This window comes from Trachemys scripta, chromosome 3, assembly GCF_013100865.1.
Source record: "Trachemys scripta elegans isolate TJP31775 chromosome 3, CAS_Tse_1.0, whole genome shotgun sequence".
In the NCBI taxonomy this organism is placed as follows: domain Eukaryota; kingdom Metazoa; phylum Chordata; order Testudines; family Emydidae; genus Trachemys; species Trachemys scripta.
Genome location: NC_048300.1, coordinates 163404609 through 163476697, shown reverse-complemented (window position 1 = coordinate 163476697; position 72089 = coordinate 163404609).

Genomic DNA, 72089 nt, shown 5'->3' with positions numbered 1-72089 from the left:
GATCCATTGATCTCTCCAACCACTACGATTTGATTAGGAAATACACATTGTGACAGACCCAGACCAGTGGGGTACAGGAGTCTGGTAGAGGGCAAATATACTGGTCACTGGATGAGTAGTTTTCTGTTCCCTGAGTGACCAGAGCAGGGGCTGCACTAGAGTATTCAGGAACCTGCTAGAACCAGTTAAGGCAGGCAGGCTAATTAGGACACCTGGAGCCAATTAAGAAGAAGCTGCTAGAATCAATTAAGGCAGGCTAATCAGGGCACCTGGGTTTTAAAAGGAGCTCACTTCATTTATGGTGTGAGTGTGAGGAGCAGGGAGCAAGAGGTGCAAGGAGTTGAGAGTGAGAGGGTGTGCTGCTGCTGGAGGACTGAGGAGCACAAGTGTTATCAGACACCAGGAGGAAGGTCCTGTGGTGAGAATAAGGAAGGTGTTTGGAGGAGGTAAGAAGTAGCCCAGGGAGTTGTAGCTGTCATGCAGCTGTTACAGGAGGCACTATAGACAGCTGCAGTCCACAGGGCCCTGGGCTGGAACCTGGAGTAAAGGGCAGGCCCGGGTTCCCCCCAAACCTCCCAATTGACCTGGACTGTGGGTTCTTCCAGTGGGGAAGGTCTCTGTGCTGTTCCCCAACCCACATGGTGAATCTCTGAGGCAAGAAAATCCACCAATAAGTCTTTATAGTTGGTGGTGTCGGAGAGTTGATTAGCCTCACACCCTACTGTCTGCTTGGTCATTTAAAGTCCTTTGTGCCAGCCTTACAGTATCTGGCCTGTTGTTTCTCCCTTGAAGATCAATGTATTGGAATCCAGATCAGGAAATTGCAAGGAAATAATCTTCAGAGCAGGATTAGATATTGTTCACTTCAGCGAGACACCCATTCCCCAAAGACAGCTATTTTAAAATTAGGTTTAATTATTCATTCCAAGGCAGTCATCTGCTTCCTGAAAGTAGCTATAAAATATTCAAACCTTGGTATGAGGAATGACAAATGAAAGACTTGTACTGTACTCCTAAAAGTGTATGTCTAACTTCAGAATCGTTACCAAAAATGTTACTCACTAGGCACTAGAAGTGAAAGATCTCAGCTATAATGATATTACAATAGGAGCAACAATTGGTAAGTCTTAGAGACTTAAATATGAAGAAGTTACTAATTCTACCTGAAAGTAATGAACCCTTCTGCACAGATAAGGAGAGTGCAAATATGCATGTAGGACTTCAAGTATGTATAACTTCATGTTTTCTGCACATGATATAAATTATATGAAACTGGTACATGCTCAAAATTTTTTCTGGCCCTCCCCTCATCCCCACTCCTAATGAAATATTGCACTGTATTGAAATCATAAGGCCAGATAGTTAAAGGCATCTAAGCACCTAAAGATGTTGATAGGTGCCAAAGTGCTTCTGAACATCCCACTCAAATCCTAACTCCCATTGATTTCAATTGGAGTTTGGGAACTCAGGCCCACAGACTTAAATCTGGCCCACATTTCCTTGCCAGGCAGAGCACTGGTTGCAAGGCTGCCATGTCACCCTCATCTAGCCCACAAGAAATTTAAAATCTGCAATCCAAGTAGGGAAAGATGCTGAGGGGACTGTGCAAGATCCCATGTAACGTCAGGCCTTATTTTAATCCTGAAACTCTGGACTATGAGTTGTCCATCTTGTTTTCTGGTTTGTCTCTGAGACAATCAAGGCATTTAGTCTTGTTGCTTTACGTGATTCAGGTACAACCAGTGGACTAATTTTGAGTTTGGCTTAAAAAACAAACAAACAAAAAACCCCCAAAACCATGACTTCAGTAATTGACCCTCTTCACTTATTTCAATTTTATAAGACCTGTGAGCCCCCTCATCTGTAGTGATAGGGGCATCAATACACTACTACTTGCCCCTGACAGTTAAGGCCTGAAGTGTTGAAAGCTATAGACCATTTACTATCTTTGGAAAGTGGATACTAATTGTGTATTAACTTGAAAGAGGAAGGCCAACACGTTGTTTACAGGGGAGATCAATTATAGTGTCAGTGAGTTCCAAAAGGTCACTGACATATCAGTTTTTATTGTAAATATGATGTAAGATGAATGAGAGAGAGCCATTAAAAAGGCACAAGTCAAACTGGAAATATGACTGACCTACTCCTGTGCATGAGGCATTGAGCATACCAAACAAATTTCTCTTACCCATTACTATCACTCAAATTGGGAGCTTCTCCTCAGCTCAAGATTTGGGCTGAGGCTGGGGTGGGGGAGTTTTTTTTTCTGGGTACCAGTTCATTCATCCCTAATTTTCCTTGCTTGCAGTAATCCCTCAATCATCACCTAACCATGGTATATACTATAAATATACAATCCAGATTTCAAAGAAAGTATCAAATAGACTTGTTATCATAGAAAGACTGAAGAAGCATTGAGAGGAGGGATATGCTGAGACACAGACACTGCCTCTGTATGTGTTGACAAGTGCATGGAATGAGAATAGAAAATGCCTCTTAATTTCCATGCTGACCTTGACTGGGTTTCGGTAAAAGATTAATGTTCGTTTCCAGGAATAGCTGTTGGTATTAGAAGTGAAAAAGCATTTGAAAACTGAATATTACTTACTAATATCTCTTATCCAGTGAGTGAATTTGAGGGAAAGTTTGACATTGCATCCTGACAGAGCCTTTTTTCAAAGATTTTTTTTTCAAAGTAAACTAGTACAGCATAAGAAACATGCACCAAAAATATAAATTATGGAAGTTCAGTATGCATCTCAAACCTATTGATCAGTTAAAGAAATAATAAAAATAGTTTAGGGAAATTGGTAACACTTACAGATAAAGTAAGAGGGTTCATTGTGCAGAAATATATTACATTGCTTCCTTCCAGATATGATTGCATAAAATTAAAGTTTTGGAACATAATCTTGTCAAAAGGAAATTTTAGTAGAGAAGAATAGTTAGCTTCACAGGATGATTCATGAGCATTATTTTTAGGAAAGCACAGTTGTGAATTAAGAAAAAAAACTACCGAAGTCATCAAAAACCACTACTGTGTGGTGATTTATTTGCAAATGGGGCACATGACTTATGAGGAGAGGATGAGGGAACTGGGCTTATTTAGTCTGCAGAAGAGAAGAGTGAGGGGGGATTTGATAGCAGCCTTCAACTACCTGAATGGGGGTTCCAAAGAGGATGGAGCTAGGCTGTTCTCAGTGGTGGCAGATGATGGAACAAGGAGCAATGGTCTCAAGTTGCAGTGTGGGAGGTCTAGGTTGGAAATTAGAAAAAAAAAAACTATTTCTCTAGGAGGGTGGTGAAGAACTGGAGCGGGTTACTTAGAGGTGGTGGAATCTCCATCCTTGGAAGTTTTTAAGTGAGCGTGACAAAGCCCTGGCTGGGATGATTTAGTTGGTGTTGGTCCTGAGCAGGGGGTTGGACTAGATGACCTCCTGAGGTCTCTTCCAACCCTAATTTTCTATGATTCTATGAACTGAAGAACTATGCTTTGTTTTGAAAAGCTTTTTAGTTACTTTAATTCGTTTCTGTCACAGGCTCCCTGTAGCAGGTTGGTCACCCTGCTCCAGCCCTGAAGGGATTAAAACAGCCCTGGGGAGCCAATAGGAAAAGCAGCCAGGCTAGGCTGATTCGGGAAGCAGCCACAGCTGGGGCCATCATGCCCCACTCAGGCCACAGTTGGCCCTATAAAAGGGCTGTGAGCCAGGAGCTGAGTAAGTCTCTCTCTTCTTCTGCAGAGGGAAGGACCTGGCTGCCTGGGAGCTTAGGATACTGGGAGTAGAGCAGGGCTGGGGAAAGACAAGAGGAGCTGGGGAGCTCCAGCCTGGCAAATCCCCAGGATGCAGGCCTTGCTAAAGGCAAAAGCTGGTACAGGGGTTACAGAGGTGTAGCCCAGGCTTATGCAGAGGCAGCTGGTCTGACTCCCTTGACGATGATGAGTGGCCTTTACAGACTGCCGTCTGCCCCAGTGAGCACGGGGTAGATGCTGACTGGCAGTAGCTACTGAGGCAAAGTGGGTTTAGAGGGTTGGGGGTTCCCCTGAGAGGGGAGACCCAGAGTGTGGGGGTAGTGCTGGGGCAGAACCCAGAGGAAAAGGGCACCAGGGTCTGGGGGGGACATGGGGCCTGAGGCAGGTGAGACATCAGCCGGCAGAGGGTGCTCCAGAGCTGGAAAAGAGGTAATTTCTAGGATGACCAGCAGGAGGCGCCACACCAGTGAGTCATCACTTTGCTACATTTCCAAAGAGACACCCTGTCAGGGTTCAACCCCAGTGTGATCTACTAAATTACACACCCAGGAGATTGTAACCCAGGCCCTTATCCGACAGTAGAATTCCACAATTCAGCACTACATGAGAAGCAAATGTCTGAGGCCTGACCCCTGTGCGGGGTGCAATAGATGAGACCATGTCATAGGTTGGCTGCCTCTTTAAGGTTCGCTGGGCTCAGCCATACCTGTGCCAAGTTAGCTATCCCTCCAGCCCAATTGGTCCTGATCAGCTGGTAATTTCTTTTCAAGGGCTGAGAAACTCATTTTGAGAGAGGAACCATGGGGAGCGAGTTGGCTTTCTGAAGGAGGGCCTTGAAATAGGGTCTGGAAGGGAAGCAGCCAGATGGAGCGGTGACTCCCAAATAGCATAGAAGAGGAAAAGATAGCTCAGCAGGGTTGAGACCCTGAGAGGACTCCAGGGAAGCATCCTATGACTCAGTGTTGAATCAAAAGCAGAACAAAATTAAAGGTATCCCTGGACAGGCTGGGAACTGAGTCTAGAATGTGTGCTTAAGAGCTCAAATGGGTTGGGAGGAAGGATTCTTGGGTTTTTTGAACTGTTAGCCCAGAAGGGGATTGAACTCAGAGTGACTCGGCCAGAGGACTGAGCCATGTGAAATCCCAGAGAAAAAAAATCCTGGGGGAGGAGGAAACTGAAGTAGGGAATGCCTGCAGTACTGCGGTAGACCAGCACATTACTGTTTTAAACGGCCGACCTGAAGCTTCTGGAAGAACAGTGTTGCATGTCTAAGTGGCAGCACACACACAAAAAAAGGATACAATGATAATTGCCAGATATTTTTGAACCGTTTTTCCACTAAAAATTTATTTGCTTTCTGAAAAATAACTCTTCTTGACACGGGAATATTTAGTCTTATTCTGTGTGTTCCCTGATAAATTCCATAAACTCTGGATTGATCTGGATTTCTAATTCCTTTTATTATTGTACCAGGTTTTTCAAATACGATGCATTTCCACATTTTGCCACAAAATGGGAAAGATTTGAACAGACAAATGCATCTAAACAAGGCTAATCCTGAAGGAAATCTTTCTGTTGACTACAATAAGAGTACGACATAGACCCAAAGTTTTGAGTCAAACCAATAAAAGCCATTACATTCACTGCTGAATCCCTAGCAAAACTGATTGGATGTCACTGAAGTATTATTCCCAGAAGGGTGCTCACACTTGGATTAGTCATCGTTTAAGTGGGTAAAAGCAAGTCACTTAGAGACAGATAGGAGTAATTTTTGGATCAAATGTGATATTGATTCCTCAGATGCGCACCGATTATTCTCATCCAGAATCTTTCCCTGTTGTTTCATCTTCTCTTGTCAAGGTGCAGTCAAAATGTTCAGGCAGTGCTGTCACAAAGAATCTGAATGTTTAGATATTACACAGTGTAGCAGCTTGAGGAGTACCACCTCATGGCCAGGGTTCGTTTAACAGGTGTGCTGCTCCTATTAGCTAGGATTGCCAGGTATCTGTTTTTTAACTGGAATTCCCAGTCGAAAAGGGACCCTCCCCAGCACGGTGAACATGAGTGAGTGAGGGTGGAGGAGAGCGAGTGATGCGGGGATGGAATGGGCAGGGCTTCAGAGAAGGGGAGGGGCAAGGGTGTTCAGGGTTTTTTTTTTTTTTTTTTTAGCCCATTCTTGCAGGCCCCTTAAATATTCCAGATAGTCTCTGACTCACAGCACTCCTTTTTGAGGCTGGTTTCATATTAAACATAGTTCACACAAACCTCAGAGTTCTAAATCACAAAATAATCCAACAGTTCTCGGAGTCCCAATACAAATTCCAAAATAAGAACCTCCACCTGAAGCCTCTAGTCCCCATCCCTCTCTGGCTGGAGCTCAGGGGTGTGTGTGTGTATAAATATTCACTCACTCTCTCTTTAGGGATTGTGAGAGCTCCTGAGAGTGAGGCTGTTTGTTCTGTGCTGCATGAACCAACAGGATTTTTTTAGTGTGTTGTTGGTTTCTCCTTTTTTAGGGGTGGTGGTTTTTCTCTGAGGTCCACTTCAGATGGGTTTAATGGTTTGACCCACAAGCATGTAGTTCTGTGTGTGCCTGCTGTCTCCTGCATTGTGGAGAATGTGTTGCTGAGTGTTGGTAAGATTGCTGTCTGTGCTAATATAAAATCTGCCTCTCAAATGAGCAAATCTATTGTGATCTTCCTGTCCCGTGACCAATTTGTGAATCATTTGGTACAGGAGGGACTGTGGGTCAAGGAGACTTTTGTTCAAGTTTTTCCTTTGTTTATTCGTGCTACTAAGTATCTCTTTCCAGTGCCATCGCCCCACTCCCTCCACAATGAGATACTTATGTCTGATCTCTCCCATTATGTTAAGGTAGTTTGTGCTATTGGGATGATTCCATTAGGCTGCAAGAACTCAAATGTGAGGCATGTTATGTCATTCTGGCACCAGGTTTATGTGATTCTAAATAACTCTGAACAGTACTTGCACCTGGTTTTAAAGCACCACATAGACGGGGTGAATTATACAGGGTTTGCAACTCTGGAAATATGAAATGTTACCTCTGCGGTGACCCTGGTCATTTGAGGGCAGGAGGTCCCTGTTAACAATGTGGAACCCCAGGATGGTGGAGAGGAGTCTGGAACATCAAGGGACTAGCAGGAAACCACCTGCATCTCCACCACCAAATTCTATCTCCCCTCCTTGTATGTGGTCTGCCGCTGTCCAGAAAGCAGCATCCCCCGTGAGGAACCCTCTGTGTCTGTCACTTGTGACTGGACAGAAGTGTATCCTGGAGCTTGAGGAGCACTTCCTTGAGGAGGAAACAGAGACAGGTTCTAGAAATGGAGGTGAAGAGCAGATCAATGATGGATTTATGCAGGACTATTTCTAAAAGGACTAAGACTTTGGAGGCTCCTGAGCTGCGGGCAGTGCCTGAGGATGGAACTGTGTGCTCTGAGAAGGAAGATAACGTTACACTGAGTGGCAGCTTCATGCATGAAGCTCTCAGCTTCCCTGGCATGGTGAGCCATGAAGGCACCAGTCCTGCATGCTGCAGTGATGGTGCTGGGTCTAAGCCTGGAGCTGAACTTCCTACCAGTTTTGGGGAAAATAGATATACGAGCTGCCCCCACAGTGTCACAATGGCTTCTCAATGTTCTTTTTGAGCTGGTAGAGTCTGAGATGATGAGGTGAGGGAGCATGTGGCGATTGTTCAAGATATATAGGCCTCCCGCTGGGACTTCCACTTTCCATTGTCTCTCTGTGCTGCTTGGCTCTCTCCATCTAGTCTCTCTGGTGTTGCTTAACTTTGGCTCTGTAAATATTAATGAATGCCAGGATGATCATAAAAGAGTATGACTCTGAATTTCTCAAATGAAAATGAGCTGATATGCTTCTGCAAGAGACCCTGATAATCAGGGGAAGTGGCTGACGAAATGGGATGGGGAGGCTTTCTTGAGCCATAGCTCCAATGTCACTTCTGGGATGGCTGTTCTCTTTTCCCAGGGTGCAGGGGCACAGTTCCTCTCTGTGAAGATCATCCAGGGCTGGCTTCTCCAGGTGAAGACACACATTGGCACTATTGTTATTAATCTTTTTACTTTGTATGACACTACTCTGAGGTGACATTGTGTCTCCTTTCTGCACAAACTTGCCCATGCTATGCTCTGTGACCCCAATACCATTATTGTTCTGGGAGGGGATTTCAATTGCATGGTACATTGTTTTAGATGGAACTATGAGGAATCACACTCTCAGTCAGTGAGGAAACTGTATTGTCTCCTGAAGACCTTTGGATTAATAAATATTTAAAGGCTCTTTCACCCTCCTCCCCCCTTTACCTTTCAATCAGGAGTACTGCTTTCTTCCAGCCACATCTCAGAGGCTAGATTGGATTGCTTTTATACCATGAAGGTCAGTGTGAATACATTTGTTTGGTCTTCTATGTCTCCCATTCACTTATCTGATCATCCTATGTCTCTAAGTGTCTCTCTCCATGTTCTTGCCTGTGCTTCCCAGTGGTGCTTTAATACCAACTTATTACAGGACTTGAATGTCACCCAGTTGTTTGAGTTTTGAAGGTGCTGGCTGCAGCACAAGCTCCTGTATGAGCTCCTGAGACAGTGGTGGGTGGCAGGAAGGTCCACATCCAACTGTTCTGCCAGCCATATGCCCAGGAAACCACGCAGTCCTTCCATCAGCCATGAGTGCCCTAGAATGTCAGCCCTTGATGTGGTAAATCTGGTGTAGATTCACCAAACCTTAACTGAGAAGTACTGACTGCTGAGATGCTTTTTGGAAGAGAAAGTGCAAGGGGACCTGCTTTGAGCCCATTTTACTCAGCTGCATGAAACTGACATTCCCAGAAGATTCTTTTTCAGGTTGGAGAAGACCACCTCAGTCAATTGACAGGTTTTCTGCCCCGGCTGCTGGATGGTCATCTGACAGCTGCCACCGCTTAGTGCAGGAAAGCAGCTGTTTCCTCTTACAGTATTTTGTATTCACCTGAATCCTGTGATGCTGGCAATGGAGAAGTTGCATCAGGAGCTATCCCACTGAGGAACAGCAGTTCTTGGATGCTCTGCTGTCATTACAGGAGCTCTCAGTTGCAGTCCAGCAGCTCCCTACAGGCAAGGCCTCAGGTATCAATGGGCTGCCATCTGAATTGTACGAATGTTTTCTGGCCTCTTACTGGTCCTGTCTTTTTTTTTTTTTTTCCTAGTGGTGTTGGAGTGTATCCAGGAGAAAGAGCTGCCCCTTTGGTGCTGCAGGGCAGTGATCACTCTGCTGCACAAAGTAGGGGACCCTCTGTGATTTATAGCACTGGACACCTATTTCTCTTCTCTGTTCTGATTAAGATTTTTATTCAGGGCCATAAGTAACAGACTAAAAGATGTCTGGACTCATTGATACACCCTGATCAAACATAATGTATTCTTAAATTCTGTATTCTTAATAACTTGTTTTTAATTTGTTTTTACTGTTTAGCAAATTTTGTAATCTGGATGTGAGGCTTATTCCAATAGACTAGAAGGCCTTTCATAGAGTTAACAACTATAGTTATCTTAGAAGCTTTTGGGGTTGGGCCAGTGTTCTCCTCATACATTTCTTTATTGTACTCTAATGTTTGTAGTGTCTTAAAGATTAATGGGGGTCTCAGCTGCTGCTTTCCAATCCAGAGGCATTCATCAGGGATATCCTCTGTCTGGAATGTTGTGTGCTCTGATTTTGGAGTCTCTCCTGCACTTCCTCAGAAGCTGCCTGACTGGCCTTTCTATTCCAGGGTGCAGATGCTTTCTCATCAACCTATGCTGATGATCTCAGTTTTTATCATGTCGGACAGTGACATGCAGGCGCTTTGTTTACAAGTGTAGGAACAGGCATCTTCTGCCTGCATTAACTGGGCTTGGAGCAATTTGATCTTACTGGGCTCTTGGGAATGTAACGCCCCATCTTTTGTTGCCCCAACAATGGCAATGGGGCACCTTTGAGATTAAGATATAGGGGGGAGAGGGGTCTTTTTCAGATCTGAACAACATATATTAAGGAACTGGGAGGAGGCTGAGAAGCAGATGCAGGACTGTCTGCAGAAATGATGCTGGATGCTTCCTGGACTCTCCTTTCAGGGATAAGTTTCGATTTCAAACAACCTTGTGTCCTCAGTTTTAATGTCTGGATCCTTCCCTGGGCCTTTTGGATGGATTCAGAGGCATATTAATTTTTTAATAGTTACCTTGGGTTGCACCCTACTTTGTTTTTCCTACCCTTGGATGAGGTGGGCCATGAACTCACTGACTTAGTCAGCAACGTGGCAGCCTTTTGCCTACAGTCTGTTCAGTGATTGCTGTAACTCTGACCCCCCACTTGCCTAGAAGTCCCTTCCCTTCTCTCTCCCCTCCATCATGCTGTGTGGATGGGCTTTAACTCTCACCTATTTTTGTTGCCATCTGGTCAATTAGAGTCTAGATTATACAATGGAGGCAAATGGTCTTTCTAATGCCTTGAGACTTCTGCAAAGTGCATAACTGGACCAGGCATTTTTCAGTGTATGGTTCTCAGAAGAGCTGTTGTATTCTAACCCAATTTTTCCTGCTGAAGCTCTTACCTCTGGAAGCCTGTTTTCTGTCTTTTCCCAGGCCATGTTGACTAAGCTGTCTCACCTGACTGTTCTTAGTTAGTCAATCTGGAAGTTGGTGACAGCTCTTGCTGCTTAGACTAGAATTTGATCTGTGTGTTTTTTGGATATAGTCCTTGCTCAGTTCCAGGCAGCGCTCCCTCAGCAGGCTGCCTAGTATTTACAAAAAGTTTTTCCTGGACTGTTCTTCCAGGGGAATCCTGTGTTCCCCCTCACTAGTTGTCTCCTATTCTTTGGATGAGGTCCTTGTGGAACTAGACAAATTATTGTCCTGGAAGGGTTTGGTAAATGGTCCTTTTGCATTGACCAAAAAGCAGCTCTCTGGCATGTATCAAGGTGCAGCATTATGTCATAGATTCATAGATTATAGGACTGGAAGGGACCTCGAGAGGTCATCGAGTCCAGTCCCCTGCCCGCATGGCAGGACCAAATACTGTCTAGACCATCCCTGATAGACATTTATCTAACCTACTCTTAAATATCTCCAGAGACGGAGATTCCACAACCTCCCTAGGCAATTTGTTCCAGTGTTTAACCACCCTGACAGTTAGGAACTTTTTCCTAATGTCCAACCTAGACCTCCCTTGCTGCAGTTTAAACCCATTGTTTCTGGTTCTATCCTTAGAGGCTAAGGTGAACAAGTTCTCTCCCTCCTCCTTATGACACCCTTTTAGATACCTGAAAACTGCTATCATGTCCCCTCTCAGTCTTCTCTTTTCCAAACTAAACAAACCCAGTTCTTTCAGCCTTCCTTCATAGGTCATGTTCTCAAGACCTTTAATCATTCTTGTTGCTCTTCTTTGGACCCTTTCCAATTTCTCCACATCTTTTTTAAAATGCGGCGCCCAGAACTGGACACAATACTCCAGCTGAGGCCTAACCAGAGCAGAGTAGAGCGGAAGAATGACTTCTCGTGTCTTGCTCACAACACACCTGTTAATGCATCCCAGAATCATGTTTGCTTTTTTTGCAACAGCATCACACTGTTGACTCATATTTAGCTTGTGGTCCACTATAACCCCTAGATCCCTTTCTGCCGTACTCCTTCCTAGACAGTCTCTTCCCATTCTGTATGTGTGAAACTGATTTTTCCTTCCTAAGTGGAGCACTTTGCATTTGTCTTTGTTAAACTTCATCCTGTTTAACTCAGACCATTTCTCCAATTTGTCCAGATCATTTTTAATTATGACCCTGTCCTCCAAAGTAGTTGCAATCCCTCCCAGTTTGGTATCATCCGCAAACTTAATAAGCGTACTTTCTATGCCAATATCTAAGTCGTTGATGAAGATATTGAACAGAGCCGGTCCCAAAACAGACCCCTACGGAACCCCACTCGTTACGCCTTTCCAGCAGGATTGGGAACCATTAATAACAACTCTCTGAGTACGGTTATCCAGCCAGTTATGCACCCACCTTATAGTAGCCCCATCTAATTTGTATTTGCCTAGTTTATCGATAAGAATATCATGCGAGACCGTATCAAATGCCTTACTAAAGTCTAGGTATACCACATCCACTGCTTCACCCTTATTCACAAGGCTCGTTATCCTATCAAAGAAAGCTATCAGATTGGTTTGACATGATTTGTTCTTCACAAATCCATGCTGGCTGTTCCCTATCACCTTACCACCTTCCAAGTGTTTGCAGATGATTTCCTTAATTACTTGCTCCATTATCTTCCCTGGCACAGAAGTGCCATGTCTGATCTCCCTGTTACAGTCTGGAGGATGCTTTGTCCCCAGCCTGGAGGATGTGGTACTAACTTCATCTTCCTAGGTGCTCTGATAACTTGAGTGGAAGGTCCTGCATAGAATGATAGCAACAAATGGTTTGTGAGCCATACTTACTCTTGATGTGTCTGCACAGTGCTCCTTTTTTCATAGATTCATAGATTCTAGGACTGGAAGGGACCTCGAGAGGTCATCGAGTCCAGTCCCCTGCCCGCATGGCAGGACCAAATACTGTCTAGACCAAATACTGTCTAGAAGCTTTTGTTCAGCTTCAAACTTTTTTCCTACACTACCACTATTAATTCCTCTTTTTGTTTTTTGCAACAGCTTTTCAGTGGTTTGGGACTTTTTCTCCAAGCCCCTCTTTGTTCTGGGAACAAGATACAGTGCTCACATTCAGACAGTTTTCTGCCAAGCTGACTTCTTGCTTGGTCAGGCTAAATTGGCCACTTTGAAACTTCACCAGAACAAAGAAGCAGGGTAATGGGGTGAGATATTCTCTAGTGTTCTTCACACTGATTGTGGCCCAGCTGCAGATTTGTAAATTGATTTGTAACCTGGACACTTTTTGGTTGACTTGGTGTGCTAACAATATTATGGGTGAACTTAATGGTGATGATGCTTTAGTGATCCATGTTTGTTTGCTTAAGATGTTTTTGTTTTGCTTTGTTTTAAATTGTGTGTATATTGTAAATTTATAACATATTAAGTAGTTTTTAATGTGACTTTATGTGAATATAAGGTGCTTTTTCATGTCACATATTTCTCTGTCAATCAGCCCACCCCCTGCTGTTTTTATATTGGAATCCCATATTTCTCCCAGGTGGTGTTCATCTTGTAATTAGGATTAGCTTAGCCCCAGGCTTTCCAACCCATGGGCAAGTCATTCTGTTACATGCACAAAAAGGAAATCTAGTATTATAAAAAACTTTTTTGTCTTTTTTTCAAGTAATTGTCAGGGAAAACAAAATGTTTTCACTGAAAACAGATTTCATTAACAATGGACAGATTAAACTAAAAATATTTTTTCTGTGTTAAAAGCATCTTCCAATGTGGTATTAAAATGTATACAATTTTGCATGGCAATATAACCAGTCAAATGTTTTCACTGAAAGCATTTTATCATGTCATGTTGCTGTACTTGTTTCAATGGCAAAATTATCTTCTTTTGTTCTTTTATATTAGAGATAAAACTTTAAAACTGGACATTTTTGGGGGGAAATAAAGTTGTGACATCTTGTGAGACTTCTCGATATATTGCCAAAGAAGTTGTGTTGTCCAAACTGTCATACTGTGGTAATGATTGGGTGGGGGGGGAGGTGCATTTTTCTTTCTCTGTCATGAAATTTATATTGCCCAAACTTTCTCTGTGCAGTGCAGTACTTGATACATTTCTGCTTTATCACTCTCATCTGCTCTTCCCGGTGAGAGATCACCACTTTTATTTGCTAGAAACTTGCTTCTTTTGATACAGTATGTTCATGCCAGGATGATTTCAAAAAAGTCACTGCCTGTGCCTGTGGAGTTTTGGGGGTGTCAACTGTCTGTTTACTTCAGCAGTATGAAGCTATATTTTGGATTAAGAATGAATTGTCAAAACAAGGGAAGTCCATACTCTACAAATGCTGCCTATTAGTTGTTCTGCTGCTGCTGCTAGAAATATTTGTTATTAGACTGACAATTTATTAAATAAGAACCTATCTACATTCTATCTGTAAACATTTGGTCAGCTTGTCTATGTGCAAATAGATGTTTTCCCTTCATATGCATATTTTATTTCTTCATGAAAATACAGACTCATATAAATCCTAGCCACATGCCAGTGCACATCCCTATAAGCCTCCAGTTTTTCTTTCTTGAATTGGGTGAAAATTATTCCAATTCCAGCATAAAAGATCCCTGGCAAAATCACCTAATGCCTGTGGTTTATTATGCATCAGTCCCTAAGAGTGACTGTCCTTAAGCTCAGTTAAAGCCTTACATAGTGAAAAACTAACTTCTGGGCAATCTATTTCCTTGCCTACACTACAGGCAATAAGAAGTGCAAATGGGGCACTCAATAAATCATCTAGTGAGCATTTAAACTAATTAAAATGTGATGATGGCTGTTTTTAAGATCTCAGTTCATAATTTATATTGCAGTCTAAGTGAAAAATCTTAAAAGCTGGTTTCTGTGAGGTTAGCTTTCAGTTCTGCAATGTGACAGATTTCACTTCTATCCAACATATAAAAAAAATATTAAACCAATATGGGCAAAAATTAAGAAGCACTACTACTTTAAATTGACATTGCAATACAATGGTTCTAGCTCAGGAAAGCCTGTCTGTTAAGAAATCTTGGAGTTATGTCTCTTTGTTTAAAGGAGAAATTAGAATACATGACTATGATGATTTATTTTTTGTCAACACAGGGCACTGGATGGACTGCTGTCCTTCCTGTCATAATTTTGGTGCTGGACTGGGTAGAGCATGAGTTGTTAAAGCAGCGCCTGGCCATGGGATCAGGTAATCTTCTGCCAGCTTGCCTCCTGAAATAAGTGTGGGTTTTGCTCCGACCTCTGTCCCACAATTTCTCCACAGAGAACACCTTTCAGATCCTCCAGAATGAAGGACCCACTCTTTCAGAGGTGGTCCCAAGGGCAGCCACTGGCTATGGAATTTCTGGCAATGTTGCCCCATTTGAATCTTGCTGCCTAAATCAGAATGGGAGGATACTGCAGGAGATAGTACAGAGGCAAAGAGCCTCTGCACAAATGGTCCTTATTTCCCCTGATATCCTTTCATCCATTTTTTTTTTTTTACAAATCACACTTCAATATCCTTACTCTCTGTAATTATTACTCAATTGCAGTCTTTTCTTTTCAGTTACCTTCCTGACATAGCTGCTTCATTCCATTGCATTCTTTTTTTAACTAACTTCAATTAAATTAACTGTCTCAACAACTTTCATACCATGTTAAATCATAGTAATACTTTAACATGTAGCCTAATATGAGGGTGCCTTCCTCAAATTATTCAACTCCCAAAGTTCTTATGTCCTAGCTGTGATGTCATTAAAACCAAAACTTTTTGAAGATTTGGTCTCTGCTTAGCTGTCAAGGTATTTATTTCTGTAGAAGACCAGACTAGACAGGCATGCAATTTTAAATAGTTTTCTAACATGAGATTACTATAAAATACTTGTCAACAGCAGAAAATTGAAGAAAGGTTGATTTGTCTGGTTGTTGCAGATGTCTAGCTCTGATGAATTTCAGTAGCTTTCTCAGTGAGTTTTTCCTCCTTCATAACTGAAAATTATTTTGAAACAATCCTTGTTATTGAGGGTTTGGCTAATGTTCCAGTTACACGTTTCTTTTGGGTATCTAAAACTTGAACTCCATCTTACTTTTCTTCAGTAGTATTTTTCTTTCTCGTGCATTTTTCCTTTTTCTAAGTAATCCCTTTTCTCTAAACTAGATCCAATCAAATTTCCCCCATGAATCCTTTTTTCCTTTAAAAGGAGGAGATGACATGAAATGAAGAAAAAGCAAACAAAAAAAAAGGATTGCTTCTGTAACTGCTCTTAAGACCTCAAACTGGTCTATTAGTATTATCCCTCCCACTCAAAGAGAATGTTAGCAGCAGCACTTGTGATTCCCTGTGATGACTGATTAGTGCCATCCATTTAAAAAACTAGTCTCCTAGGGATAGCAGTTTCTTCCGCTCACTGTCAGCTAGTATCTCATTGTCTGAGCTCAGCAACTGACTAGATAAACATTATTTTATGCAGTGTTGTTGTAGCCATGTTGGTTCCAGGATATTAGGGAGACAAGTTGAGTGAGGTAATATCTCTAATTGGACCAACTTCTTTTGGTGAGAGAGACAAGCTTCAGTCAGGATGTAAAGAAGAGCTCCATGTGAGCTTGAAAGCTTGTCTCTCTCACCAAAAGAAGTTGGTCCAATAAAAGATATTACCTTACCCACCTTGTCTAGACAAACATTAATCACTCTTAGGTCCTGAACATGCAATCCTTGCTCAGGACTGTACTTCTGTCTCACCTAATTAGTTAATGAGTATGTGAGTGAACCAGAATTCTGGTGTGAGTAAGTATTGCTCATCTGGGACCTCTAAATGGCTCCAACATTCTGAAGAAGAATCTATACTGAGCTATACAAATATAACTGAAATTCTCTCTCATAGCTATTTTCATCATAAATAACTTATTTTCTTCTACAACAAACACAAATGACTGTTTCTTGGTTCCTGTTATAACAGCATGCTAGCCAGCTCAATCTTTTCAATTTTCAATTCTTTTTATGTACTAATTTCAAATCTGCTCTAATGCCAGCTATTGCAAAGCTTTATGGCTTTCCACAACAAAAATATCGCGTCCAATCTGACGGCATGGCTAAAGCTCCATTCTGATTCTGTCACATTACACCAAAATTAACTCAGCACTAGCCAATTTCAGTTCCATATCAGTTCTTGTATTAATCCATATAAAATATCAACTTTCTGACTGATTTTTCAGACACACCAGGGGACAATCTCTGCTGTAATAATCTCCTTTTATATTTCACTTACAGACCCACTAGGCAATTATTCTCTTCCATGTTCCCTCAAAAAGTAGCACACCTGCTGTAGTGTCTATTAAAAGTCCACAGTGCTGCTAAATTTTCCATATAACTTCCTATACCTACATCATACTTCAATATGAATATAGAATTTTATATTCACTTATTTATTATTTATATTGATTTATTGGGGGCCATATTTTTTCCCGTATTGAGATCTGCTTGGCACAGAGGAGTGAGAAACAGGTTGTCAGGGATCAGTTATGGCTCTCTGAATCGCTGCTGCTGTGTTGGCTGCTTGCTTTAACTTATGCAAGCTGGCAATGGTCTCCAAGGGACCATCCTGCAGCAAAGAATTACTGGATAGTAATTATATGTATTATACCCCTCTTAAGCTCAGCATGCCTGTCTGCCAGTTGAGAGCCCCTCATCACCAGGGAGATTCTCTTCTGAGCGAATCCAGCCAGAGGGGGGGAGAGAATCTGGCCCTTTGTCCCACTATGGCCTGAAATACTTTATGAATTTCCATTCACCATTTAATAAGCACTGACACAGTTTTCTCATACTTCTACCATACATAGCATACAGTATGGACTAGTTTACAATTGTATGTAATACATTCAGTTTCAAATTTAGTTTAGACATAAGTAAAATCATACTGTCCACCAAAAAAAAAAGTATTTAGGCCCTGATTCAGAAAGGTTGCCTAAACAGGTGCTGAAATATCTCCTGTTCGTTTTTTTTTGTTTTGTTTTTTTTAATTAATTTTAATTTACTAAATCTTTCTCCATACAACAGATAACTGATTTCATGGTTGGTCCTGTAGTCAGTGATCTTTCATTCAGACAATCATAGCCTATAGAGCTAGCTTTAGCACATTTTATTCAGCAGTAATGAAAAGATCCTACATCCTGTATCCTGTAAGACCTTGGCTTCAACAGCATAATGCTTGAACTTTGGCACAGATAAATGGCCCAATGGTCACCCTAAGTTTTGGGGAACTGGAAACAGTGTTTTAGGAGAAATCCGTCTATAACAGGGGTCAGCAACCTTCAGAAATGGTGTGCCAAGTCTTCATTTAGTCACTCTAATTTAAGGTCTCGCGTGCCAGTAATACATTTTAACGTTTTTAGAAGGTCTCTTTCTATAAGTCTATAATATATAACTAAACTATTGTTGTATGTAAAGTAAATAAGGTTTCAAAATGTTTAAGAAGCTTCATTTAAAATTAAATTAAAATGCAGAGCCCCCCTGACCAGTGGCCAGGACCCGGGCAGTGTGAGTGCCACTGAAAATCAGCTTGTGCCGCCTCGGGCATGTGTGCCATAGGTTGCCTACCCCTGGTCTATATTGACACCAGCCAACCACAGGAACAGGATTTAACACCAGGTCTTGGATCCTTTAGGATAGGAACTTCTACAGATGTCTGACTACAAGAGTGCCAAGGCGATGAACTGATGTATATGATAAGTTGGGATCATTAATATACTAACATATAGGAGCAGGGCTCCCCAACTTTATTAGGGAGAGGAAATACAAATAAGGAAGAGGGGACAAACTCCCTACTGAATATGCATTAGACATAGTGGCATCAGTGTAACGTATTATAATAGTTGTGTCCCAGTTTGTATGCAGGAGGAGAGAGAGATGTAGCCTTTGGGAGGGGCCAGGATGATGGCCACTGGTGGCAATAAGGATGGTGATGAATAAGATGATGGCTAACAGATTGTTCTGCAAGGAATGGTATGAGTATATGAATGTTCAGATTTACATTCCTTATTGTCTCTATCTACCTTGCTGGATTAAAGTGTTTGTGACTTTGCTAAATGTATTTGTAACCCTTCTGCCCATCTAAGTTGGCAGCAACAAGGGCCGGGTTCTGTATCTAGGGGTTCCGTTTCAATAACACAATGCAAAACCGGCTCGAGCCCCCACCCAGTGACCTGGGACAATTACATACCACCCCCTGGGCGCCCCTAAGAGGCAATACTTCCCCTCTCGCAAGCACGGAGTCTGAGTAGAAAATGTTTAATAACATGAGGTAAATGACATCAGCATTAAATTGGAAAAAACACCACAAACAGGATTCATAACACAAACCATGAGCAAAAAAACCCACCCCAGCAAGTTGGGCTGTGTCCTTTCCCTTGGGTTCTTGAAACCAGCAACCCAAGGTTCACCAAAGTCCCAAAAGTCCAACAACCCCCCAAAGTCTCCGTCCCTGGTCAGTGCAGCCCCAGAGTTCAGGGGGGGGGCACGCAGGGTGTTAAGGGGCACCTTACGTGATCCGAGGCCGACAGGGTTCCATCGCAGCCTTCACCACAAGCCGCTCCACTCCACCAGCTGCCCCGTGAGCTGCTCCCGCCGTCCCACGAACTGCTCTGGCAGCTGCTCCACTCTGCTCACCGACCTGTGAGCCGCTCAGCTCTGCTCCACTTCAGCCGTCCCTTGGGCCGCTCCCACAAGGCTCCGCTCTGCTCGCTGCTCCTCCAGCCACTCCTCTCCGCTCCGAAGGCTCCACTCTGCTCGCTGCTCCACCAGCCACTTAGCAATATAGCTTCAGGCTCCCCCACTAGCTAACACAGCCTCAGTGATCTCAGCTCTTTTGTGATTTCAGCTCTTAGCAATTTCAGCTCATAGTAGTAGGGGAGCCCCAGTGCTAGTGCACCATTGGCCCAAAGTGAATTCAGCTCAGCAGTCAGTAACTAGACTTCTAATGGAATCAAATTTAGCTCTGATATTCAACAGTGGAGAGAGGGGATAGTGCAATTGGTGTTTCAACCCCTCAGAGAGGGGCCCATCCCATCAGGTACAAATACCTGTCCCCATCCTCTCTCCATTCACTGGGTTTTGTAACCCATGCCCCTTGTCAAGCAAGTGCTACTTCGGTAATGGTGAAGGACTCCCTCAGTCCTTCTGTCATACAACAGTTCCACTGGCCTTGATTCACAGAATCAGGGTAACAAAACTTTGTTCTTCCTGCCCCAATAACAGAGAAACTGGGGATCCCACACCAGCCAAAGTAACCACTTTGAGTTGCTGTTGTTTTATGCCAGGCGAATGGGTGTGCCTATGCAAACAAGATCAGCCCCTGGAGTTCTTTTCCACACTCACCATAATTCACCACCAGATGTCAGGGTAGAGCTCATCCTGACTCTGCTTACATATTAACAAACTATTATGCATATAGAAGGATTCCTAAAGTGTGATTGTTGCAACTTTGCACATTTGGGTTCCCAATTAAACAGTAATTTTAATAATACAGGGCCTGATCTTGGGACAAGAACCTTTCAAACCTCAGTGATAACTGGGAATTCTTAAGTAATCAATATAATTAATGCACAATCCATAGATCAGGCTACAAAGTCAGGTTTGTTAAATATTCTCATGCTGCTTGGGGCCTTGTCTTCATAGGATGTATTTTCATTATGTTCTGATTATCATTTTGAACTTGAATTACACCACTTCTCATTGTGATTGTCGGAAGATATATTAGTAACAGCTTCTGAGTGAGAAGTGTCCATGTTTGCTTTACAAATCTCAATTGTCTTAAATTGTTTGGATTTGCTCAGTTGTTGTACTGCTGCCATAAAATGTTGTTTTTAACAAATGCTAGAAGATCAGACTACCTATTTGTCAGCAGTAATGGCAGATCTTATTTTTCCTTTCAGAAAATGCTATGTATCATACTGCAGTAATTCATTTGATGGGTACAGGAGAAGCAAGACATTTGTTGCTGTGATTATGTGACAATGGCAATTCTGCATTCCACAGCTCAGATATATTCTAAAGAACTATAGAAGGAAATGGAAGAACCTAGAGAACCAAATGGAAAACGGTTGGCTTTCAATGGTTCCCTGTTAATTTTTATCTGGAACAAATGTTTTTGAAACCTCTGAGGAATGGATTGCAGCTTTTATATAATTTATTATTAATTTTACTTTACAGATTCTAAAATGTGACTTTAAATTTCATGGTACCTTTTTAATCTAGCAAGCAAATGCTAAATGAATCTTCAGAGTTGCTTTCATTTTATTTATTTATTTCTCCATTTATATTTTCCTTATTTGGCTTTAGAGGAGATGAGTTATATTTAACATTCTTGCATAGACACCACAGTTATTGGGTTTAAATAATCTGTATTGGGGTTAAATGTATGAGTTTAATACAGATATTTCCCATATTCAATATTTTGAAAAGTTTTACTTGTGTAGCCAAAGGTCCAGTGTGCTTCAACAGCAGCCCTGAGAACTACAAGTTGTGGACTACAAACTGCAACATCTTGGGAGAACTTCTTGGTTCCTGCCAGGATGTACCGTCTGCCCCCCAGCAGGAGGTCTCAGCACTGACTGAGCTGGGAGCACATAGCAGGCAAGCAGAGAGGAGGCTGCTGTACTGTAATCCTGTTCTATGTTCTTTACAGAATAAAGCCTTGTTCCTGGTGATTTGTCTGAGTGGGTCTGGTCTGAGGTGAACACACACTGACACATAATGCAGAGCACACAAAGGAGCCTTAGGCCCAGTTTCCCAAAGGGGAAGCCTACCTTGTGACTTTGCACAATTATCTTGAACAACCTAATACTGGGCCAGTGAACAGGATGGAGGGTTACACTGGGATAAAAAGTTTGTTTTGCTCAAGATCTACTAAAGGGTAAAGAACAAGAATGGCCATATCAGGTCAGACAAATGGTCCACGTACCCCAGTATCCTGCCTTCCACCAACAGCCAGTTCCAGATGCTTCAGAGGGAGTGAACAGAACAGGACAATTTAATGAGTGATCCACCCCAGTCCCACTTTCTAGCAAAATCATCCTTCTCTTCTGTGTACAGGATGATCAAATGCTCACAATTAAGTTAGCACAAATGTTTGCTCATTTTAAGGCTTAAAAATAAATACATTTATGTAAAAATTGAATGTATAAATAATTGTGTAAATGTAGATTGAGGGAGACGTGCAGCACACACATATTCATTGTTTTTAGAAATAGTGAATATTTCCTAATGAATGGTTTATTCAACAAAATCTGCTTCATTTTCTCCTTGCACAATCTGATTTCTCAGTTTTTTTCATTTGGAACTCCAATGCTCCACTAAATTTTCATGGATTTTGTTATTCTTTGTCTAAGTTGTGTTGCTTAGGTATAACTGGACACTCAAGTTTAGCTCGGGGGGCTTTCTGTACTGTAGTTGGAGGAGTGCAACTCTTTTCTATGGATTTCACGTGAGAACGTTTGCAGAAAGCAAATCTAAAAAAAATCACTTTTCAAAAGCATTTCTAAATGATTAAAATCACTTTCCATAAGCATTCATGCTAGTAAAATTAAATCACACAATATTTTGCAGCACATGAAAAAGATCAAAACAAGTTCATATTAAATATTGATGTAAGAATATAGGCCAACATTGGGCCTGAATGAACTATGGCTTTAAATTGAGTCTGGATGCTAGCATGAGTGATCACAAGTGGTCACAAATGTTTTCTTAACTGCTTCTTGACTATTTATTGCCTTTTGTTAGCTATGGTATCTTATTAAAGAATTTAAATATATCTACAGTCTTTTAATATAGGATGAGTTTCTTATAAGATGAGGATCATGCATTTAGATTTCATCACAGAACTAGACACTCTTCATTTTTTTTTTTTAAATCTTTCCTGCTGTGTGATCTGATTATTTAATGTGGGGATTTTTCCCCCTTTACAATTGTGAACTATTGATTGTTCCTTTAGCTTTTTGAACATGTCACCAATGCAGAAATAGTCAGCTAAGAGGTAACACAGAATAATTTGGACACTTATTTAAGGCCAGAGAGTAAGCAAAGTAGAGGAGCAGACCACACTAGAACGTTCAACTGAGATTTTAGCTATTCCTTCTTCCTAACCCAGTTTAGCAGTACATCTAAAGATACTTGGTACCGACTGAGCAGGGTTGACTATAATTACGTCATCAAATCTTATTAATTCCAGGGACCAAAACCTTAAGGTACTTTTGGAGATTTGTAAACTTGAAGAAATCATAGTAAGTATTAAAAATGAGCAAGTTAAGGTTTATCAAACCAAAACTGATCTTCAGAATTGTACACTTACATGTAGCCTGGCATAACATAGTGTAATTTTACGGTGAAGGTAAAGTGCCTTGGAGAAAAAATGCAGGGTCGCCAACCCAGGGTCTGTTATGTTTCAAGGAGGAAGATGAAGGAGCTGATATTTCATTTTTTATATTTCAACAACATTTGAATACATCTGAGTTTCCCACCACTGCTACTTCCTTATCTGCCATTTTGATGATGTCCTGCCAACCTTAAGATGCGGTAATCAGAGCAAAATAGATAACTAACTAGTCATAGGGGTTAGTCATCACAAAGTGATTTCATGTGCTCTGACTAGCCATTCAGACTGAATGACGTCTAACATTTACTCTTGCTGCCATGCTCCTTTGTGTCTGGTAGGTTCATAATAAAAAGTGAGTGTAAGGAAACAGCAGAAAGTATTTTTGTTCTCAACTACTGTGCCTTCAGGGTGAACTCTAAAAAACACTGAATACAGAGGCACTTTCCAGGTAAGTTCTACATAAGCTTTGATGCTCAGAATGGGTGGCACAGTAAATCAAAAGTAGTTATTTAAACTTTGTTTCTAAGATAACCATGGACTAAACATAGAACTTTAATGCTGATTAAACATTACGACACTGGACTGTTTCATTTTTCCAACTGCAATTTGAGTTAGGATTGCCACCTATCCAGGTTTTCTTAGGATCAACTCTTCTTTGAGGTAGCTGTCCCAGGAAATCTCTATAGATGCTCAGTACATACTGCCAGCTGTCCAATTTTATGGGCTTAGGATCATCCTTGATGTCCTGGGTTTTTTTTGTACCTAAGGAGGGGGCAAACCTAATTTGTCTTCCCTTACAAATATGACTTATTTTAAGAACCTGTCTAGCACAATGTGTTTGAGAAGAAGAGTAGGATTTTGATCTAACTGACTGTGCTATTTATACTAGAAGAGACAAAATCAGTTAGAACTGAAAATAAATCATCGGGTTTAAGGACAAAAGGGACCACCAGCTCATTAAGTCTGGTCTATATGTCACAGGCCACTAAACACAACCCACATCAACAACCAGAATTAGACCAAGGTATTCTATCCCTCAGGGGACTAAAATATTGTGTTCCATAGGTACATAACAGGAGGAACCAAGAGGCCACCAAAGCCCCTGCAATAGCAGGGAATTGAGTTAGTGAGATACAGCCAGGTGATCCTACCCAGTGATCCATGCTCTATGCTGCAGAGAAAGGCAACACCCCCTCTTCCAAGGTCCCTGCCAATCTGACCTGAAGGAAAATTCCTTCCTGATTACAGATATGGTGGTCAGTTAGTCCCTGAGCATGTGAACAAGGCCCATCAGCCCAGCTCCACTGAGACAGACTTCTCAGTATCATCTCAAAGCATATGTGCCGGCTTCCTCCAGGCCTGGAGGGTGCTCAACCCTCTGCTCCACCCCAGGCCCTGCCCCCACCTGACCCCTTCCCCCAAGCCCCCACCCCCAACCCACCTCTTTCCCAGCCAGTTCCACCCCCTCCCCACAGCATGTCCCATCCCCACTCCTCTCCCTCCCTCCCAGAGCCTCCAGCACACCGCAAAACAGCAGCAGGTGGGAGGCGTTGGGAGTAAGGGGGGGGTGATGATCGGCTGGGCAGCAGGCAGGCGGGAGGTGCTTGGGGGGGGAGGGGGAAGCTGGCTGCCAGTGGGTGCTAAGCACCCATTAATTTTTTTATGTGGGTGCTGCAGTCCTGGAGCACCCACGAAGTCAGCACCTATGCTTCAGAGCACTGGCTCACATTCCTTGGTTACCTGAAATGTATATTATTCTGAAGAAATGTGTTAAATACTCTGATTCTTGGGGCAAAACATGGCTAATAGGTGTGCATACAATATTTACTTAACTTGTGAAACAGATATTGTTCACTCATGTATAAATTTTATTTTTTAAAACTGCTACTGAGCCTATGCCATGAGTGACTGCTATTTTAGGACCAAATAGTGCAAGGAACTGAATGATCTTAATTCACCACCTCACATATCCAGTTTATCAATTACCCACAGAGTTTTAAGCAGCTCACTTGACCTCAAATGCGTTCTCTAGTGACTGTCCCCCCCCCTTTATAAAACTGAGTAAAATAAAAGTTGCTGTTTTTCCTGTTAAACAAACAAACAAACAAACTGTAGAAAACAGCTCTATCTGTTTAATTTCCTGTGGTATATCATATCACGTCCAGCCAGTCACATCATAGTTTGTCCCATCACATTACAGTATCTAATGCACCTTGACAGATGCAACCCTTAGGGCTTATCAGTCACTAAATTATGTTCTGTGTATATTTATTTTGCATTCTGTCCTTGTGGTGCCTCTTTCATGTAAAGCATACAAAATGGGGTGTGACTGAAAGGTATGCATGCCAAAAACAGGACAAAGACTGAAGTAACGAAAAGAGCTTCTGAAGAGGTTTTACTAATTGAAGGAGAATGTGTTTGTGCAGAAATAATCCTAACATTCAAAAGGTCTGGCCCCAGTTCTAAACTATGTCCCAGTCACATATTAATCTATGTCCCAAATCTATTCAATGTCCTAGTCACATACTTGCTGACTATAAATGATGGGCCAGACTGTGCTCTCAGTAAACCTAGAATTACACTGGTTTAACTTCACATTTGTGTGAAAGCAGAATCTGCCTTCTGCAGTGACCAGTTAAAGTCAGAGCCAAGCATCTTAGTTCAATTACCATTACAGTTTAATAAACAATCAAACCCATGCATCTCCCCGGGGTTATGCAGGTATGAGAAAGGCTAGAAGCTGGTGCCCAGTGCCAGACACCACTAAACAGCAGCTGAGCTTGTGGATGTTGAACTAAATCTGAACCTATTAAGATCTTCCTGTCACAAATTTTAAGATCAGTCTCAATCTCTGAAATGTCCCTTTACACAATAGGTGCCAAATGGACAGCACTTTGCATAAATCAGCACAGAATTTGGCATAACATGCTGATAGGGGACTCTTATTATAGCTGCAATGTTACAAACAATTTTCTTTATTGTGGCATATACTATATACTGTAGTACAAGATCATCTTTGCTACATATTAATGTGGGGAGCAAATATTTGGCTAGCATTGACTTCTGCACCAGAAAAAAGGACTGCTCTAACTATGATTTCAACCCACCCTCAGATTGTTTCCAGGATTGTAAGTAATGCCTCATAACAAAAGCCTCAGTTTTCACATTAAATTAGGCAGTGCAGTATGACTGATTCAGATTGACACGGCATATCCCTATGCAATCTCTCAGCTGAAAACGTATACAAAAGAATGCATTTTCATCAAAATCAAATGAAAGTTGCCACATTGTAGAATGAAGGGAAATAAATAAACCTCTGCTTCAAAGAAAGCTTTCAAGATATTTTTGCTGCATACAGTGTTTTGCGGGTAATTAGAACTCTGAATATTACAAAATGCTCCCCTGGGCCACTGCAGGAACTTCCTATTCCAGATATCTTTGAGCTACTGACAAATCTTTTGGAACGTACTAAGATTTGATTGAATCTTGTAATAGATATAATCAAGTGAAATCTACAGTCTGCAAGTGCAATCTAATATATATGTCCAGAGAAAAGCTTAAAATCTCCTTCCAGGAATCAAGAAATGTTTGGAATATTTTGGCTGAACTTTTGCTGAATCAGGTTGAACTTCACCCCTCCTTCCACTAAGCTTGAGTAATGGAGATTTATTCAGAGATATCTGCTGGACTGAGAGGCCAGAACTTCCTCCTTCCCACTAGTCCTCATGTATGCCCTTCTCAGTCATTATTCCAGTTTAGGCCTATTGATTAGGACATGTAAGTGAATGAGGATAGACACAGGGATAATCTTTAGGTAACAGGCCACAACTTTTTAAAACTTAATATCAGAGAGGGGTGCTATTTCCTCCATCTCCCCATACCAGACATTGAAGTGAGTCCAGTGTGAGGTTAAGGGCTCTGTGACAGAGTGCTAGGTATGAAAGGCTGAGTCAGCACTTTGTTCACAGCGGCTCCAATCAGGCAAGATAAAATGGAGCTGACTAAGCAGAGCTGTGCCTAAGTTGTGGGTGGGGCAAGGGAGAAAGGCTAAGGGCTAGTCTACACTGGCAATGCTAAAGTGCTGATGTTGAGTGTCAAATTTAATTAATTAGAATTACAAAAATTGCTTCATTAGATCATATCTTCATCTCCAGCAGATATCCCCAAACTGGTCAGAAAATAGTAGCAGTTGGAGGGGAAATATGGTAGATAAGAAATCAGATCAAATCTGGCCATGAACAAGTAGTATATTATTGTAAATGAGCAGCATGGTTCATGTACTAGACTTGAGTTAAGAGCCATATCCTGATCTCAGCTAAACCACTGGAAATCCACACAAATTTCACTGACTATAATGCAGTAATTCTAGATTTATATCAGATAAAAACAATCTTACCAGAGTATGCAGCTGTTCAATCTCTTTGATACAAGACAATTATATTAGATTTACTCTGAATCCATTCCAAGAAATCTAAATATCTGAAAAAAGAAATTAGAATGTAACTGAAATCAGAATCTGATCCTAAATATCTGTCTTAACTGTAAATAAGCAGATGTGTGGTTATCCTTTCTATCTACTATAAAAAAAAATAAGACTTACTGTATTGTCAAAGATGTCTCTCCCAATCGCTACAATCCAAAATCCATGAAAGAACACTCTCCTGATGTAACCTGAAACAAATAATGGATGCCCCAAAGAACAGCATTATAAAACTCCTTGACTTATCTTGATCCCAAACCAAAGGACAATTTAGGCATAACCTGTTTACCCAGAATGCAAGGTGGGTGCATTCCATAGTCTGGTAGCAGAAGGAGTTGGAAGGGAAAAAAAAACCCAGAAGAATTTAGAAGAAAGGGAACCTGCCTCTCTGCACTCAGGTATTTTAAATTACTACTGTTTCCTCATATGGAGTAGGTGTTTCAATTCCCCTAACCGCTACAATAAGTTATCTCATTCTTTTATTTCCTTTTCCCATTTCTCTCAATGATTTGGTTTCATGCAACCAAAACAAAAAAGAGTCTGCCTTCCCACTTCCCCAGCTTAATCCTTCTTTCCCCACTTTCTCTGAAAGTTTTCAATCTCATATTTTAAAAAAACAACAACAACATACATTAGGATTACAGTACAGTAGGACTTCCCTCCACCACCACACACACAAAAAAGTCTTGCCACATACATGCTACACTCCCATAGAATTGTCAGTTCTCAAAATATTGAGCATATTTTACATTTACTAAATGCATAGGAACTTTCTGAGATTTTAAAGTATGCAACTACTTGGCCCTCTGATATTGTGTTTTCCTCTGATTTCGCCATCCATATGCTAACCACAGACAGGGTTTCCCAAAATTCTTATTTATGGTATTTCAAACTACATCAGTTAAACTACATCAGTTTCTCTTTGGGTCAAAAAATAACATTGTTTAAACTCAAATATGAATTAAATATATAATCATTAGACATTGTTGCCTTATATCAACAACATCTTACTACTTCCCATTAACTCAGTAGTGATCTACATTTTTATACTGAACTCATCACCATGCTAGCTGATCTCTTGCAGTATTGACCATATGCTCAGTTAAATACATCTCAATATTCAGCCACTGAGTCTGCTTAACCCAGAATATGTCTATTACCCTATAGACTGGAAAAACCCTCAGGTTATCATATAATTAATTGCAGCTCAAAAAGTTCTTTCAGATAATTATGTTGTGCCATTGGCAGATAAAAACTGTTTATATGGCATATGATTTCCCCCCCCCCTCTTATTTTAACTCACTTTAATGCCTTTTTTGTTGTGCAAAAAACCTCAATAGTAATTACAGTATTCCAATTAAAAAAAATACCTCAAACTCCTAAATACAGAGTGACAGCTCTTAAATAGGTTTCTGATGCAGTGGCATATTGCAAGTTAAGCTGGATTCAGAATCATTTTATTGCAGAAATTTAAATTCTACTATGCTTGTAAATATTGTGCAGAATCTGTCACAATACAATCCTCATGGCTCCCCAGAACCTCATGGCCTCATGGCTCCCACTATTAAACTATAGGTAATTCAAGATGGCTACATAACCACGACATGATGGTGTGAAGTATGAATGGCAGCCAGAAAACGCACTAGTGTGCTTTGTTTGGCTTCCAAAGCCTAGATAACGAGGTGATAAATGGATAGATACAAAATATAAATAGCAAAGAGTACAAAGAAAACCATTTTTATATTTTTCCCAAGTTTTAATAATCAGACCTGCTATTGGAAATATAGGTGAGGATATTTCCCGTATATAGAGCCCGTTATTGTCTTATACTGTTTTTACAGCGATGTTACTCCATTGACTTCAGTGAAGTTATTTTTGATTCATACCAGCATGAAAGGAGAATCAGGCCCATGCTTTTTATCTTGGTAACACCCATTTAGAGTTAGCTGCCGCTGTAGTCTTTTTATAAACCCATGCTTTTTCTTTACTGAGAGGAGCTCCCACACATAATGCAAATTCCAGGAATGTAGTGGAGAAGGCCATGCCCTTTGAAGCCTTTGAAATATCTGCAGGAGCTGCTCTTAGTGGAGATAAACCTGAAGTGTTTAAAAAAAGTTACTTGAAACTGTATATTTTTCTTTTTAAAAACTGCCAGGTTTTGTGGGTTGAGTTTAGCTTCAGGTACTTTCAAAAGCAGAGCCCAACGGCTGAGGCTGAACCTAAAAATCCTCATATAAGATCATATTGGGGATTTGACACTCTTCCAAATCCAGGACTTTCAGTGCATTAAAAGTTCATTTTAATGTATTAAAAATTAATGTTGATAGCTTAACAGTTGGGTTAAAATGTACTATTCACTATTTTAACAGTTTACAATTTACTTCAAAAACACAACCTTCTTGTTATAAAAAAAATCTCAATTTTAAATAATGGAAAGACACATTATTAAAAATATTCTTTTTGCCATTATAAAAAGACCTTTTCTCCCAAAGAATCCAAAACACATTATACAATGAGAAACAGAATAAGGCCCAGTAAACTTGAGATATAGCTAAAAAACAGCCAACCCCTATGCACAGCATAATGCATAAGAGTTGTGAGGAACAAAATATTGGCCAAATATGATGGGACAAATCTGTAAGGTTTCTAAAGTTGCCGTGAAATCTCATTTCTTTTTCAAAATCACTGAGAACATAACACATTTTCAATGTATATTACAGGATGCAGGCCCTCTCACCTTTTTTCTAGCCCTGATACCTAATGCAAGTAGCTACAGGCTCAATTATTCTCAGTCCAGTGAAAACGTTAGTGAGATCTCACCATGTTCAAGTCTCTGTAATTTTTGCTGGATTCTATTGTTTTTATGCATATTCTGTTTTTAAGCTACCATTTTTTTTTAAAGTATCTGTATTTTAACATTGTGAAGGTATTAACTTACATTGAAAAAGCTACAAACTGCTGCTGTTTTAACTCAAACATACCAAAGACAGTTTCTAGCCAAACAACCAGACTAAGCCAACCATCTCTTTATATACACAAAATTCCCATCAAAGTCCACTATGTGTGTGAAGATTGAATCCAGTCAGAGCGGACCAATTTATTCCTCAGTCTTTGGCTTACCAGGCTGCAGTGTGATGGATAATCTTCTAGAGCATTTTCATCCTAATGCTCTGAATGTGGGGGCGAGGGGGGGAGGGGAAATTATACATATGCAGGTTTTTTTGCTGGGAGTAATGAGAGGAGATAGCTTAGTGGGCTAAACAACAGATTTGAAACAGCTAGTCTCTCTCAAACAATAGAGTTGAATGAGAGTTGATACGAATGGAAAATTTGCCTAGGAAAGGTGGCAGGATTGAACCCTTGCTAGCACCCACAAGGTATGAACTTTATTCTTTTTACAGTCACTGCTGGGTGAACTACAGAGCCAATACTGCCTGTTTAAACGCTAACATTATTAAGTGCAAGCTGCACTTTTCTTTGACCCTCCCTCACCACCAGAGAATAAATGAAAGGAGAAGGAGATTGTGATTCCCTGAGTCATAATCACCCTGATGAGCTGTTCCAGGGACAGTGTAGCTATTCACTGCCCCTCACTATGGAGTAGTTCGCATACTGATGATCTAACCCTAAGGGGATAAATTTAAATTTATCTGACAGTGTGGCATGTACTCAGCTGAGACCACTGCTTTTTATTCATAATGTGTTCCTTTCTCTTTTAAATTGTTCTCATCGCCACTTTTGTTTCCTCCCATTTGTAATCTCCATCATAATCCTAGACTCTGAATTCTCTGGAGCATAGACTGCCTTATTTTGTGCTTGTCCAATGGGACCCTGATCTTTGATTAAAGTCTCTAGTAATTACATTAATACAAATTAATAATAATATTCATATATATGTGAGTTCATGTTAATCTGAAACCATTATGTGTTAGGTTTCAGAGTAGCAGCCATGTTAGTCGGTATCCACAAAAAGACCAGGAGTACTTGTGGCACCTTAGAGACCATCAAATTTATTTGAGCATAAGCTTTCGTGGGCTACAGCCCACTTCATCAGCTGCATAGAATGGAACCTATAGTAAGCAGATATATATACATACAGAGAACATGAAAAAATGGAAGTAGCCATACCAACCGTAAGAGGCTAATTAATTAAGATGAGCTTTTATCAGCAGGAGGAAAAAAATGTTTGTAGTGATAATCAAGATGGCCTATTTTAGACAGTTGACAAGAAGGTGTGAGGATACTTAACACGGGGAAATAGATTCAATATGTGTTAGCTATTTTTATCTATAACATGGCAATATGTATGTGATAAATTACACACTAACATTATAAACTGGCCGTCACTAGTACTTTAATTCCAGTCATTCCCATACTTTGACATGGATCAGAATCTGGATCCAAAATGTACAGCTGGAGCCCATTTCTAATTAAAACATAGACATCAGCCAAAATAAATATGTGGTAGATCAGATTTCCTCCATAAATTGATATTATTTTAAAAGCACATGAATAGTATAGTTCTAATTTGTAGATGATTGGACTCTGTCTTTTAAGATGAACATATGGCTTACCAATGTGTATAAATGCTAATAATTCAGAGGCTTTCCTTTAAAGCCAGCCATGGCAGCTGTTTTTCTGGGTGCACTGAGTTTCCTTAGAGAGCAAGGATGAGCCCTTCAACATCTGTGTTTGGTATAAACCAGAACGAGGTGAGAGTCAATAGAGAAAAAAACAAGCTATTGTATCCTGCCTTCATCTCTGAAATGTTAGCACTTCAGTGAAGCATACCCCCAATGAAATCAAGAGGATTAGAGCAATGGAGGCTAAGCTGTGTGTTTACATCAGGCAATGAACTCAATACCTGAAGGTTTAATTTTCTTGAGAGTGCTTTCTTAAATTCTCCTTAATTCTTCTGAAAATCAAATGTAACTAGGAATATTCTGAATTCTTAGAGGGGGGATTTCTAGGAACTTGCCTTCTGACCATTTTGTATGCAGTATTCACACACCTTATTGTGCACTGAAGGATTTCCATGCTGAATATCAAATCTCTAATGAGTGTTTCTGTGGAAAATGGGATTTTTTGAGGGGTGGGATGGGGGGGGGGAGGTTGGCTGTTTAAGGAGGATAGAAACTTTATTCTGTAAATAGTTCAGTACACCAGGGATGAATTTGACCTATCTTGATTCAAAGAAGATATAATCTAAATTTTTATCTGAACTTCTTAGTTTCACCCATAAAATCTGTGAATACACCCATTTTACACATGCAAAATTGATAATTTGCAAACAGAAAGCAACAGTTGTGCTTGTAAATGGGAATTGTGCATATAATTATTCATCTGAATGCACTCAGAACAGAGGCGAAGTCTGCTTGCACAGTTTAAGTGCTAACTGAAAGCTTGACCAAAATAATATGACATAACAGAATGTGATGTCTTAAAATTCTAGGTGGCACTAAAGTTACATTTTCTGTTACTTTTTCCCTTTTTGAGTGTTGACTGCAAAAGCAATTTTGCAGGGACCCTTCATTATAAGCTTGCATTTATCAGGGAAATTATTTGATTTCCAGTGTGCTTCTGTTACAGTGGAGTGATGTAAGCTGGGAAGAATAGGAATACATAAAACTTAGATGGTATAAGACTCTAAAACTCTGGTTAATTACCTAAACTTGGCGGTGGTGTATTTGACCATGGGAGTTGGTTTTTCTCCTCTCAAAGTGATGTTTCAGCAATACTATCCCCAGGTACCCACCTGCCCAATTTCTGCTGATATTCTTTTGTCACATTTCTCAAGGCCTGGCATATATTTATGGATCAATGTAAAATGCTGTGAGGCTGATGACTTTTTTGAAGTTTCACTTTGTGGCTCCAAAGGAGTAAATAATGAGAATGACAGTGCATTAAAGTGAAAATAACTGAGACTGGAGTTTTCAGGGAAATTTTGCAGCCAGCCAACAGTGAAAAATAGATGTATTTTAGGAGTGTGTTCTTCTTTTGTATGATTTCCCACTGGCTCTAGACAAAGTAGGAGCTGTAGTGGCAGAACTCTTCTCCGACATATTCCCTACCTTTATCTTCCCTCAGGTCTCGCTCTTCTTGATCCCTCCCCACATTTTTTTATTTCTCTCCCTCTTTTCCTTCTGTTCTTAGTTTTCTTTCCTCAACATCATTCTTCATTTTCTCTTTCCTCAAGCTCCTTCCCTTTCACCTGTCCCTCTTTCTTCTCACTTTTTTCTTTCTGTCCTTCACTCTCTCCCTAATGCCCCCTTCCTTTTTTTTCTCCTTCCCCATTCCTTAACTATTCTGTCATTAATTTCACTCTTCTCTCTCTCTCTCTCTGAATCCCTCCCCTGGTTTTACTTTCTTCTTCCCACTTCCCCTACTTCCCTGATGGCTTCCCTTCTCTGCCTCTTCCCCTCACACTTATCAGAAGGAGTCACACCAGGAGAAGGGAGAAAAGATGCTATTTCTGCTGTGGGAGTAGAGAAGAAGCACACTGAGTACAAGCATAGGGAGAGGGCAGAGGAAAATCAGGTTTGCAGCTGAAAAGTTCTCTGCTTCCTTGCTTCAGTTTCAGCTTTGAACTGCAGTGTGCATGAAATCCACTTCTTCTGTCCTATAGTCCCTCTTTGCCTCTCTGCTTCTACATCCCTCCCAAACCCCAATCTCATAGGGGCCAATCAGAGACAGCAGGTGAGAGAATTGCTATGTGACAACCTTAGGTGATACTCATTAAAAACAGATTTCAGGGAAAGAGGATGTTCTTGTTCTGGTCAGAAGAAAATGGATTACCAATTTAAAAGGTATCATCACTCAAGAAGACTGGGAATCAATAAAAATAATACCAAAGTTACCTCTATCTTGCCCACATCATATGTCTATCTATCTTACCGGTATTGTAAATAGAATTGTTGGACAACATTCAAATTTCATTTGGCTTAATGGAATCTAACACATGTTGAAGAGGTCAACATTGAGTAGTTTTCCCTGCTTGCTCTTAAATTTGGGGTTTGCATTAGAATTATAGCCAGTAGGTAGGAAATTTGAGAAAATCTAGCTGTGATATTGGCACTATACTGAGAATATCCATTGAGTTATGTGTATTGCTACCAGCTCCATTATGTGTTTTGTCATCCCATCAGATGAAGAAGGGGGTAGAACGTGACTTTCAGACATTGAAAAGTTGAAAATCTTATGATGAACAGCTATTGTTATATCATAGCAAAAATGGAGAAAACCACCCACTGTGAAGAACCACAGAAACAACCATGATAATTGCATGCAGTTTTGAGAACAGCCTATTCTTTGAAGACCTTCACATTTCCCTGACCATGACAATAATTTCTGAATATATATACAGTATGTGTGTGTATATATATATATATCATATTAACTCAACCAATATCTGAATTGAATGCCCTCCCTTTTTGAACATTTTAAACCGATGTCATGTGACCTTTAAACATGATTCATTTTTTTTTCTTTTTGCTTCAAAACTATTTTATTGGATTTGTTTTTATGTATATTTTATTTGTAAAGTTATGGAGATGCGGTAGCCTTTCTATAGCTAAGGTTTCAAATAGCTTCCATTATAAAACCCTATTTCAGCACTCCTATCATGTGGGTATGGGAAATTGCCACATTTGGGATGACCATCAGTATTTGCCACTTTATCCCCATTTCTCCTGTTATCATTGCAACAGTTGTGCCTCCATGATATCTCTCTTACAGCTTCAAGGGCTCCAAATGCATTACATACACATAAAGCCTCTTCATTGGCCCTATCTAGTCATGTGCTGCAGCCTTGCATTATATTCATCCATTGGTATTCTATAGCCCAAAATGCCCAACATCACCTTGTATCTCTGCAAGTTACTTTGTAGATCACTTGCAGTTCTTCTTCTTCTTCTTGAAATAAATAGTTAACTATTTAAGTTAACAGTTGACTATATGAAGATCCCATGCCAAAATAATTCATTTTTGTAGTGCATTATATTTTACAGATTGATTTCTATGGCAAATAATTTTTGAAAGGTTGTTTATGGCAGATTATTTTTGATAGGTTTTTGCAGGAAGTGTGTGGTAACAAGAGACTTGATTGAAGAAATGATGGCATCTGTTGCATAAATGGTGGGAGATTGTACCAAGCAAGGTGCAGCAAAAAGGAATACTCAAATAATCTTCATCCTGTGCCTTTAGGCACATGGTTTCTTATCATCCCGAGACAGGAATAGAGAATCCGCTACCTGTCCTTTTAATGCAGTCTTCATTTTATGAAACCCTTCAAAGCATATACCACTTGGTAGGTAAGATAACTACTGTCCAGAGTCCCTGAGGATTGACAGGAAGTTTTTTTATAGGCTCCCTGTCCAGTAAAGCTGGTTTAGAGATGGACTGATTCTCAAAATGCAAATGACTTGTACATAGATTCACCTCTCCCCCTACTCCCTCCACCGCACCCATGTGCTACTGCAGCATTTGAGTTTAGCTAAGGTGCTTGAGCTATGAGTCACTAGATTGAAACATATGGATCTGGTGACACAGTATTCTCATCTGAGGGGCTGCAAATCTGGAATTTACTTCCCCGGCTTTGCTGACAGATCCCAGGTTTGTTGACCTTTAGGGCATGGTTCACATCTTTTTTTCCCCGGGCATTAGCGGGGGAACAATGTGATTGGATAGGTGACTTGGGGATGCTTTAGAGGAAGACCCTTTTCTTTTGTTCTGTAAAAAGAGGAACTTCAATTGTATGTTTCATTATGTTAGATTTAGTTTTACATGAGTGCTAAGACATGTTAATGGGGCATATTAATAAATCTAAAAGCATAAACTATACAATAATCAAAATGTTGTCTTTTTATGATAATATCTTATATCAGTCTGTAGAAAACTTGGAAGCTTTGGACTTATTTTTATGAAAGTCTGTGTGACTCAGTTTCCCCTGGCTGAAGGGCAGTCACTAAGTATGAATAAACTATCAGGAACTAACATTGATAGGGGATAATGAATACAAATCACTAGACAGGTAAAAAAGTTTGTAGCACTACCCTCAGGGAGAATTGCATAGACTGTTTTTGACCAGATTCAAGATGGCAGTAAACAAAAAACTAAGAATTGTATAAAGGGGGCAGCATGATATAAATGACAGGTCCCCCACATTGGATCTAAGAACTGCCATGACACTGTGACCAAGAGGGACAAACTGTGTTACAGGAGTCTGAAGGATCTTGAGAACTTCCAGGATCTATGTGGAAGGTATGTGACACCTGGTAAGCTGTTTATTGTTTTCAAGAGATATTTTTTTCTGTAATATTTTATTCTAGATAAATATTTTGCTTTATGAAGGCTGGATGGCTGCTGGTTAACCCTCTCATAGTCCCTGGGAGAGAATAGACATCAAGTGCTGAACTGAACTCAGACTAAGTTGGTCACAATGAGTTGCAAGAAGAATTGAAGCCTAAATTCCCAATCAGGAGGGAGAGGAATGCAGGTTCCCACTACAAGAAAGGTGATGGCTAGAGGCCTGAGACCTGAGTGGGGTTGACCTCAAGGAAGCCATGAGGGGGTCAGAAGCATTGCAACACTGTCATTGAAAGTAATGCTTATACCATTGCATGGTGTATATAAATACATATAATTCATTTAAATTTGCAATAGTTTAAGATATTGGATTTCAGATAAATCATTGACCCTTTGAACTAGCATTTCCTATTTTTGGCACCAGTCCAGCAATTCTAGCACCTCAGATGAGTGTTATTTTCCAACCTTCCAAATAGTAATAATAAAACTTGATGTGTGTTTACAACTTTACATCTTCAAAACATTTTTCATAAAATAATTAATCCACCCACCAGTCTATGATGGGAGTGTAAGGATTATTATCCTCATTTTACCAGTGGAAGTAATAAATACTGTTTCAATAAAGTACCGTTCTGTTTCTAGTTAATGCTACATGCTGTAATGCTGCTTTTCTATAGTCACTGGTACTCTATCTCTTCCACTTCATTGTTGTCAACCCCTAGTTCCAATGAATGGCCATCTCTGTTTTCCAGAGAAAACAGGTAACATCATGAATAATAACTCAAGCTAAATATGCCTGGTACATCAGTTGTACTGAGTGTGTTGAAAATTTGTCTGTAGAAGACAGAATATTTTAAAATCATAAATAAGACAATAAAGAGCAAATGAATCATTCATTTGTGTCAAAAGTCTAAAATGTTGGTGATGTTTTGTTATGACATGCTGAAAGCCCACTAAATGTAGTCCTATGTCAAATATTTTAATTTTATTTTGGTGGCCAATTTATGATGAACTGAAAGTGAATTGCATGCTATCAAGTTTTGCTCAACACTGACTTGCTGAAACCACTTTATCTAGTTCAGTAATAGATCTGTACAATTGATTCCATTTTGTATTAATGTCCCATATTTACAGTGGCTGCATTCCTTCCCAGTGATTCCTCCTGTCCCCTTCCCTCTCAAGAGACAGCTAGTTGTGAGGGTTGGCAGAAAATAATTCTCTTTCCCTTCTTTTTTTCAGAAAGGATGAGCCTTATACAAAATGATCCATTCCTCTATCCTTAGTTCAATTTTAGCATTTACCTGAATTCTAGACCAGCTGCACTATAGGTTGGTCTCTCTAATATATTTAGAGCAAACTCTTTTGAAATGAGATCTACTTTAGCCCATGGTGTGCTAATCAGCTCAGGTACGGTTCTTCTAGAAAGAAGGAAAAATCATGTCCTAGGCATCCTAAATTGGGCACCCCATATTAGTGGACACATTTTGACTTTAATTTCTCTGTGCCTCTGTTCCTCATTAGTAAAACAGGGGAAATATGATCCCTTCTTCGCATAGGAATGTTGTGAAGATACATTACTTTTGTGAGGCACTGAGATACTATAGTGATGAGTGCTATAGAAAAGCCATAGACAAATTTATTGAGGAGCGCTAGTTCTGCTATATTAAGGTTGACAAGAACTTGCTGTTTAAAGGTTATATTTTGTACATGTGCATACTCACTCAGATTATCGTGAAATTTCCTCTGCCTCCTGGAGGTTTTGGATAGTGCTAGTGGTCAAAATCTGGGGTCATTTAAATATAGATATAGCCCCTGCTGCATATTTTATTTACCACTACGTATTTACCTACTTACCTCTTCCATAGGATAATGGGAAGGATGTGTACAGGATCTGACCTATAAAGTTTTCAAGAAACGTGACTTTGATATCATCACTGGAATTGTTTAATGACCTAATGTATTAAATTTGAATCAAGAAGTATCAACAACAGATGCTTCATGGAAAGGCAGCACATCCCTGGAATAATCGTCAAGTACTCCTGCTCTCTTTTTTGTTTGTTTGTTTTTTGATAAGGGAGAAATTTGACAATTTGGGACTGTATCTGTGCAATTTACGAATTTTGATTTATATTGTTAAGTTGAAAGATTGCTGTATCATCTGTGCCTATTTGTATGTGGATCCACAATTGCTGACATGCCCTGCAGCAGATATGCACCAGAGAGTTAAAATAGAAAGTGTTTAGGACTTAATAACCCTATTCAGGCACAAACCTTTGGGAATGATGGGTGAGCTGCTTCCTTAGAAAACCAGTTTAGCTGACTCCTCTGAAGCGAGGGAAGAAGATAAAAGCAATGAAAACTTACCAGGAGTAGAACAAATGAGGCCTGGTGACTGGGAGGGATTTAAATAAAGAAACACTCACGAACATGGGGGAGACAGAAAGAAGAAGTGTAGGGCAGGAGAGTGCAAGGTCACGGAAACTGGATAAGGGTCTCAGTGGGGGACAGAGACCGGCTAGGATTCAACAGCCTGCCTAGGGACAGGACACCCTGCCTACCTGGGCCCAGATGGTTCTACAAGGATTCATAAGGGAAGAGTAAGATAGAAAGTGAGTGGTATTATGATTTCAGATATTTATTGTTTTGTATGATGTGTACTTTCCAGTGCTTTATGTGATTAAGTATAAAATAACATAATGGTTGACTGCATAAAGTGTATGTGTGCATGTTGACTGCTTCACAACTACTGCATGCCCCAGAGCGTTAAACTGTAAATTAGAAGCTTTATAGCTTGTGGGAGGGCTTCTGGGAAATGAATGTTTTTAAGTAACTGGAGTATATCAGAGGTCAGTGCTAGTCCTAGGGCTTGGGGCAGGTGGGCTGAGGAGCCCCATTTATAAGAAGGGGCTTGTGTCTCAGAGTTAGTGTCCAGGAAATGTGCTAGGAAGAATCAGTTCTGAAGCCTGCTGAGACTCTAGAATCTTAACATACTCCAGGAAAGCCAGAGGCTTGAATTCCTCTTATGACAGTCCTAGTGGGTGGCTGGCAGGGAGTACTCGGATCTATGACAGAATTTGACAAAATCTAAAATTCTTTTATTTCTTTTTTTGCCCTCACCCAAAGCTCAAATTATAGCTCTGATCATCCCCAAATTGGTCTCCATTACATGGGATTTATTTCAGCTAGTGAGGGGCACTCATTGCCCCTTTATAGGGCAGGTGGGGAGTGATTGGTTATATTGAAGAAGTTATTCAAGATTAAGTTAAGAACGTAGTTGGATCCAAAGAGAATTAAATGTGCATATACAGCAAGACCAAGGCTCTGTTGAAACAAAAGGGTTTCCAAGGAAGCAACTGCCACACTAACAGAATGGCTCGAAAGGCCATACAGTGACCATTGAACTCAATCTGCAACCATGCACCAGGACAGGGGTAGGCAATCTATGGCACACATGCTGAAGGTGGCACGCGAGCTAATTTTCAGTGGCACTCACACTGCCCAGGTCCTGGCCACCAGTCCGGGGGGCTCTGCATTTTAATTTAATTTTAAATGAAGCTTCTTAAACATTTCGAAACCTTATTTACTTTACATACAACAATAGTTTAGTTATATATTATAAACTTATAGAAAGAGACCTTCTAAAAACGTTAAAATATATTACTGGCATGCGAGACCTTAAATTAGAGTGAATAAATGAAGACTTGGCACACCACTTCTGAAAGGTTGCTGACCCCTGCACTAGGAGTTCAAGTCCAGCCTTCAGAAGAAATCTGAGAATGATTATAGAGCATGTTGCTACTATCTGCCTCTAGCAAAGGAGAAGATGGTATATTTCTGGGAAATATGCCAAGTAATACAGCTGCTTTAGAAGGATCTCTTCTTGTTTTCTAGGGGGCCCTCTTCCTGACCCCCAAGTGAGTAGGGACCTGGGGGCCAAGGATGTCTGAGCTTCCTCTATGCCCCTTCCTCCATTTCAGCCTGGATCTGGATCTGCCTCTTCTTGCCTCTCCCCATGTGAGCCGACATATAGCAATCCCTCTCCACTAGGGGCATCTGAGCTCGTCTCTCTGCCCCCCATGTATGATCTAGGAACTGGTGGCACTTCTCTTCTGGGGGAATCTGACCCCTTCTCTTTGCCCCTCCCCTGCACATGAGCTGAGATTTGGGAGGCCCCGACTCTCTTGCTGGAGAGCTGAGAACAAGCGTGCTTGGAGCATGTACTAAAAACACAGTGCTGAACTTGGGAGAAGGAGCTAAGAAGGTGCACAGCTGGTGCATGACCCAGGCTCACAAGCACTGACACTGGAGAGGGAGATGAGGATATGGTTTTGAGAAGTGCTGCAGTCAACAGATACAGCATATAGCAAAACAAGCGCATGAAAAACTCAGGCTGGATAGCATGGAAAGGAGACAGGGGCAGGAGCAGATGACAGATGGACATAAGAAACCACCACGGTGAACTTTCCAATTCAAAACTGATTCATGACTGACTGGTAGCAGTCTGAATTTGCCAGCTCCACATAGCGATTGCCACTCACTTTTCCACTGTGAGGGCAGCTCTCATTATGGTGTCCTTGTGCCGCAGGGCAGGGCAAATCCACGCTGTTCCAAGAAGGTGGCTTTGCATATCTGAAAGTTAATTGCTTATCCACTGATCATCATCGCATACATGTGTCAGGATGTGACCTACCCACTCAGTGCTTGTTTCCTGAGCCCAGTACCAATGGTCCACCATGCTCCATGAATACCAGCAGCAATCTTGAATTGTTTCTTATCACTGCACACAGCAGGGCAGGCACCACAGAGTCCCTTGCTGTTTCCCAGCTTATGAAATATTTCAGGACCAGCCGCATTGGGTTAATAATACTCATCACCAGAACGGTCTAAAGTTCAGGATCCATGTTTTCAGGAAGAGATGGTGAGTGCACAGTTTACCTGGGCTGTTCAAAAACAGCACAAAATGTAGTTGGAAGCCAATGGAATGATGGGAAGGAAAGAACTGCATCATGGGATGGTGAGCCTGCCCCCAGGATGCACTGTGATCCGTTCCCAGATCTGCCAGCAGCAGAAGGTGGTGAGTTGCACAGCAGCTATCCATGATGCAACACTCTCTTTGTGGATGCAAGATGACTTCTTGCTTCTCCCTCCGTGCTTTGTTTGAACAGCTCTGGCAATAATTGTGGAACTCTTATCCTTTGTCCTAATTTTATTTGCCTACTTCCCTCTTTCTAGCTAGCTGGTTTATACTGTCCCAGCAGCAAAATGCACCAGTCTGTCACTTAGCTGCTAGGTGAACTTTTCTTCCTTTTTTATATTATTGTTAGCTTACTTTTTCTTCTTCTACAGGCAATTGGAATATAAATTCCTCATTGCCAATATATTATATTTGGACACAACAGAGAAGATGATAGACACAGATACAGAAGGAACTGATAGAAACAGTGCTGTCTGCTACGGAGACTTTATTGTTCTGCAGCAAAACTGAAACCAACATGAAAGTGAGGCTTTGTACTGGGGAGCGGGGAGTGATAATAATATAATAATAATAATATATAATATAAGGAGATATACCTATCTCATAGAACTGGAAGGGACCCTGAAAGGTCATCGAGTCCAGCCCCCTGCCTTCACTGGCAGGACCAAGTACTGATTTTGCCCCAGATCTCTAATTGGCCCCATCAAGGATTGATCAAACATTTAAAGGGCCAGGACATCACACATGCTAAAGACAGGTCACAAAGGATTCCTAGACTGAATAATTTATTAAGATCAGCAAATTAATAAAAAAAAATCAGCCCATTTGCAAACACTTAACATTTATAAAAACAGAAATTCATCATATTTGAGAGAGATGAAATATAATGATAGGCTTCAGGAAGTTCATCCAGGTCTTTTCGTATCTCTGAGACTGACCGGTTTTAACAGACATACTAGATTTCTATCTTTACATGCCATTGAGGAGAGTAGGGCTCAAAGTTTCTGTCCCATCTGGCACAGTTTAAATTAATGTATTCTCTCTTATGCAAGAAAGGTAGTGTAGAGTCTCAAGATTTTTTAAAACTGAAATGAAAATACATTATGTTCCATAATGCCCTAGTTGGGGATTTGCTCAGATTGCTCTGTTCTAATTCTTAATCAAGTAACCTGAAGAAACCTGAAGGAAAGCAGAGTTGAGTTAATTAATTTTGGTTGTAGTTACTCAAAATACATAAGAGCACACACTGAAAGTTAATGATCTAAAAGTGAATCCACATTGTTATCAAATATGAAATATAGAGAGTGAAACACTGGGGAGTGTACACAAATAAACTGTATTATGCCCTCCCCTCAAAATACATCCTACTTCTCAACTATGGGAATTCCCAGCTCTCTTAACATTTTGATGAATGGAATACATGGTTAACTTGTAAGTTGGTCAATATTTCTGTCCCACCAATGCCATTTCTTATTTCCTCTTTATTCAAGATGTTAGAAATGAATTCAGTGCTAGCCTGGAATATTATTTGAATTATGGGCCTGGCAAACTATAACCTAAGCAATGGAAGCATTTTAGGCACAGAAATTCCCATGACACTTGGTGTCAGGTATGAAAACATTGCAACACACAGGAGTACTGCTAAGGCACATATTTACTTCTTGTCCTGGTCACTTGATATATGTGTTGTTGCAATATATTATGACACCAGTAACATGGCAGGCATTAATATCCAAAGTGAATCTAGTAGATATTCTTATATCTTCCTATTTTTTTCCTATTTTTCCTATTTTGGGAAATTAAATGCCTATTTTAATTTAAAAAAGTTAAAAACCAAGTACAATTAAACCAATTTAATTGTGAAGCTCATGAAGCCAGTTAAGAAAATGCAAATAGACTGCCGAGACTCATCAAGCCCTCGGATCGCTACCCCTTCCTGCTTCTCCACGTGGGCACCAATGATACTGCCAAGAATGACCTTGAGCAGGTCACTGCAGACTAAGTGGCTCTGGGAAGAAGGATAAAGGAGTTTGAGGCGCAAGTGGTGTCCATCCTCCCCGTGCAAGGAAAAGGCCTGGGTAGAGACCGTTGAATCGTGGAAGTCAACGAATGGCTACGCAGGTGGTGTCGGAGAGAAGGCTTTGGATTCTTCGACCATGGGATATTGTTCCAAGAAGAAGGAGTGCTAGGCAGAGACGGGCTCAACTTAACGAAGAGAGGGAAGAGCATCTTCACAAGCAGGCTAGCTAACCTAGTGAGGAGGGCTTTAAACTAGGTTCACTGGGGGAAGGAGACCAAAGCCTTGAGGTAAGTGGGGAAATGGGATCCTGGGAGGAAGCACGAGCAGGAGAGCGCAAGACGGGAGGACTCCTGTCTCATACTGAGAAAGAGGGACGATCGATGAGTTATCTCAAGTGCCTATACACAAATGCAAGAAGCCTGGGAAACAAGCAGGGAGAACTGGAAGTCCTGGCACAGTCAGGGAACTATGATGCGATTGGGATAACAGAGACTTGGTGGGATAACTCACATGACTGGAGTACTGTCATGGATGGATATAAACTGTTCAGGAAGGACAGAAAAGGTGGGGGAGTTGCGTTGTATATAAGAGAGGAGTATGACTGCTCAGAGCTCCAGTATGAAACTGCAGAAAAACCTGAGAGTCTCTGGATAAAGTTGAGAAGTGTGAGCAACAAGGGTGATGTCATGGTCGGAGTCTGCTATAGACCACCAGACCAGGGGGATGAGGTGGATGAGGTTTTCTTCCGGCAACTAGGAGAAGTTGCTAGATCACAGGCCCTGGTTCTCATGGGAGACTTTAATCACCCTGATATCTGCCGGGAGAGCAATACAGTGGTGCACAGACAATCCAGGAAGTTTTTGGAAAGTGTAGGGGACAATTTCCTGGTGCAAGTGCTGGAGAAACCAACTAGGGGCAGAGCTTTTCTTGAACTGGTGCTCACAAACAGGGAAGAATTAGTAGGGGAAGCAAAAGTGGATGGCAACCTTGCAGGCAGTGACCATGAGATGGTCGAGTTCAGGATCCTGACACAAGAAAGAAAGGAGAGCAGCAGAATACGGACCCTGGACTTCAGAAAAGCAGACTTTGACTCCCTCAGGGAACAGATGGGCAGGATCCCCTGGGAGAATAACATGAAGGGAAAAGGGGTCCAGGAGAGCTGGCTGTATTTTAAAGAATCCTTATTGCGGTTGCAGGAACAAACCATCCCGATGTGTAGAAAGAATAGTAAATATGGCAGGCGACCAGCTTGGCTAAACAGTGAAATCCTTGCTGATCTTAAACGCAAAAAAGAAGCTTACAAGAAGTGGAAGATTGGACAAATGACCAGGGAGGAGTATAAAAATATTGCGCAGGCATACAGGAGTGAAATCAGGAAGGCCAAATCACACTTGGGGTTGCAGCTAGCAAGAGATGTTAAGAGTAACAAGAAGGGTTTCTTCAGGTATGTTAGCAACAAGAAGAAAGTCAAGGAAAGTGTGGGCCCCTTACTGAATGAGAGAGGCAATCTACTGACCAAGGATGTGGAAAAAGCTAATGTACTCAATGATTTTTTTGCCTCTGTCTTCACGAACAAGGTCAGCTCCCAGACTGCTGCACTGGGCAGCACAGTATGGGGAGAAGGTGACCAGCCCTCTGTGGAGAAAGAAGTGGTTCGGGACTATTTAGAAAAAGTGGACGTGCACAAGTCCATGGGGCCGGATGCGCTGCATCCGAGGGTGCTAAAGGAGTTGGTGGATGACATTGCAGAGCCATTGGCCATTATTTTTGAAAACTCATGGTGATCGGGGGAGGTCCCAGATGACTGGAAAAAGACTAATGTAGTGCCCATCTTTAAAAAAGGGAAGGAGGATCCGGGGAACTACAGGCCAGTCAGCCTCACCTCAGTCCCTGGAAAAATCATGGAGCAGGTCCTCAAGGAATCAATTATGAAACACTTAGAGAAGAGGAAAGTGATCAGGAACAGTCACATGGATTCACCAAGGGGAAGTCGTGCCTGACTAACCTAATTGCCTTCTATGATGAGATAACTGGCTCTGTGGATGACGGGAAAGCAGTGGATGTGTTATTCCTTGACTTAAGCAAAGCTTTTGATACGGTCTCCCACAGTATTCTTGCCGCCAAGTTAAAGAAGTATGGGCTGGATGAATGGACTGTAAAGTGGATAGAAAGCTGGCTAGATCGTCAGGCTCAACAGGTAGTGATCAATGGCTCCATGTCTAGTTGGCAGCCAGTTTCAAGCAGAGTGCCCCAAAGGTCAGTCCTGGGGCTGGTTTTGTTTAATAGCTTTATTAATGATCTGGAGGATGGTGTGGACTGCACTCTCAGCAAGTTTGCAGCTGACACTAAACTGGGAGGCGTGGTAGATACACTGGAGGGTAGGGATTGGATACAGAGGGACCTAGACAAATTAGAGGATGGGGCCAAAAAAACCCTGCTGAGGTTCAACAAGGACAAGTGCAGAGTCCTGCACTTAGGACGGAAGAATCCCATGCACTGCTACAGACTAGGGACCAAATGTCTAGGTAGCAGTTCTGCAGAAAAGGACCTAGGTGTCACAGTAGACGAGAAGCTGGATATGAGTCAACAGTGTGCTCTTGTTGCCAAGAAGGCTAATGGCATTTTGGGCTGCATAAGTAGGGGCATTGCCAGCAGATCGAGGAACATGATCGTTCTCCTTTATTCGACATTGGTGAGGCCTCATCTGGAGTACTGTGTCCAGTTTTAGGCCCCACACTACAAGAAGGATGTGGAAAAATTGGAAAGAGTCCAGCGGAGGGCAACAAAAATGATTAGGGGTCTGAATCACATGACTTATGAGGAGTGGCTGAGGGAACTGGGATTGTTTAGTCTCCAGAAGAGAAGAATGAGGGGGGATTTGATAGCTGCTTTCAACTACCTGAAGGGGGGTTCCAAAGAAGATGGAGCTCGGCTGTTCTCAGTGGTGGCAGATGACAGAACAAGGAGCAATGGTCTCAAGTTGCAGTGGGGGAGGTCTAGGTTGGATATTAGGAAACACTATTTCACTAGGAGGGTGGTGAAGCACTGGAATGCGTTACCTAGGGAGGTGGTGGAATCTCCTTCCTTGGAGGTTTTTAAGGCCCGGCTTGACAAAGCCCTGGCTGGAATAATTTAGTTGGGAATTGGTCCTGCTGTGAGTAGGGGTTTGGACTAGATGACCTCCTGAGGTCCCTTCCAACCCTGATATTCTATGAAAATCTTCACCAAGCATTCTCAAAACTATGATACCCGCATGAGGAAATAAGGAAACAGATCAACAGAGCCAGACGTGTACCCAGAAGCCTCCTACTGCAATACAAGCCCAAGAAAGAAACCAGTAGAACTCCACTGGCCATTATATACAGTCCCCAGCTAAAACCTCTCCAATGTATCATCAGTGATCTACAACCCATCCTGGATAACGATCCCTCACTTTCACAGACCTTGGGTGACAGGCCAGTCCTCGCTCACAGACAACCCGCCAACCTGAAGCATATTCTCATCAGTAACCACACACCGCACCACAGTAACTCTAGCTCAGGAACCAGTCCATGCAACAATCCTCGATGCCAACTCTGCCCACATATCTACACCAGTGACACCATCACAGGACCTAACCAGATCAGCCACACCATCACCGGTTCATTCACCTGCACGTCCACCAAGGTAATATACACCATCATATGCCAGCAATGCCCCTCTGCTATGTACATCGGCCAAACTGGACAGTCCCTACATAAAAGGATAAATGGACACAAATCAGATATTAGGAATGGCAATATACAAAAACCTGTAGGAGAACACTTCAACCTCCCTGGACACACAATAGCAGATTTAAAGGTAGCCATCCTGCAGCAAAAAAACTTCAGGACCAGACTTCAAAGAGAATCTGCTGAGCTTCAGTTCATCTGCAAATTTGACACCATCAGCTCAGGATTAAACAAAGACTGTGAATGGCTAGCCAACTACAAAAGCAGTTTCTCCTCCCTTGGTGTTCACACCTCAACTGCTAGTAGAGTGCCTCATTCTCCCTGATTGAACTAACTTCGTTATCTCTAGCCTTACTCACTCTTGCTTGCATATTTATACCTGCTCCTGGAAATGTCCACTACATGCATCCGAAGAAGTGGGTATTCACCCACGAAAGCTCATGCTTCTGTATGTCGGTTAGTCTATCAAGTGCCACAGGACTCTTTGCTGCTTTTAATGGAATAGTTGTAATCTTTAAGAGCTTGTATTCTACTCTTTATTTGGGATCCAAGATTGTCTCCTCTTTTAAATGATGGCATCTCTCTGGTGTCCTTGTAATAATATTTTTTCTATTATTGAAATGTTTGAATTATTTTGTGCTGCAATTTCTGGTCCTTTTCATTCTCCCACTGGAATATACAGTAGATTTCCAGTGCTTCTGGGCCAGCCACATGTATGAGAGATTTTAGGCCCAGTTCCACAAGAGGGCTTAGGTGCCTAACTCCCTCTTTAGGCACCTAAGTCTAAATTTCCTCAGAGCCTAAATTTTCCACTTGAAAATCCCCTAGTCACCTATTTTCTGCAGCTGGGCATGTGCACAATGCCACAATGTACATGCCATGCCACTGATCACTTACCTAAATCCCAACAGGATCCTCAAACCAGGTGAAGGTAGGCATTCCCCCATCTATCTTGCCTACAGGGCCCAGTGTGGTAGGCACTCTCAGAGCATGCCTACCTGCACACAAAATGACTGGGGGTTATAAGGGAGGCTGCCACCTTCTCCTAACTATAGAAGAGGACACTCATGGGTCATTTTGCATAGCAGTCTCTGATACCCTAGTACCCCTGTCGACAGATACTTTGGCCCTGCAGTGATCTGGCTTTTCTTGTGACTAAGCCCTCCGGCAAGATCACAGTTTAGTTTCCACATCTTCACAGCCTTGGGGGTACTCCACTCCCAAGTACACATAAAACAATACCCAGTGTTCCAGCCTCTTCAGCCCCTCTTTCTGGGTGTTACCACGATTCATGGGTCCTCACCTAGGATCTTCAGAATAGACTACTAAAAGAAATCTCAACACACATACTTCTGGCCCACTCAACTCCCAGGACATGCCATAGTGAGAACCCCTCATCTCCCACTATCTTGGCACTCCCTCAGTCTCAGCTCCATCTTGGACTGCTCTTTTGGGCCTGCTGCAGTGAGAATCACCATCTCCTCTAACTTTTGCCTTTTAATTATTCATACCCAGGGTTTTCCTTGCTTCTATTGCCTTCACTGATATCCTCAGCTTCCCGGGCTTCCTTTAGAGGTACCACATCCTCTTTCTTCAAGGCTTCTTGCTGGGGTCCAACTTAATCTCTGCAAAGTTCTTTCTTACTCTTCTTACAGAACACAGACTCCCTCCTAACTCAAGCACCTGTAGCTATCACTCCAAACTTCAGGCCTCTCAGAGTCTTCTCTCAGCCTTTATCCCAAAAGAAGAAACTTCCAGCTACATCTCAGCTGGGTCTCCTTCCTGGCTTTCTGCCTACTGTCCTATGCCACTTCCTTTAAGATGACCCAGCTCCTCCATGTCTGGATTTGATCATCAGTTATGCTTAACACCCCTCCAAGTGCCAGCCAGTGGCTAATTGGGCTCAGGCTCCTGTTAACCCCAGTATGGGGTTTATATACCCCATCACAATACTTTTAGCTCAGTGGGAACTCACCGAGGATGTGGGAGACCCCACTTCAGTTACCCTTTCTGCCTGATGAGTGCCCTTATCACTGGACTCTTGGATACTCTGATGTGGGTATCTCTCAATCTTTTCTGTTGAAGCTCTTCCACTTAAATATGCATTGGGCTGAGAGAGACTAACTCTACACTCCCCACCTAGCATGCCAGTTTTTGTGGATACCATTTATAGGCAAATATCTCTCCCCATTTATTATATAGGGAGCATGGACACAGAGCTCAGCGTTTATGGATCCCATTGGATGAGTTGGCCTTTAGCCTCTCTGCAATATCACTTGCTTCCAAGAAAATGTGGAAACTATCATCTCTAGTTCTCTGTCAGGTTCCTTTCCAGATTTCATTTTCTTCATTTGTGTCAAAGATTCAGTTTCCTTCTGACATAGTATAATAATGATGTGACACGCACAAGTGCAGGTAATGGACTAGTCTTTATTTCTTGGCCTCTGGCACTTGACATGTTTAACCTTTTGTTCATTTTTATTTTGTTCATTTTGATTCAGGAAAGGATATCTTGCAGATACCCTGGCGTGCACATATGTTTGTTTGATTTCTTGGATTTTTAGGAGCTACTTAAGAGCATCCAGTAACTTTAACGACAAGTTAAAGGCAAGATCCCATGTAAGCTTTGTCACAATGTCCTTTTGGGAGGTCTAGGCAATAATCCTGGCATGACATTGCAATTATGACATTGTTTCAGTGGTGCTTCTATAATGTGGAGCCCTGTTGCTTCCTTGCTATTAGTTCTTGCTGACACTGAAGCCAGTAATAAAACTTGCTTTGATTTTAAAAGGAGTAGGAATAAGCAAAGGCTCTAAACTCCTAGTTTAGCCACAAGTCACAGTGAGGGATGACCTGTTTAAAACTAAATCCTAAGGATTCCAGATTCTTGTGGAGTCCTTAATCCGCAATGTTTCCGTACACAGAACTCCCATTGACTTGTGAGAGCTCTCTCTATGTAGAAAAACTGGAGTCAGGTTAAACTTTCTCTTATAGCACAAGTTGATTTAGTTACATCATAAGTAAAATGTCCCCAATGTTTATCAACTATATATCTGTAAAAATCCAAACAAATATTATGGACCTGATTCTTCCTTTACCAAAAATGCTTTTATATCACTATTAGTCTACTGACTTCAGTGGAGTTACTCTCAATTAGTGCTGGGGTATCCAAGATGAGAATTCAGATAAATATGTCTTCAAAAGCAGATTCAGGGTAAATACACTATTGTTTGTAGGGTATTTTCCTTGATCAAAACCCTGCAAACCTGATACTGGGTTCATGCTGCTAAATATTGTTATAGTTGTTTCAAGATCAGTTTGCCTAGCTCAGTGCTGTATGGAGGTAGAGTCACAGTTACCATCTCTTAAAATGCAGTACAAATGTGCTGACTTAAATCAGTGAAATGTGTGGGAATAGCATAATTTCATCTGAAATAAAACAGCTGAGTGAAATGGTTCCACAATTGTATAAATCAACAGAGTCAGTATGAACTTTGCATGTTAGAAAAATATGAAAATATGGAAATGTCAGTGAAGAAATACCCTCTTTTGATGGTTTTCAAAACCACCAAAAATACGCCTCTTTTTTAGAAGGGGTGTCAGTTATCTCTGCTTTTACAGCTATACAATTTGACAAAAATAACACTTTGGATATTTATCAAATGATGTGTGACTTATATCTGTGTGACACATGACTAGAAAGAGTTAAACATCCGGCAAAATAAATAACCCTCAAAAGACATGTGGAGAGATGATGTTTGTGTTTTTGTGTATTTACACATGTATGAGTAGGGTGGACAATGTAATCAGCAGTCCCTGTCTATGCTGTATTCTGATAGTTCAGAGATCAAAAGAACATCCTAGCATTTAAATTAATTGTAAACACAGGATATCTTGGTATTCATCTCTCTTTGAAATGTACTGTGAATAGTGGAGGAACAAGCAAATGGCCTTATGTTAATTCACATAGCTAAATACTGGTGATGGACCTCTTTCAAAGTCATCCTAATTACCTTTTGTTCCCCAAGAAAATCCCAACTTTTCAAAGAGGACATGAAATTGTATAAAAGATCCTTGGGTCCTTAATCTGATATCTCAGATCTGCTTAGGCTTCATCAGGGGAAGTTTGAGTCGCAATACTGAGGTCCCAGTTATGCTGCTACGCCCTGATTATGAGATTTGGACATTGGACTATAACCTATGAACTATCTCCGAAAGAACTCTTTGCAACTACAAATCTCACCATCTCTTCTATGAATCTGAAACTCAATGAATTGAGCTCATGTCTGTATGTATATTGATCTTTTAACCATACTCTCTCTCTCGTTTTTTTTTTTTTTTTAATTAATTTTAGTTTCGTTAATAAGAATTGGCTGTAGCATGTATTTGGGTAAGATTTGAAACATTCATTAACCTGGGAGGTAACATGTCTGATCCTTTGGGATTGGTAGAACCTTTTCTTTTATATGATGCAATAAGATTTACAGAAATTTTCAGCATATTTGATGTGGGTACCTGGATGGAGGCCTGAGGCTGGATCACTTTAAGGGAACTGTGTTGTTTGGATTTCTGAGTAACCAGTAAGGTAATAAAGAAGCTGGCTTGGTCAATTTAAATATTGGAATATGCACTAGCTTTATGGGGACTGTCTGCCCTGTTCTTTGCAGTTCACCCTAATTGAGTGACCACAACTGGCCCCACTGGACCCCGGTTACAATCGGATAAAACCTTTCTGATTGTAACATGATTTGAGATGTCAGCATAGTATTATCTGACATCCTATAACTTAATAGGGCATAATTTGATATGATAGAAAGATGTTGGAAGATATTGTTGTTGATCAAATGCTTTTCACTATACAGAATTTGAGAACACTAAATATCTTGATACACAGTCTATCCAAACAGCTGTCAGATTGTCCAGTACCTCTCTAAAGTGTGAAAGCAAAGAAAAGAACTGACAGAAAAGAACTGTAATGCATGACGTTTGTTAGCAAGAGTCAGGCTAACTGTAACCCTAATAACGCGAGATTTGTAAAAGCGAAGATTGTGTAAGGCGAGTAAGAAAGAGCTGTGTAAGAAGTTATAATGACCTCAGCATAAATAAAGTGTAGAAGACCTTGAGTAAATAAAGTATAGAAAATAATTGTATGTTAGCAAAAGTCAAAACAACTGAAAAAATAAGATATCAAAATAGCCTATGTATAAACAAAATGCAACTGTTGCTCATTATTGTCTGTAACAAAAGGTATAAATGCTTGCTGTAATTGTTTACCTGTTGAGAGACCTGTTAGCTCTCTCCCTCTGCACATGTGAGAGTTAATAAACATCTGACTTGCTGTACCAAAACAAATAGTGAGAACTCAGTTTTTCTCCGACAAAAGTTTTCTATAAAGTCCTTTCATGGGTAACAAGCTAGTTACCTTTAATAAATCTCTGTCATAAATACTGATGTTAACTTGTGAGAATCAGAAAATTAGTTATCAGATTGGATACATTTGCCAAACATGATTGCCCTGCATTAGAGAAAAATAGCATTTTTGCACCACAAGAACTCTTGCAGATGAACTGCAGCAACTTCTAAGCATAAGAATGCAAAACATCATGTCAGTTTAGGCTAGCCAAACTTAGGATTCAGAAGTAGCCATAAGACATCTGTATTCAAAGTGCTGCAGCTGAAACTGCTGCACCATGCCTATGAGCACCAAGAAGACTAAACACATGTTCTGGTTACTGAGATCGTTTTCAGCTCCCCTTTTGAATTCCTTTTGTCTGACTTATATAGTGTATGTATCTCTTATCCCTTGCAGCTGATACTATTATTGACAAACTAGTATGTTTACAAACTCACAGAAAAATGAAAAATATCCATGGTAGCATTTCTTATTTTTAGAGGACTTGATATAAAACAAATACAGTCTTCTGAAATTAAGCTTGTGTTAGTTACCATAACTAAGCACATTGGGGTAAATTCTACCTTCACTTATACCTACTGATCTTAGATTTAAACAGGCGCAATGAACCTATTCATTATTTTTTGAGAAGTAACTATTTGTACAGAAAATTAAAGGGCCTACTAGACATCAAAAGTATAGTCTTATTTAAAGTAAAAATAACACAATGTACCAAATTCATATTTAGTGAAAGTCCAGTATAGGAGATGAATTTGTTCCAGTGATAACTGTGTAGTAGACAGTTAAGGTTAAGAAAGTATCAGGGGGTAGCCATGTTAGTTTGTATCCACAAAAACAACAAGGAGTCCGGTGGCACCTTAAAGGCTAACAAATTTGTTTGGGCATAACCTTTTGTGGGTAAAAAATTGCATCTGAAGAAGTGGGTTTTTTACCCATGAAAGCTTATGCCCAAATAAATCTGTTACTCTTTAAGGTGCCATCGGACTCCTCGTTGTTTTTAAGGTTAAGAAAAGCATTTTACTAATTATACCCATTTCAATCATCAGTAACTTCTAAAAAAAAAAAAAAAAAAAAAAGCCTTACCTTTTGGACTGAAATTTTGCAGGCTTAAACTCAAACCAAAAGTATTTTTTAACAAATCTGTTCAGTGGTTTTTGAGCTACATGAGGAGAGTTTGAAGAAACAAACAAAACCCCTACCTTAAAAATTGTCCCAACTTTATTTGAACTTAAATAATTCAAACTAGATGGAGTAAAAGTGCAAAGACCTGACCTTTCTCACCGTTTGTGTATGTGGAGAGTGGGGGTGGATTTTCATTGTTACATGTATATAATAGTCTGTGTATGTGTGTGTGTGGGGGGGTGATGGAATGATAACTTATTCGTTAGGGTGCTAGCTTGGGAGTGAGGAGATCTGGGTTCAATTAGCTTCTCCACCACAGACTTCATGCATGAGCTTGGGCAAGTCACTGAGGCTCAGATTTTTAAAGATATTTAGTGGCCTAAAGATGGGCACCTGGTGGGATTTTCCCATGGGATAATGGGTATAATAGTGTTTCCTTGATTCACGGGGTATTGCATTAAGTTTATGTATCATAGTGAGCCAGAGACTCTGTGCAATTCCATCAGGGAGGGGGACCTCAGGCAAATTCACTTAGGTTGTAACTCCTGCAGAGTGCTATCACCACTTGGGGAGAGCTTCACAGATAGTGATTCAAATTGGATTATCCAGAGACAAACAGACAAAGAAAGGATTTTTGGATGAGTAGTCTGAGTTTAAATTGGCTCAGGGCCTTATTTCTGATTCAGCAAATAGACAGGTCCTCTGGTAGAAGGGGGCCCTCAATACTTTGGGAAGGAATTTGGTCCACTGAGGCCCTAAAAATCTTACTCATGAGCATGCTTGTTCTGAGCTGAAGATGTGAGGAACTTGTGACCACAGGAAAACCCGCAATGTGGAAACTTATCACCAACCACAGTCCTTCTCATAGTGGGGGGAGGGGTGATATCTGTGTGTAGGTTCTTTTATTGTTTTTATATGGTTTCTCTGTATTTTGCCGTATGTGCTTGCTTGGAAAGACCTGTTTGGTAGCTTTACTGGGGCAACTACAACATTTACCACCAGAGAAAACTAAAAGAGGCCAGCTTAGGCAGCCTGACTTGGCTGGTGAGTTCACAGGATAGGCATGGAGCTGTGCAGTCTGGAAATAGCCTGGTCAGGAGGGATAGAGATGCCGGTCCCTGACCAAGAGAGGTGACAGCTGAGTAACTGGGGAGTCTAGAGTGGGCTCCCTTGCTGGACCACGAAGGGGAATACAGGTTCCCTGAATTGTGGCAATTGTGATGCCCAAAAGTGCTACAAAGGTACAAAGACATCCAAGGAAGACTTACAACAGTGACAAATGATATGGGAAGAAAGGTGGGGGGAACACATTTACACTTCTTCAGGTTCCATTATCTATATATACTTTTAAATGAATTTGTTTGTTGTACAGAGTACAGCCAAAGGAAGCATCAATGAGGAATTTAAATGATTGTTTGAAGGAGTTTATTCAGTCCACTATAGAAATAGGAGTATGACAGAAATCCAGATGAACATCTGAAGGCAAGGAGGGTTTATAAATCAGTAAGAATACCTTTTCATTTGCAGATGAAATGTTCCATTTGTGATTACAATTTTGGCATAACTCTAATGAATGATGCACATATTTTTAATATCTAAATCTTTTGATAAGCATGCCCAATGTTGCCAATTTTAGGCCTTGATTCTGCAGTCCAAGCCATGTGGGCAGGCCTCTAGAACAACCTATTCTTTTAGATTGTAAGCTTGTTGGGGTAGGAACCATGTTTTTGTTCTGTGTTTGTATAGCACCTAGCACAATGGGGTTCTGATCCAGGACTGGTCTCCCAGGAACTATGGTAATTTAAATAATAAATAATAATAAATTAATAAGATAGAGTCCCGTTAACATGTCAGGCATAAGAGTTTACCCACATGGATCAGAATGCATGATCAGGGTCTTATATGCCTATGATAACTTTTCATTTTAAATGCTTCACTTTTGTGAGGTCCAGTTCTTAATGTAGCATTAACAAAATTTCATTTCAGTTTTTTCTAATTGGATTACTGTACAATTTCTTGATCATTTTTGTGTGTTTGTGATTTAATATGCCATGTGCTTGGCTGAAACTGCATTTACTCCTGAAATGAAATATTGAGTTCATGGGTTTGTTAGGATTTTAGTATAATAAATAAAAATTTCAATCTATGGATTCTCCTGTTCTAATCTCGGAAGAAATTTTATGAAGATCAGACTCACTGTAATTCTGGATGAATTGGTTTTCGTTCCCATTTAGATAGGAAATAGGCAGTGTGATTTTTCTAAAGAGGGTTGGAATGCAGGGGTAATGCTGCACTACCGGAGCCATAGAAGGTCATGTATCTTTGCTGTGCAGCAAGCTGACCTATTCAGCAGAAAGGGCAGGGAGACTGTTTGAATTCTTTTTCATAATTTATTCAGGTCAGGGATATGCAGGATGAGAGAGGAGAATTTTAACTAATGAGCTTATTACTAATGAGCTTATTATACACATCTTTCCCTTTGTGGAATATTGTTCCTGATTTTTATATATATATATATATATACATACACACACACACACACAGAGACACCCACCCACCCACACACACACACTTACCTCATACACACTTACCTCACAGGCCAAGATTCTACTGTTATTTATTTTTAAAAATTCCTTGGAATTGAAGCTCCCTTTTTGATTTGATGGGGAAATTATTTCATTTCATTTGTACTTTAACAAAGACTGTGCTAAATCTCTGATTACTGTAGCTATACTAGGTAATCTGAGCATCATTTAAGACCGGGACGGGCACCAATGTAGACGTGATCCTTTATGGAATAGTTCTATAGAAGTTGACCAAAAAATCAAAACTTTCGGTAGGCTTTTTGAACTATTCCATAAAATTTAATAGAAAATTAGATCCTTGCCCTAGTATTCTATAGAAAGATTGAAAAACCTGTACATTCTACTGCTGCTGGAAATGTCTATCCAGCCAACAGGTTGTGATACAGCAGTAGCTGCCTCTTCCTCCTCTTGGACCCTTTTCCCTGCTTTTAGCTGTTAAAGGGGGAAGAAGGAAGGTTAGCCACTATTTGGGAAGTGGCTACAGCTCTGACTTTACAGGTCTGGCTCATCTTACGCTGAGTTTACGTTCCACAGTCAGCGCGTAAAGCGAAAACCGCATATAGTCAAAATTTAATTGAGTGTAATGGCGGGGGGAATCACCCGCACTACAGGAGCAGTATTTAAATTGTTATTTTTCCTCTTTTTTTTTTTTTTGCCGACCGCGTAAAGCTGAATTCGCGCATGTTAAATGTGCGTAAGATGCGACAGACCTGTATAAGCCACAGAATTTCAGGCTGGTCATAGATAAAAAATTGAAAAGATAAAAAATACAGGCATCATTGCACCTCAGTTAGAGAACAGAGAAGAGGCTGTAAGCACTGACTGTAGCATGGTGGGGTGCTCAGGAGGGAGGCTGGTTGGACCGGAGGAGGGGTGGGGGGCAGGAGAGTTAGATTAACTTTTGAATGTATGCTTGGGGGGATGTACATTCATGTATTGTATGCACCCGTTTGTGCTTAGGGGAGTGAAAGAACCACATCTGCGCATGGCCCTTGCACAGCGGGATGGGAGGTTCTTTGTATTGTCTTCCCTACCTACTTTGTGCACTTGTGTGGAGCTGACAGTCAAATGCTATTTTTCCCCGTTTCAGTTGCCAAGATAGAGTCATCTTAATGTAAACACTTGCTGCTGCATTGTTAATCCTGTAGACAATAAGTATAAGCAGCAATGAAAGTATACACTCCTTATTTACATAGTCCAATAGATGTAAGCTGAGGAGTGAATTTCAAGATTGTTAGAGACCATCTAACTTCTAACATTTTTAACCCTAGGGAATTTCTTTTCACTTACTTTTTTTCTTTATATCAAGACAAATAAATATGATACATGATTCAGGTGGCTGAGTCAAATGTTGCTGTAGCAATATTAACTTTTGCAAACCCTGCAAATTTTGATCAGAATTTTCAGAAGGCCTCCAAGCAATGGGTGCTGCTGAGTTCTTTTGAAGATCTGTCCCTTGATTTTACAGGCCCAATCCTGTGATGTACTGAGAGCACTCAACTCCCACTGCTGAGGATGCTAGTTACCAAAGCAACGCTCAGCACTTTGCACAATGTGGCCCCACAATATATTTAGTTTTACACAATAGCTGTTTAAGTGCCAATACCATTTTCACATGAAAAGGAATTCATGCTCTTAGAAACTACATTTTATTTCATATCAACATAAGTCATAGAAATGTAGGACCAGACGGGAACTCAATAAGTGATCTAGTCCAGTCCCCTGCACTAAGGCAGGACTAAATATTATCTGGAATATAATCTGGAGTTACTGTGATAAACCCAAGGAGTTTCTCCTTGTTTATACTTGTGTAACTCTGATCAGGACTGGCCCTAACTTAATTTATTTTACAGAAAGGATTTTAGCAGTTTCAGTCTGTTCAGCACACATTACTTTCAAGTTTCTTATTCATGAGGGACATTTTTGATATATTTATTGGCAGAACTCCTTCACTCATCTTGACTTGTTTAATTTTTGATGTTTATGAATTATTTCTTTTTTAATATAAATGTATACTGTCTAACCTTGGACAAATTATGAAGAAGATGCTAAAATATCATAGGTTATTTATATGCATTCTCCCTTTACTTATACAGTACATTTGGGTATTTTACTTTTTTAAGGTATGCATGTTTGCTTAGCTTCACTGCTAGACTACTTTGCAGCTGGAAAATATAATATGCTTCTGTTATTAACTCTTTCAATGTGTATGATGATTCAGCATATAAGACCATGTGGTATGACTTTAGGTAAGGAAGGAGGTTCTATGGCCTTCTAGGGCCCAGGTCGATCACAGATTGAAAAGGCATAATTGCTCTTCTAATGTGACTTTTCCATATAAACAGTTACTGCCACAGGGATGTTGTGAGGTTGTAATTGAGAGGAGAGATGGTCTGTGCAGTCATAAGAGGGAGAGGAGATAACTTGTGGAATGATGTATTAATGGGACTGGGAACAAGTTTGAAAACCTGTGATGTAGAGTGAATCTTCAGATTTACAGTCACAGCTAATAGTCTAGTTACGGGTTGCTTAACATTTTCTAATATGAACTCTTTTCAGTTGTTTATAACTTTGCCACACTTTAACCACATGGGCTGAAATTTTCCATGCTTGGTCTCTGCCTCAAACAGAATGTTTGTGAATGTTAAAGTAAAAAACAGTTCAGCCAGTTCTAAGAATGGGGTAAGAGCAAAATAAGTAATTTTGCTAATATTATGGGTTTTTTTCCACCTCGCCACTTAATTGAACTGCTCTGGAGATACATGTCTTAGACCAGGAACAAGAACTTTGGCAGGAGGATAGCGCTGTGGTCAGAGAGGTGCCTTTTGCTGTCTCAATGAAAAGCCACCAAGTTTGGCTAAGTTAATAAACCTCTGAAAAATCACCATTTGCACATGCTCAGGAGCACGTTTTAAAGGCTCCCTTTTGTAAGTGATGTCATCTTGGGCATAGGCTCATCCTGATCTGGAATGTGTGAGCTGTGGTGCTCAGAAACTAGTTATAGTGTGAGGCCCTGACCACCCTGAAGGCAAATGCTGTAAGCACTCCAACTAATAGAGCTACATGGACAGCTAACATTTGGCACATTTATGGAGGAATACTGTGCACGTGGAGGGAATATAAAGCACACAAGGACCTTTCATCCCAGTCTAGGTGGGATAACGTGAATTAGTTCAATAAAGTAGTAATAAACAGAATTAAATAACAGCCAGAGAACATCACAATTAACAGCTCCAAGTAAGTCAGTCAACTACAGAGGCTCCTTGGCTTACCTCCCATCAGTCCTGGGTTTCACTGTCTCGCTTTGACCCCTCAAGTCCCCTGTGGCAGGATGTGCATCCCTTACAAGGCAGAGCAAGTTACATTAGATCAATTAAGATGGTAGGCTATATCTGGGAAGAGATTTAGACTTCAGACACTAAATAAAGATGGAACCCAGTTGGGAAGGAGCAGGGTGGGCATGTACAAAGGAAGGAAGAAGGAGGCTGCAGGGGAAGTAGTCTGCAATTGTTCCCTGGGAGAAGGGTGGTCTGTTTGGGGCTAGAGAGTCCCAAAGAAAGGAGTAGTTTATAGTTACTCCCTGGGAGGATGGAGTTTGGGTCAGTGAACCTGGAGGGTTAAGAAGTAGGAAGGAGTCCAGGGAAATAGCAATAGGGTCTGGAAGCAAGCAGATTGTAGTGGCTAGACATATGGTCCTGGACTGCAATCTAGAGTAGTGAGTGAGCCTGGGTTCCCCTACCAGCCACTGGGAAAATGGCACAGGCCCTGATCTTGGATCAGAAGACTGTTTGGAATAGCCAGTGGATGGATGATCCAGTGGGATCTTGACTCCCTGAAAGGGGAGTACAGTACAGTGATCTGGCTGGAGAGCTGAGTCATGAAGAGGGAGCACTGTGAGCCCTGGAGAGCGAGGAGGAATGTAGTGTGAGCAACTGTCGAGAGAGGGGCGTTTCACCTGAAAGGAGCTAATCCCCAGATGTGGCCTTATGAGGTATCCACAACGGTGACCTGTAAACCCTGAGGCACCCCCTGTCCTAGTTGAAGCAGAACATTTTCTGCATTAAGGGCCACTGAGAAGAGGGGCAAAAGGGCATGGGGTCGCAGCACCACATAGGTTTGTCCCAGCCACCCATCTGTCTATGTCTATGGAGGAGTGGCCAGGTCAAATTTCAGTGGCAATGCTAATCAAATCTGGCCCCTCTGCACCTTCTGTAAACTTGGCATTGTATTCTAATCATGACTGTTAGAGTTCCAAAAGATTTTATGATAATTCTTTCTGGTCATAAGTATGTGCAGGAGACTAGCTAAAGTAAGCTCTTTCACTGACTGCACATGCTGATGTTCTTAAGTGCTCTCATTTGACTGGAAAGCCCAGCATGCGTCCTATATTTTATCAGTCCTATATTTTTTCACCAGAGATTTCTGGAATAAATGAAGTATGTCATGTCACATTGGATTTAGAGGTGGCTCCCACTGAGAATACCTTTCAAGGACCAATAAAGTTTGTTCATTAAAGGAAAGTTGTTCCTGGATAGTTTTATTGCAGTTCCCTTTTGAAAATCCCCTGGTCTCTTTGACGGCTGGCTTTGGTGCTAACATGATGACCTGATAACCTAGACTTATTGCTTTTTATGGGCCTGGGCTTGAATGATTTTGATGTCAACAGCAAGTTCCTATATTTATGCTGTTAACTGCCAAAAATCACTTAAAAGATATTTTAAAGCAGACTAGAAAGAAATATCAGCCTTGCTTTACTGCATGATGACTAAGACCCAGAGTTCAAAATAAAATAGGAGGAAAAGAACAATTATAGATAAGTAAAATAAATCAATATGTACTTTTTGTTTGGTTTTCACAGAATGTCAGTGTCCAGCATGGGAGAATGAAATGTGCAATTGCTAGTGCAGTCTACAGATGGCTTTTTTGATGAGGAAGGAGGTTATTCTGATGCCAAGCTTAAAGATTTAAAAGTTATTGTAGAAGTACTTAAATAAGGTCCCTCTGAAAGTGGGTCAGAAAAAAGTCATGAACCAGATGAGGAGCAGTGATTGTGTCAACTATAGCCAACAGATTAAGTTCCAAATCCTCCTCCTCAGTTTGGGGTTTTTTTAAGCAAAAGTTCTCTCTTTCCTCTTCATCATGCAGTAGCAAATCAGAACTGGTGACAGATATTATGGACTGTTAATGTTCGAAGATAGTGCAAATGTTCAACATAAATGGCAGCAAAAGAAATCAAATTTGCAGAAATTACAAAGTGAGGCCAGATTCAGCATTGACATAAGAATATGCAACTCCAATTATTTCAAATAATTTTTGCCCACCTACATAGTGTTCAAGAGACAAAACCTCCCATCTCTTGACCAGGATTTTGGGACAATCATAGATGAGACTACATCCAGAGAAGCTAGCCCAAGTTTTATGTTGAGCCTGGTTTATGCTAGCAAAGGGCTTTGGAAGTTTAATCAATCCTGTGTGAATATTTATTCAGTGTAGAAATGATCAACAAAGATAACAGTTCTAGGTCTCACTATCAGATTTCAGTGTAAAGTGCTTGTATGGACTTGCTTATACTGTATTAGGATGAATTTGGCCAATCGTATAAAGGTATTTTTGGATATCCCATAGTTTTTTGAATAAGACAAATAGTCATGAAAAAAATCTGAATAACCCTTTAACTCGGGGCGGGGGGGGGGGGGGACAGGAGAGAAGAATTTTAACCGCACAGAAAGACACTGCTCCTCTTGTGAATGTTTCCCTCGGTAGAAGAATCTGAACATGATTAGCATATTGATTTAAGTAAAAGAAAAATAATGATCTTACTTTGCCTCCTCTCTTCCAGATGGTGAAACCTTCCCCTATTTCTTATTAGCAAAGTATAAATGACCTTCTTTTCTCTAGCTGCAGATTTCTACCCTAATACACATTATTATTTTGGCCACAGTTCAGAGAAATTTACTAGGAAATATTTGTGTTTTCCTTTAGTGAGAGGAAATATATATTTAAAATAGCAAGCAGACATGTACCTGCTATAATTCAATTTCTGACCATATATACTGCAACAACCTTAAACCCGATGGATCAGATTATGTCCTATATGCAAAGCTGTGGCTCCTAATTAATTCATTGTAGACTCTCATTTGTACACTTGAGAAGAGAAATTTGCTCCATATGTTCCAATTGCATTCCCATTCAGCAGCCATGCCCAAGGATGATACAAAGAGCCTGATCCTGCAGACATCCAGACTAGTAACTTTACTCCAGTGAGTATTTCTTCTGAACTCCATAGGACTACTAGTGGAAGTATAGCTATATAAATGTTACAGAAATATAGAAGTATAGCTTATACTATAGAAATATAGTAATAACTGCATAAATGTTACAGAAAAATGAAACCCTAGTTGCATTCTGCAATGCATGGTAATGTGTGTGTGTGTAAAATCACTAGGCTGATCTACTCAGCAGGAGACACAGGAGAAAACAGAGTATTCCAGATCTACCGTTCTCTGTCCCACTGAACTGGCATAGTGTAAAATTAGCGAAGAGGAGCTATTCCCTGTCTCAAAAAACTTACAATGTAAATTCCAACTCTTTTTTCCTGAGTATTAAAATAAAAAAAAATCATAAATACAAAAATATATTCCCAAGTAATTCAGTACAAATATTTGGGCAGTGGAGAGTCAGTTAGAGGGGTGGAAGAGCTTTCATGAAAATATTTAATAACATGCTGAATTTAAGGGAGAGGAACTTTTTCTTCCCTTCTTAAATATAAGTCATCAATTAAATGGTAAGGGAACCAATTTTGTTTTCAGTCAAAAGAGGTGAACTGCTATATTAATTTGTTTTTTCCCCACAGTGCCAGCAGCCATGAGAATTAAAATAAGTACTGCTGTTTGCTGTCTTTATTTTTTTATGTGCATATGGTCTTCTTCTTAAAACATTTTGGAAACAACTTTATAGGGAATTGTTTTTAATAAACTTCAGAAATTAGATTTATGGAGTGTTTATTTCTCCAGTCAATTTTCCAGTAGGCCTTATGATCTTTCTTTGAAGGCCCTGCAAAACAAAATATCCAAAGAGATGGTAGAAGGAAGTTTCACTTACCAAAAGCTCTTCAGTTTTCCTCTAAGTTGTGAGAAACACTCACCCAAGAAGATTACTGCAACACTCTGTGTTCATTTGTCTACTAAGAAAAAGCATAGCTGTGTAATCAATAATTAGTAAAATTTAGGGCCAGAGGGGACAATTATGATCACCTAGCCTGACCTCCTGCATAACACACGACATAGAATTTCACCCAGTGATTCCTGTATCAAGCCCAATGACTTGAGGTTGAAGTACAGTGTATCTTTTAGAAAGTCTTGTTTTAAGGACTTCAGGTAATGGAGAATGTACCAAATCCCCTCATACTCAGGCCATATAAAGATCCCTTATAGATGCATCTTCATAAAAACTAAGGCCCACCACCATCACCCCCAGAATCACCATCACCACATGTAGATGATGTGTCATAACCTCCATTATCCACCTCCGCCCCTCAGGGTGTACATTTTGCCATTCCCAATACGGTTTATAAGCTAGGACAGAACAGGATAATTTCATTTTCCATAGCAGCATAGCAGTAATTTCTGTTACATATCATATGTGCTGCAAAATATGTAAAACTAAACAAAGGTTGATGATTAAGCTGAATAATGGGGCCACTGATTCATGTACAAGATTAGTATTCTCTTAGCATCTAAAGGCCACTATCAGATTGGGCCCCTTTGTGCTGGGCAGTATATAAATGGCAGTCCCTGCTCCAAAATTTAAAAGACAAAATGTAACAGGAAGATGAGACAAAAAATCAGGACACAGTGGGATGTGGGAGATAGGATAACAGAGAATACAATAAGAAATGCACAATTTGTAGGCAGACAGCAGCAGTAATCACAACTTCACATGCTTAGCCAAAAATCTGATTGTCGGATAAAAGACAAAGAAACAATTCTGATACTATCTATTGATTAGTTCTGGTATTAGGTGGTGGTCTGTGCTTTCCACCAAGTGCCAGGTCCTGAGCATTGTGACTGGTCCTTCCTTTTTCTCTCTCTGTGCTCCTGCCACTCTCACTTTCTAACTGAAATCTGCTGAAGGAAATAGACTCCAGAAACAGGGAATATGTGGTATCTGTCTGTGAAAATGAGATATTTGCTAGCTCCTTTTCAACATGGAGCACATTATACATAGTATGTACCAGTGCTCCAAGCCCCCATCTTCTCTTCCTCCACATCCTATGTAACTGCTACCCTGTTTTTGGCTGTAAAATTCACAATCCTCTTCATTGGTTACCTCTCCTTAATCTGCTTTCTCTCCCAAGGGATTCAAATCCCATTGGCAACTCTAAGATCACCTCTTGATAGGAGTCATACTTATACAATCAGGGACATAAAGAAAATACCTCATGTCATATAATGTGACCAATCATAATTAATCAGCACAGATCACATCTTTAATATCAGCTATAAAATATTTCCAGCAAATAGTTCAGGATCAATACATAAAATAAATTTTAAAAAATCAAGGTAATTTGAATAAATATCTCACATTTCAGAGAATTTTGGTCTATTCATATATATTCCAAGGGCAGAGAGATGGAATTTGTCAAGTAAACTATTTACTGAATTATTCTACAAATAATTTGCTCAACTCCATTGTGTACAGCACTTTGAAATGTAATGTTTTTATAAACCATGAGTGCAAAGTATTTATGGTATCATTATTATTATTATTTTACTAGATTTCCAAAGTATGCAGGAAAATTCAATGCATGCAAAACTGCATCTCAACCTTTCTCAGTGTCCCCAGAGCTCAAACACCATCATTTAGTGATTATCTTTGAAAAAAGTCATGGAAGATGGGAGAGATTCCGGAGGACTGGAAAAGGGCAAATGTAGTGCCAAGCTATAAAAAGGAGAATAAAGACAACTAGGGAATTATAGACCAGTCAGCTTAACTTCAGTACCGGAAAGATAATGGAGCAAATAATTAAGCAATCAATTTGCAAACACCTAAAAAATAATGAGATAAGTAATAGTCAGCATGGGTTTGTCAAGGCCAAATCATGTCAAACCAACCCAATAGATTTTATAACAGGGTAACAAGCCTTGTGGATGGGGGGAAAGCAATAGATATGTATATTTTGATTTTTGTAAGGCTTTTGATACTGTTGTGCATGATCTACTCATAAACAAAATAGGGAAATACAACCTAGATGGAGCTACTACAAGGTGGGTGCATAACTGGTTCCCAGAGAGTAATTATCAGTGGATCACAATCAAGCAGGAAGGATACATCAAGTGGGGTAATGCAGGGATCATTTCTGGATCTGGTTCTGTTCAATATCTTCATCAATGATTTAGATAATAGCATAGAGAGTACACTTGTAAAGTTTGTGGACAATACCAATCTGGGAGGTGTTGTAAGTGCTTTGGAGGATAGGATTAAAATTCAAAATGATCTGGACAAACTGGAGAAATGGTCTGAAGTAAATAGGATGAAATTCAATAAGGACAAATGCAAAGTACTCCACTTAGGAAGGAACAATCAGTCGCACACATACAAAATGGGAAATGACTGCCTAGGAAGTAATACTGTGGAAAGGAATCTGGGGATCATAATGGATCACAAGCTAAATATGAGTGAACAGTGTAACACTGTTGCAAAAAAAGCAAACATCATTCTGGCATCTTGTTGTAAGCAAAACATGAGAAGTAATTCTTCCGCTCTACTCCACGCTGATTAGGCCTCAACTGAATTATTGTGTCCAGTTCTGGGCACCACATTTCAGGAAAGATGTGGACAAATTGGAGCAGGTCCAGAGAAGAGCAACAAAAATGATTAAAGGTCTAGAAAACATGACCTACAAGGGATGATTGAAAATTCTGGAGAAAAGAAGACTAAGGGGGGACATGATAACAGTTTTCAAGGATATAAAAGGTTGTTACAAGGAGGAGGGAGAAAAAATGTTCTCTTTAATCTGTGAGGATAGGACAAGAAACAATAAGCTTAAATTGCAACAATGTCAGTTTAGGTTGGACATTAGGAAAAACTTCCTGTCAGAGTAGTTAGGCACTGGAATAAATTGGCTAGGGAGGTTGTGGAATCTCCATCATTGGAGATTTTTAAGAGCAGGTTAGACAAACACCTGTCAGGAATGGTCTAGATAATACTTAGTCCTGCCATGAATGCAGGGGACTGGAGTAGAAGACCTCTGAAGGTCCCTTCCAGTCCTATGATTCTATGGCTAGGCAGTGAAAAATTACCCTAGATATTGACATGCAAATGTGTGCACCAAACATCTTACTTTGCCTCAAATTGCTGTTTCCATTTAATTTTGAATGAAAGTAAGTGGGATACTTAGCATGATAGTTCACAAGTCAGTGCTCTTCTGGCTCACAGGTGTTGTGTAGCTATGATGCTGTCTGAGCCATGAGAACTCACTGAAGGGTTTCAGTGTACTTGCTGGTGCACTGAGTTCTTTTCTGTTTTCTTTTTAAACTAGAGTTCTGAAGTCTCTTTCCCTCACGTTTTGTCTTTATTCCTTCATATTTAGGTTATCTGGGGTAAAAAAACAGTGTCTGGCATCCCAGCACTCAGCCTTTGTAACTTATGTGAACTCAATGGTGTTACACAAGGGGCCGTTTCTTTTCCACTCAGTTAAACATATCTTAACTATATGTTTGGGGGCATTAGCTAGAATTTTACACTTCCTAAGCCCAACAGATTTACGGTGGAAATGTTCATAGTTTAAAACATAAATTAACTGAGTGTTTTGCAGCCCTTTGTAAATAAAAGAGCTCATTTAACTTTTAATCTAAATGTTATTAATGCAACTTTAAAAAAGTCATATTTTGAATGGTTTAGGGTATGCTTTTATTGATGGTATCCTGAATACGAAATTTTAATTTGAGAGCTGGACTTCACTTGATGCATCTAATGTCCATGCAAAGATATAATTTGTCCTGCAGTTGAGGGTATACAGAAGTACTTGTTTTCAATAGTTTAGTTTACACAACTGTTTAACATGTCACAGAGTAGAAGTACCTTTGTTCATTTAGGAGTGAATAGAATATTCTCAAATGAAATGTGTATAGTAAGATACAATGTGAGCAGAGCTATGAAAAATGTTGGCAACCACAAATCAGTGTAACCCAAACCATATAAACTTACCTGGTTTCAGAGTTCATTAGAATGCACCCCACAGAGGATGCTTGTCAAAAGATTTGTAGAGAGACAGGGTGAGTGAGGTAATGTCCTTTATTGAACCAACTTCTGTTGGTGAGAGAGAGAAGCTTTCGAGCTTACAGAGCGCTTCTTCAGGTCTGGGAAATATACTCAGAATGTAACAGCTAAATACAAGGTGGAGCAGATTGATTAGAATAAATAGTTAACACATATTTCAAGGGACCATTCATAGAATCATAGAAGATTAGGGTTGGAAGAGACCTCAGGAGGTCACCTAGTCCAACCCCCTGCTCAAAGCAGGACGAACCCCAACTAAATCATCCCAACAAGGTCTTTGTCAAGCCAGACATTAAAAACCTCTAAGGATGGAGATTCCATCACCTCCCTAGATAATGCATTCCAGTGCTTCATCACCCTCCTAGTGAAATAGTTTTTCCTAATATCCAACCTAGACCTCCCCAACTGCAACTTGAGACCATTGCTCCTTGTTCCATCATCTGCCACCACTGAGAACAGCCGAGCTCCATCCTCTTTGGAACCCCCCCCCCTTCAGGTAGTTGAAGGCTGCTATCAAATCCCCCCCTCACTCTTCTCTTCTGCAGACTAAAGTAGCCTAGTTCCCTCAGCCTCTCCTCGTTTGTCATGTGCCCTAGCCCCCTAATCATTTTCATTGCCCTCCGCTGAATATGGGGTCTTGGTGTTTTTTTTAGGGGTTAACTGCAGGCGACTAGGGACAATATTGTAAATTTTCCCACCTTTTTCAACAGACGGGGTCACTGAAGCCGATATCTGACTCCTGAGGGTAAGCAAGGATGCAAGAGTGCATCTTCTGCATCAGTGGGGCATCTGACCAGGTCCCTATGCTGCTTGCTTGTGTGCCGTTTTTGTCCCCGCACAAGTGATTGATGATTGGTGTGGGAAAGTTTCCTACGATGGTGGAAGGAAGAAAGCAGTTCTGTTAAGGAACCTTCAGCAGAGAATTGGTGAGTACCTCCAGGAAAGTTTCTTAGAGATCTTTCTGGAGGATTCCCATGAAATCTCAGTGTGCATTAACACACTGTTCCAGTGCACTGCTTTGCTGCACAGGGGAATGTGAAGCACATATGAACACAGCTAGTCCTGTTCATGTCCCTTCACCAACTTCTAGAATATACAAAGCAAAGGACAGCTATACCTCTGTGAGGGATTGGATCACTGAAATCCCCTTGGGGGCTGCCAACTGATGTGCCAAGACTACTTCTGCCCCTGCTTTCCTTGCCTGTTTGGGACTCCAGAACCCTGCCCGGTTGTGCCAGACATGCTTGCCAGCCACAAACACAGACCCCGGTCTGAACCACATCCCACAAACTGCAAGCTTAACTGAAAGCAGCTTAAGAAATGTTCCTGTCTTTAACACTCGGATGCGCAACTCCCAATGGGGTCCAAACCCCAAATAAATCTGTTTTACCTATATAAAGCTTATATAGGGTAAACTCATAAATTGTTCACCCTCTATAACACTGATAGAGAGATATGCACAGCCATCCATTCCCCCTTCCCCAAGGTATTAAGGCATACTCTGTGTTAATTAATAAGTAAATGATTTTATTAAATACAGAAAGTAGGATTTAAGTGATTCCAAATAGTAACAGACAGAACAAAGTGAATTACCAAGCAAAATAAAATAAAACATGCAAGTCTATGCCTAATATAGTAAGACAACTGAATACAGATAAAACCTCACCCTCAGAGGTGTTCCAGTAAGCTTCCTTTTACAGACTAGTCTCCTTCTAGTCTGGGTGCAGCAATCACTCTGTGGTTACTGTCCTTTGTTTCAGTTTCTTCCAGGTAGCCTTTTGGGGTGGAGAGGCTATCTCTTGAGCCAACTGAAGACAAAATGGAGGAATCTCCCATGGGCTTAAATAGACTTTCTCTTGTGGGTGGAGACCCCTCCTCTCTCCTATGCAAATTCCAGCTCCAAGATGAAGTTTTGTAGTCACATGGGCAAATCACATGTCCATATATGACTCAGTTTTTACAGGCAGCAGCCATTGCCCACATGCTATCTTCAGTGTTTCAAGGAAGACTTCTTATGTGGATTGGAGCCTTCCAAGATCCATTGTTCATTAAGTGTTTCTTGACTGGGCACTTAATTTGCACATTCCTTTCTCAAGAAGCTTACCAAATGCTTTACTAAGGCTACTTAAAAATCAAGCAAGTACACAGCCAATATTCATAACTTCGAATACAAAAATGATACATGCATACAAATAGGATGAATAGATTGAGTAGATCATAATGTTTACAGAGATATGTTACATGGCATATGTAGCATAAAACATATTCCAGTTGTGTCATATATACATTCATAAGCATATTTCCATAACGCCTTATGTGGTGCACTGTCACAACCTCAAAAAGATCATTTACCAGAGCTCTCCTCTCCTGCATCATGCGTGCCAGAGACAAACTGCTGGGACTGGCTAGACCTCTCTGGAGTGGAAAAGAGATCCTGACTCACCATGCCACCGGATGACCCTTCCATGTGCTCCACATCATCCTTCAGGTCAACCTCCTCATGCACGACTTCATCCTTGGGGTTGAGTCCACTGTCCGCTGTCTCCAGCCCCGCTGAAGTGTCCACGTGGCTCTTGGCAGTGGAGGTGGTGTTGCCACCAAGGATGGTGTCCAGCTCCTCATAACAGCAACAGGACTTCGGCACGGCACCAGAGTGACAGTATGAATTTCTTGCCTTCTGGTACACCTGCCTTAGCTTCTTTATCTTCACATGGCACTGATGTATGTCCTGTTTGTAGCCCTTATCCAACGTGCCGCAAAAAAATCTGACGGTAGGTACCTAAGTTGCTACAGCTGAAGCAGAACTGGGACTGCACAGTCTCCTCTCCCTACAATGCCAGCAGATCCAAAAACTCAGGGGTGCTCCAAGGAGGAGAGTGTTTGCTGTGTGGAGCCACCATGGTCAGCTGGGAAGATGCGATGGGAGCTCTCCACACCTAACAAACACAAAATGGAATTTCAAAAACTCCCAGGCCTTTAACGAGGGAAGGGCAGAAGCTTTTGTACCTGGTTGCAGGGCAGCAGAGTTCGAACTGCTGACCAGAGGTCAGGATGGTCATTGTGGGACACCTTCAGGAGGCCATTTAAAATGACATAACCAAGCACAGTGTCTACATTGATATTTTGTCAATATAACTTTGCCAAAAATCTCTACGCCTCTCATTGCAGTGATTTTATTTTGTCAGCAAAGTAGGAGAGTTTTGTTGAAGGAAGGAGTATTATAGTGTGTACACTTCCATTGTGCTGACTTCTGTTAACAAAAATCTGTAGTGTAGACAAGGCTTTATAGATAGCTGTAATAAGCCATAAATCCAGTGTCCATATTCAGACCATGATTTTTAGTGTCTAGCAAAGTTATGAATTTAAGCTCCCAGGCTAATTTTTTGAAGGTGTTGAGCAGGTTTCCTTTGATGATGAGGACTGAGAGGTCAGATATAGAGTCAGTGCTTTGTGAAACGTTCACCCAGAGGTGATATAATGTTTTTGTCATTTATCATTTTTCTGTGTGAGTTCATTCGAGAATGTAATGATTGTCTCATTTGTACACCTTTAAAGAGAACCTGGCCTTTACTTTAGAGCAGACTTGGGTCACATTTAAAACCATCTGAAATTAATAATTTTCACATTTTCCAGAAATTAGTGCTTTTGAACACATTTTGGATTGTTTTTGGAGTTGATTTTAATTCCAGACATAATGTGAATTTTAGAGAATGTGAACCTACTTGGCCTGAAGTTGATGAAAATTTTTCCGTGAAACCTGCAAAATTCCACTGCAGAGTCTCTCCAAGCTGTAAGGATGAGAAAGGCAGTGCCTTGCTTATGTTGGTCTCTCTATAATGCTAAAAATATCAGCAACAAAAGAAATAATTGTGACAGCATTCCATTTGTTATGTACAGTTAAGACACTTGATTTCTTCATATTCACTTCTTCATTTTCTTTCATTCTTAACAAATATAATGTTAAAAGTTTAGTGTGAATTGTCAATTATTCTTTCCATTTAATATCTGTAAAGTAATAACTTTCTCACTAGAGCATGAAGGTTAAAGGTATTCAGAACTTTCTCTCTAAAATATAAAGATTTGTGCTCATGATGGGAAGAATTCCCCAGAACACAGTCTGATCACAGGTGTTTATGTAGTGCATTCAGGTCTGGATTCATAAACAATAAAGTTTCACTTTGAGTTTCTACAATAGGTTAATAGATCCCTAAACAATCTTACCTAAATCTGCTAGATTTATTTCCATGTCTGAATCTGAACCTAGGCAGATTTCACATGTTTTGAGATCTTCTATGAAAAGTTCACACCACTCTACTTTTAAAAAAAGTACTAGTATTTGCCTAACTGGAATCACTTTCTGTGTGTCTGAAGATAAGTTGAATATTGATATTTCCAGGATTTAACTTTTTAAGGGGCACCTA